At 40.2% G+C, this 62255-nt stretch overlaps 4 gene segments (V, D, J or C); all 4 read right to left on the minus strand.

The window, feature by feature from the left end:
- Positions 1-12275: 12275 nt before the first annotated feature.
- On the minus strand, positions 12276-12933 carry LOC132531754 (T cell receptor alpha variable 18-like). The segment is given in 2 exon segments: positions 12276-12682; positions 12815-12933. Coding segments are annotated over 2 exon segments (453 nt in total).
- A 16993-nt stretch (positions 12934-29926) lies between these two features.
- On the minus strand, positions 29927-30491 carry LOC132528192 (T cell receptor alpha variable 16-like). The segment is given in 2 exon segments: positions 29927-30264; positions 30380-30491. Coding segments are annotated over 2 exon segments (450 nt in total).
- A 5327-nt stretch (positions 30492-35818) lies between these two features.
- Positions 35819-36466, minus strand: LOC132528201 (T cell receptor alpha variable 20-like). The segment is given in 2 exon segments: positions 35819-36201; positions 36369-36466. Coding segments are annotated over 2 exon segments (435 nt in total).
- Positions 36467-51015: 14549 nt separating this feature from the next.
- On the minus strand, positions 51016-55050 carry LOC132528209 (T cell receptor alpha variable 18-like). The segment is given in 3 exon segments: positions 51016-51122; positions 54582-54872; positions 55005-55050. Coding segments are annotated over 3 exon segments (444 nt in total).
- Between the last annotated feature and the right edge of the window lie 7205 nt (positions 55051-62255).

The following is a 62255-nucleotide window of genomic DNA, read 5'->3' on the forward strand; positions in this document are numbered from 1 at the left end:
AATCTCTTCAAATATTTTCTCAGTCCCTTTCTTTTTCTCTTCTTCTTCTGGAATCCCTATAATTTAAATGTTGGTGCATTTAATGTTGTCCCAGAGGTCTCTGAGACTTTCCCAGTTCTTTTCATTCTTTTTTCTTTATTCTGCTCTGCAGTAGTTATTTCCACTATTTTATCTTCCAGGTCACTTATCTGTTCTTCTGCCTCAGTTATTCTGCTACTGATCCCATCTAGAGTATTTTTAATTTCATTTATTGTGTTGTTCATCGTTGTTTGTTTCATCTTTAGTGCTTCTAGGTCCTTGTTAAATGTTTCTTGCATTTTGTCAATCTATTTCCAAGATTTTGGATCATCTTTACTATCATTATTCTGAATTCTTTTTTAGGTAGACTGCCTATTTCCTCTTCATTTGTTAGGTCTGGTGGGTTTTTATCTTGCTCCTTCATCTGCTGTGTGTTTTTCTGTCTTCTCATTTTGCTTATCTTACTGTGTTTGGGGTCTCCTTTTTGCAGGCTGCAGGTTCGTAGTTCCCGTTGTTTTTGGTGTCTGTTCCCAGTGGCTAAGGTTGGTTCAGTGGGTTGTGTAGGCTTCCTGGTGGAGGAGACTAGTGCCTGTGTTCTGGTGGATGAGGCTGGATCTCGTGTTTCTGGTGGGCAGGTCCACGTCTGGTGGTGTGTTTTGGGGTGTCTGTGGACTTATTATGATTTTAGGCAGCCTCTCTGCTAATGGGTGGGATTGTGTTCGTGTCTTGCTAGTTGTTTGGCACAGGATGTCCAGCACTGTAGCTTGCTTGTCGTTGAGTGAAGCTGGGTGCTAGTGTTGAGATGGAGATCTCTGGGAGATTTTCGCCGTTTGATATTATGTGGAGCTGGGAGGTCTCTTGTGGACCAGTGTCCTGAAGTTGGCTCTCCCACCTCAGAGGCACAGCACTGACTCCTAGCTGTAGCACCAAGAGCGTTTCATCCATACGGCTCAGAATAAAACGGAGAAAAAATAGAAAGAAATAATTAGTAGAAGTAGAAAGAAACAAAGAAAGAAAGAAACGAGGGAGGGAGGAAGGAGAGATGGAAGGAAAACAGAAAGAAGGAAGATAAAGTATAATAAAATAAAATAAGATAAAATATAATAAAGTTATTAAAATTAAAATAATTATTAAGAGAAAAAAAAAGAAAGAAAAAACGGACGGATAGAACCCTAGGGCAAATGGTGGAAGCAAAGCTATACAGACAAAAATCTCACACAGAAGCATACACACTCTCAAAAAGAGGAAAAGGGGAAAAAATCATAAATCTTGCTCTGAAAGTCCACCTCCTCAATTTTGGATGATTCGTTGTCTATTCATGTACTCCAAGGATGCAGGGTATGTCAAGTTGATTGTGGAGCTTTAATCCGCTGCTTCTGAGGCTTCTGGGAGAGATTTCCCTTTCTCTTCTCTGTTCTCACAGCTCCCAGGGGCTCAGCTTTGGATTTGGCCCTGCCTCTGCGTGTAGGTCGCCGGAGGGCAGCTGTTCTTCGCTCAGACAGGACGGGGTTAAAGGAGCCGCCGATTCGGGGGCTCCGGCTCACTCAGGCGGGGCGGAGGGAGGGGCACGGAGTGCGGGGCGAGCGTGCGGCGGCAGAGGCCGGCGTGACGTTGCACGAGCCTGAGGCGCGCCTTGCGTTCTTCCAGTAGAGTTGTCCCTGGATCCCGGGACCCTGGCAAAGGCGGGCTGCACAGGCTCCCCGGAAGTGGGGTGTGGAGAGTGACCTGTGCTCGCACACAGGCTTCTCGGTGGCGGCAGCAGCCGCCTTAGCATCTCCTGCCCGTCTCTGGGGTCCGTGGTTTTAGCCGCGGCTAGCGCCCGTCTCTGGAGCTCCTTTAAGCAGCGCTCTTAATCCCCTCTCCTCGCGCACCAGGAAACAAAGAGGGAAGAAAATATCTCTTGCCTCTTCAGCAGGTCCAGACATTTCCCCGGACTCCCTCCCGGCTAGCCGTGGCGCACTAACCCCCTGCAGGCTGTGTTCTCGCCACCAACCCCAGTCCTCTCCCGGCGCTCCGACCGAAGCCCGAGCCTCAGCTCCCAGCCCCGCCTGCCCCGGAGGGTGAGCAGACAAGCCTTTCGGCCAGGTGAGTGCCGGTCGGCCCTGACTCTCTGTGCGGGAATCTCTCCGCTTTGCCCTCGGCTCCCCTGTTGCTGTGCTCTCCTCTGTGGCTCCGAAGCTTTCCCCCTCCGCCACCCGCAGTCTCCGCCCGCGAAGGGACTTCCCAGTGTGTGGAAACGTTTCCTCCTTCACTGCTTCCTCCCACTGGTGCAGGTCCCGTCCCTATCCTTTTGTCTCTGTTTATTCTTTTTTCTTTTGCCCTACCCATGTATGTGGGGGGTTTCTTGCCTTTTGGGAGGTCTGAGGTCTTCTGCCAGCGTTCAGTAGGTGTTCTGTAGGAGTTGTTCCCCGTGTAGATGTATTTCTGGTGTATCTGTGGGGAGGAAGGTGATCTCGCGTTTTACTCGTCCGCCATCTTCCCGGAAGCCCCACTCCACTGGGTTTTGTCATTGAACATGTGTTGATGTTGCAGAGTTGACCACCATTTATATAAGGTCTCCTCAGACTTGTCCGAAGAGCACACTCTACCCCCATTAGCTACAACCCAGAAAAAGAACATCAACGCTCAGACGCACTGCTTTGATGTCACTTCATCCCTCACCCACTCAGGGACTAGAAAAGAATAAGCTGCACAGAATTATTGCACTAACAGTGTAGGTAAGGGGTTTGTTGTTCTTTGACGTTTTCTTTGAAAATCTGATAATTTCTCAGTGATCTAAAAGTCATTAATCTAACTTGTATCCATTTTCTCATCCTTTGATTTGATTTATTCTAGTCACACTTAGCAAACTGTGACTCTTACAAATCATATTTAAAAGGCTGTGTTTCTCTGTTTCTGAATGTGTGTCTCAGAAAGAACGTGAAAAAGATAACTGCAGGATTAATGCTGGAGCTCTTTGTAGGATAGACTCTAAACGAACCCAGAAGCTGAATGTGTGATGTGTAATGAAACCAAGGAGATGATTTACAGTTGTGATTTTTATGAAATTTGTTTGTAATTTTAAAAAACATTTTTAATTTGAAATAATTATAGATTCATGGAATTTTCCAAAAATGTACAGGGAGGCTCTGTGTACTCTTCACCCTATGTCCTCCAGGGGTCTCTAAACCAGGAAATTAACATTAGTAAAACACACAGGGCTTATTAGATTTCCACAGTTTACATGCAGCCATTTGTGTGTGTGTGTAGTTCTAGGCAATTTTACACATGTACAGATTCATGCATTCATGTATATCACATGTATAGCTTCGCTGCCACAATCAACGTGCACAGCTGTTTCATAACCACAAGGTTCCTCATGCCACCCCTTTGTAGCCACACCCACCCCTTCCCTAGTCCTTAACCCCTGACAATCACTAACCTGTTCTTCATCCCTACTTTTTTGTTATTTTAATAATGTTATATAAATGGAATTATATAGAAGTAAGCATTGAGATGTTTTTCACTCAGAATGAGTAGTAAAAACATGAGATTTGTCCAGGTAATAGTGTGTAACCAACCTGTTTCTTTTTATTTCTGAGTAGTATTCCATGGTAGGGATGTGCCACAGTTTGTTTAACCAGTCACCTACTAAGGGACATCAGGTTTCCATATTTTGGCTGCTATGAATAAAGCTGTTATGAATATTCAGGTATAGATTTTTATGTAAATGAAATCTTCTATTTATCTAGGATAAGTATCCAAGTCTGCATTGCATGTTTAGTTTTATAAGAAATTGCCAGGCCATTTTCCAGAGTGCCTGTATCATTCTATATTCCCATCAGCAGTTTATGAGTGATCCAGTTTTCCCCACATGTTTGCCAGAATTAGGTGTTGTCACTATTTTTTATTTTAGCCCCACTGATAGTTGTATAGTGATATTTCATTGTGGTTTTAATTTGCGTTTCTCTGATGGCTAATGATGTTGAACATCTTTTCATGTGCTGATTTGCAATCTGTATATCCTCTTTGGTGAAATATCAATCTGAGTCTTTCACCCATTTTTCTAATTGGTTGTTCATTTTCTATACCATTTAGCTTTTAGAGTTCTTTATATATTCTAGATACAAGTACTATGTCAGATACATGGTTTGTAAATATTTACCCCCAGTCTGTAGCTTATCCTTTCATATTCTTAACAGGGTCTTTTGTAGAGGAAAAGTTTTTAAATTTGATTCACTTAGGGGTGTGTGTGTGTGTGTGTGTGTGTGTGTGTGTGTGTGTATGTCTGTATCATGCTTTTGGTGTCAAATCTAAGATTTACTTAGCTCCAGTCCTGAAGATTTTCTCTTATTTTTTTTCAAGTTTCATAGTTTATATTTTACATTTAAGTCTATGATCATTTTGAGTTGATTTTTATAATGTATATTTTTAAGAAGATCTTTTTTAGAAAAGAGGAATCTGTCATCATCTTTGTCTTAAGCTTTACCTATTTGCTGTTATCAAGTAACTAGTTCAAAGCAACATAACCAAAATGTAGCTTGAGCACTTCTCATAGAAGACTGAAAAAAACTTTTATGCTTTGAGCCTGTGAGCTTCCCTTTTTATGCTTACTGTGATTTCTCTAAATTAAAAGTAAAGTTAAAACTATAGTACAAACCCAAACCCTTCTCAACATATCAGCCTCTGAAATCATCTATCACGTATTACAGGGCAATGTTTTCTAGTATAGATTTGGAAAATGGTTACATCTATCTTATGATCAAGAATAACTGTAGTCTTTCCTAAAATTCACATTCTTTTAAACTTTAAAATTCTCCGAGAAAAAAATGCCTATTAATATTTAAGTCATCAAAGTGAACTAAAGTGAGAGTCTTTTCCTTGCTCTAACTTCTTTCCTATAATGGAACATGTGTTTCTTGAAAAAGAGAATACTCTCTACAAATTGTCACAAGAAAGAGAATTCCCTCTTTCTCTTATTACTTTTTGCTAAAATTACATGCTTCCATCTACCTTTTTGCACAGTCACCATTCCAAGGTCAAATAGCTCATTTCCCCAAGGATGTAGTGACTCTTCTTTCTGCTGTGCCAGAGGCAGAGTCCTGATTTTTGCTCTCGTAGGAGAACTTTTAAAATACCAATATTACAATCGAGGATAATACTTCCTAAAAGTTTTCTTAAGGGTTGAGAATCCAGGAACTGAAAAGGATTCTTGATTGAAATAATTCAGCCCTTGGAACCAGAATCAGGAAATTAGAAAAACAGACAAGACATTTTTCTTGTCTCAGGCTAGGACTCCCAATGGTAGGAATATCTACCCCCAAACTAGGTCACTAGACTGGAAATTAAAAATATACAAAGAAGCAGAACAAGTGATGGCAATGGTAAAGATAAATAGAAACAGATAGTTCGACACCATCCAATTGTACTCATGGGCAACATCTAGTGTATGGAGAACACCTATTATAAAAATGTCATTTCCTTAGAGCCCTAGGAGTTAGGATGGAAAGGAAAAGTACTGAGACTCAAAGAGAACTAATTTAACTGTGATTTTCTTTCGGCCTGGACCACTCCCCCACTCTCTGCCCACTACCACCCTTAGCTCTATAGGACTCATATCTCTAGCCACAGGAAATAAATATTTGAGGCTGAAATTCTAAGATAAAAGCTCTAGAGAAGAAAGCAGAAAAGAGATAATACAGGAATACGTCATCACCAGGTGAAACCGGAAGACTCACCGATAAGAGGGACTTCCAAGTCCACAAGAAAATGAATTTGATATACATCTTCCTACAGCCTCACTCAGGTGATGAAGATGGCTCTGTCTACGCCAACAAGAGGGAGACCATCTAATTGCAAACCTGAAAATAGTACCATATGATGAAAATCTGTACAAACAGAAAGGGGATTTATGGTACATGGAAATAGAAGTATCCTTATGGTGATGAGAATTGGACGAATACAAGAACTAATTGATACACAGTTATCTAACAGCATCCAAAAGGTAGAAGCTCTGTATCTGTTGATATTATCAATTAATTCATTCTTCAGTTAGCCAATATTTAATGTGCAACCACTATGTGCCATGTACTGTGTAATGTACAATACATACATGTTTCCTGACTGTATGGAACTCACAGTTATAGGCATAACAGGAATTTTAGAAGTCTATACATAAGTATAGATATAGATGTAGATTATAAAAACATATTAATTGCAACACTTCCTTTTGTCTTGTACTTGGAAGAGAGCCTTCAGTACATGAGAACCGATGGAGAGAGTCCACAATACATGCTTGGGTACACTTCCAAAACATATATGAAGTGCATTTGTTCAACTTTCCTTAGCCTATCATGCAGAGTAATGATATATGAGAAAACTGATAATTCACTGAAGACTTAGAGCAAACAGAAGTGAAGCTGTGATGGTGTGTCTTCCTCAGTCTTCCTCAAGCCAAGTTAGAGGAGATTCAGAAGATTGGCTCTGAGAGTTTGAAATGAATCCCCTGGAGTTTGGAGGATTCAGAGGGTCACACTAGGCGGCAATGACAATTTCTCTCACTTTACTGTACTTATGGCCAGAATGCTGATTACTCTGTTATTTTTATCTCTGTGTATATGTGACAGAAAGGTGGCTCATACTTGTTAAATTGAGTGAGAAGCTAGAGAAAGATGATGAGGTATGACACGGAGTCATGTAGACATGAGTAAAATGTCAGAGAGAGAGAGAATAACACAAAGAGAGGACACAGTGTAGAGCTAAACCTTGCAGACACACAATAGTTAATGACTGGAAGGGAGCTGAAGGTGTGTGCGGGAGTGAGAGAGGAAACAGCCCAAGAAGTAGGTACAAACCTCAGAGAGTGTTTTGTCAGAGAAGAAGCTGTTTCTCTAAGAAAGAGAGAAACTTTCTCTAAGGAAGAGAGGATATGAAGCAAGAGTAAATGGTCACAACTCATGTGTCTAAAGTTTCTGAGAGGTCAGCAATGATGAGGTTTGGAAATTGCGGTTGATTTACAACACCGAGGTTATTAGCACTCTTTGAGGGCTTAGCTAGTGGAGGAATTAAAGCCAGATATATGTATACCCTTTAATCCAGAAATTCGAATATATATGCCCAATAGCAGTGTGTAAATATGTTCACCAAAGAACGTGTATAAGAATATTCATGGGCTCCCCTGGTGGCGCAGTGGTTGAGAGTCCCCCTGCCGATGCAGGGGACATGGGTTCTGCCCTGGTCTGGGAAGATCCCACATGCCGCAGAGCGGCTGGGCCCGTGAGCCATGGCCGCTGAGCCTGCGCGTCCGGAGCCTGTGCTCAGCAAGGGGAGAGGCCACAACAGTGAGAGGCCCGCATACCGCCAAAAAAAAAAAAAAAAAAAAGAATATTCATAATAACACAATTGATAACAGCCAAAGGCAGGAAAAATCCAAAGAACCATTTAAGCAGGTAGCTAAATAAATTCTGCTATGTTCATACAGCAATAAGAATAAACAAACTATACTGTATACAACATGGATGACTTTCAGAAATCTGATATTAAGAAAAGAATCCAGATAGAAAAAAATCGAAACTATATTATTTTAGTTGTATAATGTTCAAAAATGGGCAAAACCAATCTATCTGTGGGACTGTGGTTTCCTTGGAAGGATGGTAGTGACTAGAAGGGGATAAAACAGGACTTCTGAAGAGCAAAACTACAAGCAAGAAAGAGCAGTAAACCCAGCTTCAGTCTCTGGGAGCTCATGAATTGTTCAAATGAAGCTTCACAAATTCCCTTTTTTAACACCAGGACAGATTTGGGGTTCAGTATGACAAGCATCAACTATAGCAACACAGGTTGCAACAGGGAAGTCATTGAGGTTTGGGGTCTTTCAGGATTTTCTAATCACGCACCAGAGATCCAACATTAGTTGACTGCCATTTTCCAATCAGATATATCCCATGTCCATAAATTCTAGTTTATTTGCAATGAATAATCTAGAAATAGCCTGGATGTCCTGCTAAGGTCATTCTGGATAAGAACTTAGTATGGAACAACTCGTAAAAACTCCTCTTTACTTTTCGAGTATACATGAGAATACTGTGTGCACAAAGAGGTCACCTCAGGAAACCCCAAAGGCCTCAGGTGACCTCAGAGGAGGCAGAAAGCAAGTTACAGGCACACTGTTAATGCATTCCTTCCCAGATGGCATTTACTTATTTATTGGCAAAATAATCTGATGGAGATATTAGAAAAATTAGAGTTATGTGACAATCAAGAAAATTTTAAAAGGCAATTATGATTAGACAGCTCATTGATTAAGGAGACGGGATATGATCTGGGGGATGTTAGGGATCAAGTAGAGACTAGTGACCGTGATTTTACAACGGCTCCAGTTTGAGCTGGTATGCATGTTATCCAAAACATTTTAGAAGATTTCTCAGACTTTCAAAGTACAAATAGATTGAAATAATTGTTAAACAAGATAGGTCATTGATTATTTTCGGTCTGGTGTTTTTAAAAATTTTTGCTAACTTTTGGGAATCCTCCTTTGAGTACCTCTCACCAATACCGCTTCCTGCACCACATTCTAAGATACATTTTTCCTGCTTCAAATCTTTGATTTATTCCCTTGTAAACTACTTACATCTATTTTCTTCATTAAAAGTTGTCTCTGAAAGACTTTGCTTACTTCCAATATGTTTTACGAAATTTAACTGTTTAGTTAATTACTTCATGGCTTGGCTACATACGTCTATCATATTCTCTCTCACTCTCTCACTCTCTCTCTCTCTCTCTCTCCTTTTCCCCGACACACACACACACACACACACACACACACACTTATGCTTTCTTTTCTGGAAAGTTGTTCTGTATTGGGATCATTGTTTTTTGTATAGTAGGGATAGAAAATCCTTACACAAGGAAGAATATCTTTCTTTTTGGAATTCCATATGAAAACATATCCACCAGGTTAATTGCCACCTAATATCACCACACAATAGCACAGAGACATTACTCTTTCAGATGTTATATTACAGCTACTTTGAACATATGTGGTACAGAATTGCCTGAAATTGAGGCCATCTGGAGTCATTAGGAGCTAAACTGTAAAGCAAAGCCTTGATGTAAGAGAATTTTCTGTAACAGGTAAAATATGAGTGTTTAGTAGTTGTAGAGTGAAAATGTGCTATACTCCAGGGTCACACAAATGATCAGGGAGCCCATACCAGAAAGACTAAAGGTAAATTCCTATTCACCTCCTGGGAATTGTCAAGGAAATCATCAAATACCTGTGTGTTCATTCCAGCATTACTTGTTACTGTGAGTAAAACAATCTAAAAAGCTAGTAAGACGGAATTTGCCAAAAAAGTATTATAAAATCATACATTGGGGGCTTCCCCGGTGGCGCAGTGGTTGAGAATCTGCCTGCTAATGCAGGGGACACGGGTTCGAGCCCTGGTCTGGGAGGATCCCACATGCCGCGGAGCAACTAGGCCCGTGAGCCACAACTACTGAGCCTGCGCGTCTGTAGCCTGTGCTCCGCTACAGGAGAGGCCGTGATAGTGAGAGGCCCGCGCACCGTGATGAAGAGTGGCCCCCGCTTGCCACAACTGGAGAAAGCCCTCGCACAGAAACGAAGACCGAACACAGCAAAAATAAATACATTAATTAATAAACACCTACCCCCAACATCTTCTTAAAAAAAAATCATACATTGGAATATCGCCATTAGAATGTGTGATTTTGATGTGTAAGTAATACTGGGCAAATAATAATTTCACAATATACTGTTGGGTAAAAACGCAGAATGGAAAACATCCTATAAGATGTGATTCTGTAGCACAGTTTTTCCTGACTAGTAGAATTTTTGAGTTGTTCTGTTTTGTTTTTAGTATTACTTCTTTGGATATTCTAATTTATCTGCATTAAACTTGCATATAGAGAATGTGATCAGGTATGGGGCTGGTCCTCAGCAAACTGAAGAGCTTCATTCCTCCTTGGTGTCAAGACTTGTGGTGACATTTATTCTGTGTCCATCATTCCAAGTCAGTCATGGCACAGCATGAGACAATGGGACAGGGAGAGTCCAAGAAGTGCCATTTAACAGATACTTCAGATCTAACATAATGACAAGACTTAGTCAGCATGCATGAATATTTGTGCAGTGAACCTAAAAGTCTAACAATTCAGGTGCAGATTTGGCCAAATATTACTGAATTTTTTTAAACCAAATCACTTGCTTTAATATAATCACCATAAAAAAGTTTTAAATATTTTTTTGGCAAATGATCTACTTCAAGATGAAGAATTGAAGATAAAGATGCTTTTGATGAATGACACTTTTAGATATGTTCTCTGAACCAGAGAGATAGCATTTTCCTTAGAGTGAGGTTTCCACTTCTAACTCCCCTGCCTCGCTGACACGGCCCCTGCCTTCTCCTGTCCTTACCGAGAATCTCACTAAGGTTTTCATAGCTGGGGGACACCTCACGTTGAGATCTGAGGTTTCTGTGGGGTTCCCACAGGGACCTGCATCACTGTGGTCTCTCAGAGCACAGAAATACACCGCTGAGTCCCCAAGCTGCAAGGCTGTGATGGTAAGGCTGATGGAACTGGCCGTTTTCTGGAAGTTCAAAAACTACCGACCCTCTGTTGTATTCACTCATTGTAAGACTCCTGATGAATAAGGAAAATCATTTCCCCACTTGGTGTTTGTTTGTACCAGAATAAATAATAACTGTAACTACTAGCTTCATACACACAATCCAAGGTTACATCTTCCTTCTCCATCATAGAAACTTCTGGCTTGTCTTGAGTTACTTTCTGGGCTGTGATGGATCCTGGGGAGAAGAAAAAATTTTGTATATATAATATATATGGAGAGAGACAGACAGAGAGACAGAAAGAATTAGCCCCGAGGGCTGCAAGGGACAAACATAGGACTAAGACTTCTAATTCCTCTACCCATTACTCAACTCTCCTACACACCACCAGACAATAATAACCTGCCCTACCCCCAAACATGGGAGCTGAGTGGAGCTGAGTCTGTTTATGGCCATCCTTACCAGCCTTACCAAGGCGGACAGAGGCTATGACAACTCTCACCAGGCCAGGGAACTCCATATTGGAAGCTCTTCCTCTGAGTGAAATGTGCTGTGTTCTGTCTCAAATTCAGGTCTAAATGCCTGCCCTGTGCCTGAGAGGGCACGTGCACAAGTACTGAAGTGTGAGATGCTTCTGCACCAGAACAGGAAATGTAACTTGCTGCTATCAGTTTGCCTGTGGCATGTCATGGCTTGTTGACCTGGTTGGTGAATCTAACCTGCCTATTTAGACTTTATTGTAATTAAGTTGACAACAATTATATCAGTGCTGCAGCCATTTGCCATATGCAGCCAATGCATCTAGGATAGACATAAGTTTTATGAGCAATACAATTTGTTATGATTATGGTGACTTCTGAGAACAAATAGTCATCCATGTTTTTGTATGGCTTTTTTTTTTTTTTTGGCCTGCAGCCAAACTCTACAGTGAAATAAGCTCACAGATTCTTCTTCCGGACAGGAAGGTCAAACTATTTACCCTCAGTCATCATAACTTTTCTTCCTTCACTCCAAGGCATTGGTTCCTGGGGAAATTTACATTGGATAAAGTTCCTTGTCTGCTTAATGCTATCACACAGCAAGTTTCCTGGTGGACAAAATTTGTCCAGCTGTACGTGTCTAATGCCAATCAATAGTCAGTCTGTGCTAGAAACACCTTGCTTTCAAGTATCCCATCCTATAGTCAAAATGAAGGCAAAATCACCAGACCATGCATTCCTAGTTCCTTATATCAAAAATGTAGCCATTCAAAAATCACAAATGCCTTGTCATCCCACTGCTGCAGCAGCTCTGGCTCATTTCACTGAGAGCAGCGCCTCAACAGCGTTACGTCTCAGCCGCGTGAAAATTTGTGTATGATTTGCTTGGCATCCCTGTGCTGATTTATGATTGTGATTCAGCTGATGCAGCTTTTAGTCATCTATTCCTTTTCTCTTCCCTAAATGAATATATTAATATCGTGACATCTAAAATCCATCTTACATTAAGAGAAAATAGATGTTTTTGAAAGTCAGTCTAGAGAAGGGAGGAGTCTTTCTGGCTGAACAGGGACGCTTCTGGGGATCAGAGCTTGGGTCTTCTTTAAGACTGACATCCACCCTATTCTCCCTGAAGAACAAGTCCCAACCTCCTGGGTTTCTAGGAATTAGATCTGAGCTTGATTCATTTTCCTGAAAAGCTCTAAATAAACTAAATATTGCCCAAGGAGAGAATATACCTCTTCCTCCCAAGGCTGCTCACTTCAGCCCTCCTGCTCCCCTTGGGTTTGTGTTCAGCTCCCCCTGCAGCCCCTCTCACCGTGTCACTCAGAACACAGTAGTACACAGCCGAGTCTGATGCTTGCATTGAGGTTTTCTGCAGGTGGAAGGAGCTGTCACTTGTAACAAGAGTGGCCTGAAAACCTTGATGCTCTGCCCTCCGGTTTGCCTTCGAGCCCTTCAGGAGGAGTTGAAGAGCTTTGTTGAGATACTGGACGTACCAGAAAAGATAGGGATCTGAATCAGAGGTCTGGTAAGTGCAGTGCAGGGTCCTAGGTGCCCCCTCTGAGACAGTCACTGGGCCTTCTGTCTGGTTCACTGAGTCTCCATTGGTCCCTCCTAGAAGAGAATCACTTTTTTATGTTATAAATGGACAGAAGGAGAGTTTTCAGCCAGAGAAGAAAACTAAAAGTTACCTATAATTATAGGAAAATGAAAAATCATGAACATTTAAGATAAAATGTTACTTACTGAATATTAAGAAGATCACAAGAACAGAGTTAGTGGCAGAAAACATGTTGGCAACGGTCCTAGCTCCCTAGGATACACCAAATCTAATGGGGCTAGTTTGCAGCTGAATATTATAGAAACTCCTCACTTAGAAACTGAGAGCCCCTTTCTGCACAGCAACAGTAATCTGTCTTGTGGCTACAAAGTAAACAAGTCAAACCAGCACCTGAATAAAAAGAGGAACCACATTTGTAGGAAACCCCGCCCTCTGGTGTTCATCCTGAAAATTGCACCACAGCTATATCTGATCTCTTTCTCCTGATAAAATATTAATAGCTTGAGGCATAGGTAAAGGAGAATGGGACAGGACTCAGAAGAGAGCTCTAAACACGAGCATGCTTAGGGAAATATTCAATTGTTGCTTCCATCATTTTCTGCATGATACAAGTATCTCTAGCTACCCAAATAATCCCAGGCAGAATTTTTAACTGTAATAGTCAGAGGTCTCTTTCCTACATATGTCTCCATGACTCCCATGGGTAAGAGAGGGATTCATCTGCCTAGGAAGTGCTCCCTAATCTCCCCAAATCCTTTGCCTGAATTACTATTCATCCCCAAGACTCATTCAGCATGCCACAGAGGAAACATTACCTAAGGCAGGTCTCAAATAATGTGTGGTTGGTTGAAAACGATTTTATCCTTATCCATCATGAAATGACATATTTGTAAAATACAATAAAAACAAATTACTGTTAACTTCTTCACTGATAAAGGTAGAGTTGACCTTCCTTCCAACTGGACAACTGGACAAACTATATGAAACAACTTTTGGACATTGGACTACAGGTAGCACAGAGATAAGGAAAACAGATGAGGTGAGCCCGACCATTGCCCAGCTTACTTCATGGAGGCAGCTTCTCGGCACCAGTGCGGGAGGGATTTACCAAAAATAGCCCAGCTGTCTCACTGTGAGATTGAGACGGAATAGGAGATTGGGGATCTTGAAGCACCTAGAATTTGTGGACCAGTGTACCAGAGAGGAGGGACGTGTACAAAAAGAGAGAGACAGAGAGAGAGATAATGACAGAGGGGGTCACTGTGAATCCTGTGCGGAGTACTAATCTGCAACAAAAGAGAGAAAACTCATCGAGTTTGGTAAACCACCCTGAAAGGGCCTTCTTTGGGCCCATGAACCGTACTTAGATAACAGCAGCCTTACACCTTTAGCCTTATGAGGGATAGGTGACCTTACTTAGGTGTCTTGGTTCTTGAAACACCTTCTTTTATTTTATTTTTTTATACAGCAGGTTCTTATTAGGTATCTATTTTATACATATTAGTATATATATGTCAGTCCCAATCTCCCAATTCATCCCACCACCATCCCCTCCCACCCCGCTTTCCCTGGTTGGTGTCCATATATTTGTTCTCTACATCGTGTCTCTATTCCTGCCTTGGAAACCGGTTCATCTGTACCGTTTTTCTAGATCCCACATATATGCGTTAATATATGATATTTGTTTTTCTCTTTCTGACTTACTTCACTCTGTGTGACAGTCTCTAGGTCCATACACGTCTCTACAAATAACCCAATTTCGTTCCTCTTTATGGCTGAGTAATATTCCATTGTATATATGTGCCACATCTTCTTTATCCATTCGTCTGTCAATGGGCATTTAGGTTCCTTTCATGACCTGGCTTTTGTAAACAGTGCTGCAATGAACATTGGGGTGCATGTGTATTTTTGAATTATGGGTTTCTTTGCGTATATGCCCAGTAGTGGGATTGCTGGGTCGTATGATAGTTCTACTTTTAGTTTTTAAGGAAACTCCATACTGTTCTCCATGGTGGCTGTATCAATTTACATTCCCACCAACAGTGTAAGAGGGTTCTCTTTTCTCCACACCCTGTCCAGAATTTGTTGTTGTAGATTTTCTGATAATGCCCATTCTAACCAGTGTGAGGTGATACCTCATTGTAGTTTTGATTTGCATTTCTCTAATAATTAGTGATGTTGAGCAGCTTTTCATGTGCTTCTTGGCCATCAGCGTGTCTTCTTTTTAGAAATGACTATTTAGGTCTTTTGCCCATTTTTGGATTGGGTTGCTTGTTTTTTTAATATTGAGCTACATGAGCTGTTTATATAGTTTTTAGATTAATCCTTTGTTGATTCATTTGCAAATATTTTCTCCCATTCTGAGGGTTGTGTTTTCATCTTGTTTATAGTTTCCTTTGCTGTGTAAAAGCTTTTAAGTTTCATTAGGTCCCATTTGTTTATTTTTGTTTTTATTTCCATTACTCTAGGAGGTGAGTCAAAAAAGATCTTGCTGTTGTTTATGTCAAAGAGTGTTCTTCCTATGTTTTCCTCTAAGAGTTTTATATTGTCTGGTCTTACATTTAGGTCTTTAATCCATTTTGAGTTCATTTTTGTGTATGGTGTTAGGGAATGTTCTAATTTCATTCTTTTACATGTAGCTGTCCAGTTTTCCCAGCACCACTTATTAAAGAGACTGTCTTTTCTCCAATGTATATCCTTGCCTCCTTTGTCATAGATTAGTTGACCATAGATGCATGGGTTTATCTCTGGGCTTTCTATCCTGTTCCATTGATCTATATTTCTGTTTTTGTGCCAGTACCATACTGTCTTGATTACTGTAGCTTCGTAGTATAGTCTGAAGTAAGGGAGCCTGAATCCTCCAGCACCATTTTTCTTTCTCAAGATTGCTTTGGCTATTCAGGGTTTTCTGTGTTTCTATACAAATTGTGAAATTTTTTGTTCTACCTCTGTGAAAAATGCCATTGGTAGTTTGATAGGGATTGCACCGAATCTGTAGATTCGGTGCAATCCCTATCAAGCTTTGGGTAGTATAGTCATTTTCACAATATTGATTTTTCCAATCCAAGAACATGGTATATATCTCCATCTGTTTGTGTCATCATTGATTTTTTCATCAGTATCTTATAGTTTTCTGAGTACAGGTCTTTTGTCTCCTTAGGTAGGTTTGTTCCTAAGTGTTTTATTCTTTTTGATGTGATGTTAAATGGGATTGTTTCCTTAATATCTCTTTCTGATCTTTTGCTGTTAATGTGTAGGAATGCAAGACATATCTATGCATTCATTTTGTATCCTGCAACTAAACCAAATTCACTGATTAGCTCCAGTAGTTTTCTGGTGACATCTTTAAGATTATCTATGTATAGTAGCATGTCATCTGCAAACAGTGACAGATTTACTTCTTCTTTTCCAATTTGGATTCCTTTTATTTCTTTTTCTTCTCTGATCTCAGTGGCTGGGTCTTCCAAAACTATGTTGAATAAAAGTGGCAAGACTGGACATCCTTGTTTTGTTCCTGATCTTAGAGGAAATGCTTTCAGTTTTTCACCATTGAGAGTGATGTTTGCTGTGGGTTTGTCGTATATGGCCTTTATGATGTTGAGGTATGTTCCCTCTGTACCCACTTTCTGGAGAGTTTTTATCATAAATTAGTGTTGAATTTTGTCAAAAGCATTTTCTGCCTCTATTGAGAGGATCATATGGTTTTTATTCTTCAATTTATTAATATGGTGTATCACACTGATTGATTTGTGTATATTGAAGAATACTTGCATCCCTGGGATAAATCCCACTTGATCACGGTGTATGATCTTTTTAATGTATTGTTGGATTCTGTTTGCTGGTATTTTGTTGAGGATTTTTGCATCTATATTCATCAGTGATGTTGGTCTGTAATTTTCATTTTTGTAGTATCTCTGTCTGGTTTTGGTATGAGCGTGATGGTGGCCTTGTAGAAGGAGTTTTGGAGTGTTCCTTCCTCTGCAATTTTTTGGAAGAGTTTGAGAAGGATGGGTGTTAGCTCCTCTCTAAATGTTTGATAGAATTCACCTGTGAAGCCATCTGGTCCTGGACTTTTGTTTCTTGGAAGATTTTTAATCACAGTTTCAATTTCATTATTTGTGATTGGTCTATTTATATTTTCTGTTTCTTCCTGGCTGACTCTTATGATGCCTTGTATTTCTGTCTCTTATGATGCCTTGTATTTCTGGGGTGTCCATTGTAACTTCTCCTTTTTCATTTCTAATTTTATTGATTTGAGTCCTCTCCCTCTTTTTCTTGATGAGTCTGGCTAAATGTTTATCTATTTTGTTTATCTTCTCAAAGATCCAGCTTTTAGTTTTATTGATCTTTGCTACTTTTTTCTTTGTTTCTATTTCATTTATTTCCTCTCTGATCTTTATGATTTCCTTCCTTCTACCAACGTTGGGTTTTGTTTGTTCTTTCTCTAGTTCCTTTAGGTGTAAGGTTAAACTGTTTATTTGAGATGTTTCTTGTTTCTTGAGGTAGGATTGTATTGCTATAAACTTCCCTCTTAGAACTGCGTTTGCTTCATCCCATAGGTTTTGGATCAATTGTGTTTTCATTGTCACTTGTTTCTTGGTATTTTTTCATTTCTTCTTTGATTTCTGCAGTGATCTCTTGGTTAATTAGTCACTTATTGTTTAACCTCCATCTGTTTGTGTTTTTTTACGTTTTATTCCCTGTAATTTGTTTCTAATCTCATAGCTTGTGGTCGGAAAAGATGCTTGATATAATTTTAATTTTCTTAAATTTACTGAGGCTTAATTTGTGACCCAAGATGTGGTCTGTCCTGGAGAGTGTTCCGTGTGCACTTGAGAAGAAAGTGTAATCTGCTGTTTTAGATGAAACGTCCTGTAAATATCAATTAAATCTACCTGGTCTATTGTGTCATTTAAAGCTTGTGTTTCCTTATTAATTTTCTTTCTGGATGATCTGTCTATTGGTGTAAGTGAGGTGTTAAAGTCCCCCACTATTATTGTGTTACTGTCGATTTCCTCTTTTATTGCTGTTAGCATTTGCCTTATGTATTGAGGTTCTCCTATCTTGGGTGCATATATATTTATAATTGTTATATCTTCTTCTTGGATTGATCCCTTGATCACTATGTAGTGTCTTTTCTTGTCTCTTGTAACATTCTTTATTCTGAGATCTATTTATCTGATATGAGTATTGCTACTCAACTTTCTTTTGATTTCCATTTGCATGAAATATCTTTTTCCATCCCCTCACTTTCAGTCTGTATGTATCTCTAGGTCTGAAGTGGGTCTCTTGTAGACAGCATATATATGGGTCTTGTTTTTGTATCCATTCAGCGAGCTTGTGTCTTTTGGTTGGGGCATTTAATCCATTCACATTTAAGGTAATTATGGATATGTATGTCCCTATTACCATATTCTTAATTGTTGTGGGTTTGTTTTTGTAGGTCCTTTTCTTCTCTTGTGTTTCCCACTTAGAGAAGTTCCTTTAGCATTTGTTTTAGAGCTGGATTGGTGGTGCTGAGTTCTCTTAGCTTTTGCTTGTCTGTAAAACTTTTGATTTCTCCATCAAATCGGAATGAGATCTTTGCTGGATAGAGTAATCTTGGTTGTAGGTTATTCCCTTTCATCACTCTAAATATATTGGGCCACTCCCTTCTGGCTTATAGAGTTTCTGCTGAGAAGTCAGCTGTTAACCTTACAGGAGTTCTCTTGTATGATATTTGTTGTTTTTTCCTTGTGTGCTTTTCATAATTTTCCTTTGTCTTTAATTTTTGTCTCTTTGATTACTATGTGTCTCAGTGTGTTTCTCCTTGGGTTTATCGTGCCTGGGACTCTCTGTGCTTCCTGGACTTGGATGGCTAGTTCCTTTCCCATGTTAGGGAAGTTTTCGACTATATTCTCTTCAAATATTTTCTTGGCTCCTTTCTCTCTCTCTTCTCCTTCTGGGACCACTATAATGCGAATGTTGGTGAGTTTAATGTTGTCCCAGAGGTCTCTTAGGCTGTCTTTATTTCTTTTCATTCTTCCTTTGTTATTCTGTTCCATGGCAGTGAATTCCACCATTCTGTCTTCCAGGTCACTTATCCATTCTTCTGCCTCAGTTATTCTGCTATTGATTGCTTCTAGTGTATTTTTCATTTCAGTTACTGTATTTTTCAACTCTGTTTGCTTGTTCTTGAATTCTTCTCGGTGTTTATTCTTTAATTCTTCTAGGTCTTTGTTAAACATTGCTTGCATCTGCTCAGTCTTTGCCTCCATTCTTTATCTAAGGTCCTGGATCACTATCATTATTCTGAATTCTTTTTCTTGAAGGTTGCCTTCTCCACTTCATTTAGTTGTTTTGAAACACCTTCTTTTCACTTCTTGTCACATTCTTGTTTTAATTCAAGTAAATAACTTTTTAAGGAAGTAGAGTTTCGATACTTAATAGTATTAGCCAGACTCTTCATTCCAGAGGCACGTGTGTGGTATTTATCTGTCTCCTATTTATTTGTATTTTTAGGGATTCAGGAATCTCAATGTAAAGAACTGGTTGCTCAGTGTCGGCCAGCTTGTTTGTCTAGTTTCTTGTGCAATTATTTGTGCTAGTGAAGTGAACACAGCAGAAGATTTGACAGGGTCATTTCATAGCTTATTCTTTCCCTAGGATTGGGTTTACTTTATGCAAAGTATGACTGTATTTATAGCAAGAAGTCAAAACATTGTTACTTGCTCACATCAACTATTTTAAGGCATGGGGACTTTGTTTCTGCAGACAGCTGTGATGTTGCCTTACACAGGCTCTCAGGGCAGTGCTGTCAATCTAGTAACAATGACTATGACTAAGTCAGTTGAACATAAGAATCGTCTTCAAATGATACATATTCACCTATAGATTTTCTCACCAGTTAAAATGATCTATTTTTTTAGCTCTTACTAAAATTAGGGTCTTGAGTAGAGTTATCCTGCTGGCAAGACTCTCTGGCTCAGCGGACCACCTAGGTACTCTTATATTATTGTGCGTGTTCAGGAATCCCTAGGCTCAAGCATTCATTCTGGAAATTTACAGAGTTGTCTACAATGTGTAAACCAAAACCAGACACGATTCCTATGTCAAATTGCTTTCAGTTGAGTGAGGAGCAGGTACGTAAAACAAATCTTATGCCCTGCCTGTACTCCCACTAGCCTGGACCCAGCCATGTGGAATGAGGGCTCAGACTGGAAGTAGAGAGCTGATGCAGTTATCACCAGGGAAATAAAACCTGCTTGAATACTTTATTTCCTCTATTTAGATTTATTTTTGTTCTTTTATCTCCCTCTCCATTGCTTTGGCCTGTTTATCCTGATGTTTAACTCCCAATGCTCAGGTGTCCAACACCCAGTGTGCAGGACTCCAGAATGTTAGGGAAGAAGGCAGTGTTTACCTTCAGGTGGGTGTCCAGACATCCACCCTGTTAGGTGAGGACAGTGACTACATCCTCCAGTACCATTAAAACTATGATAACTGTTAAATTCTCCATTATGCAGTATGCAGAAAGCAAACAGCATGGCTGGCTGAGAAGCAGCAGGAGGTTTTGTTTGGAGTTACATAAAAGTTGACAGAACTATTCCTCTAGTTTCTTGATCCTTTGGTGGAATCGTCAAGAAAATCTTGGCTCAGGTGTTATGCAAGACAAACTGCCCTGCAAGATCCCTGTATAGCACAGGGAACTATACTCAATATCTTGAAATAACCTATAATGGAAAAGAATCTGAATAAGAATAGATACATATGTATAACTGAATCACCTTGCTGTACACCTGAAACTAACACAACACTGTAAATCAACTATACTTCAGTAAAAATTTTTTAAATATTTAAAAAATATTCTTAACACTTATCGATTTAAAGAACGGAGATGCTTTTATTTGTAAAGTGCCGTTATTCCATTTGTCTTTCATTTGATAAAATAACATAAAGAACACAAAGGCCTCAAAACTAAGGGGAGTATTCTAAGTTGGCCATACAGATGATTAGAAATATGCTTTTGTTATTTAATTTGTTGCTATCAAACAGAAAACTGCAAATCTAAAAATTCCCATGTAATTCCTACACCCCAGAGGTTGGCAAACAGTTTTTCTGTAAAGGGTCAAATAGTAAATAGTTTAGGTTTTGAAGTCATATAATCTCTATCGTGACTACTCAACTGTGCTCTTATAACACAAAGTATCCATGATCAATGCATAAATAAATGGACATGGCTGTTTTCCAATAAAACTTTATTTCCAAACACAGGTGGCAGGCTGCTCTGCCCTGTGGGCTGTGCTTTGCCAATCCCTGCTATGCCAAAAGAATGTATCCATAAAGTTCCAAAGATTTCTTTTTTTTAATAAATATTATCATATCCTTTTGAGGAGACTTAAAATAAAGAATACATTAATGGATAGAAAAGAAAAAGAAGGAAATTAGATGATCCTAATGCCTAAGATACATTGATGCTGAGTTTTCAAGGGTGAGACACACAGATATGGACGCTACCATTAAGGAACTCACAGAAGTAGTAGTGAAAACAGGTCTTAATCAAATAATCAAAGAAATAAGGGAAAACTGCAAATATGAAAATTCAGAGGTCTATAATTCTAAAAATGCCCCCTGAGCTTCCTTTAGCTACAGACTCTTGGACAGATGTATAAGAATGAATAGGCATTTACTATTTTTTTTACTCTGTTGAAGGGAGGAAAAAAATTTAGGAAAAGGAAAATAAATAAGAAATCACCTACAGTTGCTATGAAGGGGTCATATAGTAGGAAAAAGGTACTTTTAAGAAACTTAAGGACTTCCCTGGTGGTGCGGTGGTTAAGAATCCTCCTGCCAATGAATGGGGACATGGGTTCAAGCCCTGGTCCAGGAAGATCCCACATGCCATGGAGCAACTAAGCCTGTGCACCACAAATACTGAGCCTGCACTCTAGAGCCCATGAGCCACAACTACTGAGCCCACGTGCCACAACTACTGAGCCTGCGTGCCACAGCTACTGAAGCCCGTGCGCCTAGAGCACGTGCTCTGCCACAATAGAAACCACCGCAATGAGAAGCCCGCGAACTGCAACAACGAGTAGCCCCCACTCACCACAACTAGAGAAAACCCGCACGCAGGAACAAAGACCCAACGCAGCCCAAAATTAATTAATTAATTTTTAAAAAAGAAACTTAAATAATACCAGTATTGAAGAGAGAGAGAGACAGAGAGGGAGAGAGATTAGGAGTACATTGTGAAATGAGGTTGGAGAGGTAACAAGATCCTAAGTTATGCAAGGTTTTGTAGGTCATATTAAGAAGTTTTGGGACTTCCCTGGTGGCACGGTGGTTAAGAATCCTCCTGCCAATGCAGGGGACACGGGTTTGAGCCCTGGTCCAGGAAGATCCCACATGCCGTGGAGCAGCTAAGCCTGTGCACCACAACTAGTGAGGCTGCGCTCTAGAGCCTATGAGCCACAACTACTGAGCCCACACACCGTGACTGCTGAAGCCCGTGCACTCTAGGGCCTGTGTACCGCAACTACTGAGCCTGGCATGCGTGCTGCAACTGCTGAAGCCTGTGCACCTAGAGTCCGTGCTCCACAGCAAAAGAAGCCACCACAATGAGAAGCCTGTGCACTGCAACGAAGAGTAGCCCTGGCTTACCACAACTAGAGAAAGCCCGCACGCAGCAACGAAGACACAATGCAGCCAAAAAGAAAATAAATAAAAATTTTAAAAGAAGTTTCTCTTTATTCTAAGAGCAAATGGGAATCCAGGTGATTGACATGCTCAAATCTGCACTCTGACAAGATCATTCTCACTGTGGTACAGAGGACTACATTGAAGAATGATGGGGTGTGTCACATGCTGGGGAGCAAGGGACTAAAATGGATTTTTAATTAGGATGGTGGAGGTGAATTAGTGTGTGGGGTTTGTGACATCTTCTGGAGACCTTTAGGAAGCAAAGTCAACAGAACTGGGAGATAGACTGGATATAGTATTTCAAAAATGAATAACTATGAAACAAAACCCCCATGAGTCTTAATATACCCTAAGCTGAGGATAGCAGAAATTGCTATTTGCCTAAAGAATGTCCATTCTCTCCTATTTCTTACTAATAGAACCACAGTTTTGATGTGAGTGACAACATGCTGAGACTGAAAAAATACTGACATCCCAGACTCCTTTCAGACGGGAGAAAGGTGGGGACATGGAATAACACTCTGGTTAGTGAAATGTAAGTAGCAGCTATTGGGTGGATTTTCTGGAAATGATTGACATGGCCAGCATGTACTCATTTGCCCCTTGACCTTCTCTTTCTTTCTGCCTGGAATGTGTATAAAGTGGATGGATCTCTAGCAGTTTCTGCCAAGTATATAAACACAAGTGACACTTTAAGAACAAGAGACAGAGAGCTAGAAGGAAGCCCCTTGATTTTTTATAACATGATGACGGTAGTATACCAGCCCTGGACTGCATATGATACATATGACAGAGCTTCTTTACGTGACAGGAAGGTAAACTTCACCTTGTTAAAAACATTATTATTTGAAGTTTTTGTAACTTGAAGCTGACCCAGTTTCTAACTGATATAGAAGATGTTCATTAAAAATACAATGTATCGGGCTTCCCTGGAGGCAGACTGGTTGAGAGTCCGCCTGCCGATGCAGGAGACACAGGTTTGTGCCCCGGTCTGGGAAGATCCCACATGACGCGGAGCGGCTGGGCCCGTGAGCCATGGCCGCTGAGCCTGTGCGTCCGGAGCCTGTGCTCCGCAACGGGAGAGGCTACTACAGTGAGAGGCCCGGGTACCGCAAAAAAAAAAAAAAAAAAAAAATGCAATGCATCAGTGCATCAGAGTCTGATTGAGTAAGTGCCTAATAACCCAGATCTTCAAGGTGCTGTAGGTGATTCTGATATAGGTGATGTTGGTGGTTGAAGCTCTGGAATGTGGGAACCGCAGTCCTACCAACCTTTCGCCTGCCCTCCCCCACCTTTTCCACCAAGCATCACATAAGTACAAATGCACTTTCTCCACAAACACATTTTCAGTAGCATCAAAAATGTATCAAGAAAACTATTCTTACCAGAAGCAAGAATAAAATGGATGGAAAACTGTTATATATGTGATAATAGAAGTATCCATTTTCAAAACACAACATTTTAGGACCTGGTAGCTGAGAACATCTCTCACTTGTATGAGGAAAGCTTATGACTCCCTGATAAATTCCCATCTCTTTAATGGAGAAATTGAAGCTTGGAAATCACACAACTAACAAATGGGAGAATCAGATTCAGATCTTTGTCTCTACTACTCCAAAGATTCAGATCTTTGTATCTATTATTATACAACATTTTCACTTCTCAGCTTTAAAATGAAAAGTTTGGTTGAAAGAGTCCTAAGATCCTTTTTAACTCTAATGTCTGATGAATCTGTTAGAATTAGAGAAATGCAAAAATCCTCTCATGCATCTCAAAGCCACCTAAGTCCTGAGGGGGCTGTACATATAACAGATGAGACCTTCTAATACTGACAAGTCCTTCCTCATCCTCCACAAGTGACCTGGTAAAATTAGAGCTTGAAGGGTCTTTAGGCTCATGAGTCCAAATCCTTTGTTTAAAGTGAGGAAACTGAAGGCTGCTACACCGATAGTGTGCTTAAGGACACAGAGCCAGGATGGGCAGAGCTGAAGCTGGTATTTCAGTTTCCCGTTCTAAATCTCATGCCCTTTACCCTAGTCTAACATGCTGCCCAAAACATCAGGAATTTGACAGGCCTCCCTTTCCTGTTGCCAGCTGTTTGTAGACTCTCCTTTGTGGGAAGACATAACCACCAAGTCTACACACTGTTGCGGCTTCTAAGAGGCAGCTCTGGCAGGGTTTGCGTTGGGGCTGCAGTTGCCTGGTGAGCACTGTGTATCCGTAGCACAGAGGTAAGTAGCAGTGTCTGCAGCCTGGGAAGCCGTGATGGACAGGGAACTGCCTTTGATGGAGTTGTCAAGCGTGACTCGCAGTCTTCCACTAAGCTTCTATCTCTCATTTGAACGTATTAAAATCAGGTGGGCAAAGCCTCTCCTTGAATCCTGTCTGTACCAATGTAAGGTTTCTATAGCAGTTTTATAACTGCAGTTTATGGTGGCATTTTCACCCTCCTGAATGCTCAGGGCCTGAAGATTCTCATCTCCTTGCTGGCTATTCACCCCTAGGCAGAAACACAAGGCCAGAGGCCAGGAGTCAGTCACTGCATTTTCACTCTCTAGTGTTTGCATTTCCTTCCATAATTTGGGGGTACATTTCCCAATTAACCAGAAGATTTTGCCCCTCTGTCTTGTGGGCTCGGAACTTTGGTCACCCTCTTCCCATCGCCAAGAGCCTCAACTCACTGGCCAGTTGAAGCCACAGAATCACCAAAGACATGATCAGGAGTTTCTCCATTCTTCTTCCTTATTGGGATCACAGGAGACTCAGCTCCGGAGCCTGAAATGAAGCCAGGTTCCTCAGTCTAGTTCTTTTTTCTGGGTATATTTATCTAGTCCCTCTGGATCCCAGAGAGAGACTCAGGCTTCTTACCCAGCCAATCAGAGGGAGCTCAATCCTGCGCTTTCAATACAGACATGTTGATTTCAAACCAAGCAAGTCTGAGGAGAGAGGGTACTGCCATCTTGTGGTGGCAACATCATCCGGCTAATAGAGTCGGCTGTGGAAGGTGAAGCGTTAGAGCTGATACAGAAGAAATTACAAAGCTAGTCTATTCTTTGCCTTTATTACACTCCAGTTCTAGCCTAGAGTAAGAACAGATACAGCTTAATTCATGTAAAAACTCAATTAAGAAAGAATATTGATGCCTGGTATTTACAGAATACCTCTGAGGAGCACTGTTAGGTTTCTTACAATCACTTCTGGTATTTTATATATGAGCTTTCTTTTCTTTTTTCTAATTTGCCTAATGCTGGAATGAGATTGTATATAAGTCAGGGTTCTTATTGGTGAGTAACAGAAACTGACTCTGGCTGAATTAAGTAAAAAAGGAATAAGTTAATTAATATTGGGTTTGCCTCAGCATCTCCAATAGGGTCAAATAACTGGAGTCAAGAGCTATTGAGGGCTTCCCTGGTGGCGCAGTGGTTGAGAGTCCACCTGCCGATGTAGGGGACACGGGTTTGTGCCCCGGTCCGGGAGGATCCCACATGCTGCGGAGCGGCTGGGCCCACGAGCCATGGCCACTGAGCCTGTGCATCCGGAGCCTGTGCTCCGCTGCGGGAGAGGCCACAATAGTGAGAGGCCCGCGTACCGCAAAAAAAAAAAAAAAAAGCTATTGAGTCAGTCTACCAAACATTTAAGGAAGAGTTAACACTGATCCTTCTTAAACTGTTCCAAAAAATTGCAGAGGAAGGAACATCTCAGTGCTATGTGCTTCTTCACGTTGGTCTTATAATCCAGCAGATCCAAAAATGATGCTTGGCGTTTCCATGGCAAATAGGATGGAGACATGGGAAACACCAACAGGAAAATTGCAGCATAGTCCACTAGTATTGGGGGCTGGGGGGAATATATGCCCTTTTCTTTAAATATTGATTCTCCTTTTAAGAAACAGCTTCTGACTTGCTAATTGACCATGGCAAAGTTTGAATATCTAACTTAGGAAAAAACTAACTTAGTGACCATGCAGCCTGAACTTCTATCATGAACCAAGTGTTGTCCAACTACATACCTGCACTGTTGATCATGCCCAGCAGCAATCTATCATCAAGTGGAAATGATATATAAGAGACTGGACTCAGGCATCCCCAGAAGATCCAGGTAAGCTGAATGGGTAAGCACCTCAGATTCCTTTGACACAAACTCTCCTTCTTTTGTATACTCTCCCTTAACCATGTCTATAACCTTCTGGGGAGTTCCTTATAATCAGTTAACTAAGGAACAAGAAAATCAAGCCTATTTTTCATATGGATTTGCACATTATTTTGGTACCACACAAAACTAGCACTATAGCCCACTGAAGGATGAAGATGAAGGACAATCCCTCCACATCATCAGGTGATACCTTTTGGTTATTCATGTTCTCTACAGTGAGAGATGGCCAGAGGTACTGATCTACAGTGATTCTCGGGCAGTTGCTAATGATTTTTCTGGTAAGAGAGTTGGATGGAACAAGATCGGAAGATTAGTTCCAAGGAAATCTAGGAAAGAGGTATCTGGATGGACCTCTCAGAATGGGCACAGACTGTCAAGATAATTATGCACTATGTGGATACTGGCCAAGGGAAATGGAAGCTCTTAATAATGGACAAAACAATGCACTCTATGGATGTGTCAACGTCTTTCCCCAGCCACCTCGATGCTTGGTCAGTGATCCCATGAGCAAAGTGGCCTTGCTAGCAGGAATGGAACATATGCATGAAGTCAAAAACATTGATTTCCCCTTACCAAGCTTGACCTAGCTAATGCTGTTGCTCAGTGACTAATCTGCCAAACTCAGAGACTAATGCTGAGCCCCTGATATGGTGTCATTCCCCAGAGAGACTGCCCAGACACCTGATGACGAGTGGATTGCATTAGACATCTTCCATGATGGAGATGACTGAGATGTGTTCACGCAGGAGTAGACACAGATACTTGCACATGGATTTGTCTTCCTTGCTCATTGTACTCTGCCAGCATCATCCTTATAAACTCACAGAATGCCTAATTTCATCAAGGGATTGCCCACAGTATTTCTTCTGAGGAAGAAGCTATTCTCACTGCACAAGATTACAGCAGTGGGCACATGTCCATGGGATTATTTATCTTACCTCATACCCCATCACCCAGAAGTGGCTGGCCTGTTGAAATGTGGAATGGCTTATTGATTCCATTATAGCACCAGTTGGAAAACAACTCTGTAAAAAGATGGGATTCTGTCTTATATGGTGCAATGTATGCTTTATAGCAGAGACTATTATATGATGTTTTCTCCCGCATACCCAGAATGCATGAGTCCAGGAATCAAGGAAGTGGCTCTGGGAGTGGACGCTCTCACGATTATTACCAGTAACCTACTAGCAGTATTTTTGCTCCCAATGTTTGTAACTTTGAGCTGTATTGGTTTGGAGGTCTTACTCTCTGAAAGGAGGAAGGCTTTCACCAGGGGACACAGCAATAATTTCACTGAATTGGAAGATAAGACAGCCATGTGGCCAGTTGGGCTACATATGTCTCACAGCAATGAATAGAAAATGAGGTTACTCTACTGACTGGAGTGATTGATACCAATTACCAAGGAGGAATTAGGTAGCTGCTACACAACAGATATAAAGAGGACTATGTCTGGAACCCAGGAGATTTCCTAGGGGAGCCTCTGGGAACTTCCAAGCCTGATACTAAACGTTAACGTTAAATTACAGCAAGCAATAAAAAGACAAGATTTTTGAGTACTCAGACCCTTTGAGAATGAAGATTTGGATCACACCACTAGGGAAGTAACCTAATCCACTGAGGTTATGGCTGAGGGCAGGGAAAATATAAACTGTGTAATAAAAGAAAGAAGCCATCCATGTCAACTGCAGTATCGTGACCAAATTGGGAATCTAAGAATGTAGTACTTTTCTGTATTTTCTTTTTGCTCTTTATATGTGTGTTCCTTTGTATACATTGCCATTTTCTTCTTTCTCCTCACCATAATTATTTTATATGCAGATTGTCAGAGATTAACTTTACAATTTAGTCTGTGTATAACAGCATTTTCAGTGAAATTTCCTCTGAATTTTAGAAGTAATTAATACAACCAGTGATCCGTAGTGACTGCTGGGATTATGGGTCTCCTCATTTGGGGGAAATGATGAGAACATCTTCACTTGTTCAAAGGACAGCTTTAGCTTGTTAGAGAGAAACAGAGTCATTTCACCGTGTTTGGAAGTTCAAATGTGTATGGAGAGGTGTGTAGGAAAGATCAGAAAGATAAGGCATGCCACTTATCAATTTATTGCCTTTCAATTATAAATCCACCCTTCATGGATTCAGAGGGTGACTCTGGACGTGGACCTTGTAAACATTTCTCCTTCGCCAGCTGGCATTATGTTAAGCTTTGTCAGTAGAGGGAACGGGAAGGACACTGCAGGAAGAAGCAGCATCTCTTCCAGGTCCTGCCATATTTTCCACACTTCTTTTTTGTTTTTGTTTTTGTTTTGCGTTGCGCCGGCCACTTGCTGCTATGGCCCCTCCTGCTGCGGAGCACAGGCTCTGGACGCACAGGCCCAGCGGCCATGGCTCACAGGCCCAGCCGCTCCGCGGCATGTGGGATCTTCCCGGACCGGGGTACGAACCCGTGTCCCCTGCATCGGCAGGCGTACTGTCAACCACTGCGCCACCAGGGAAGCCCTTCCACACTTCTTGTTCCTGCAGTGCTTGGCCATCCTGTGGGACACCAGTGATGCTCACCTCCAGCAACGTTTACTGACAGCCCCCCAGGTGGTTTCTTGGCAGGTTTCACAATCACCCAAGCAAATTCAGCAGCACACCCTTGCCAGCTTCCTATAAATTGTGTTGGAACCCTGGGAGGTGTTCTTCTGCCTGTCAACCTTGTTCTCTGGCAACTCAGCAAACTTCCGCATCCAGCAGGCTGCAGCCACACACTCCCCAGTGAAGCCTGAGTCATTGGCTTGGTAGGAGAAGGGGGTACAAATTACAACGTGTTAGTTTCCTCGGAACTCTGGCTTAGTCCTAGAGATAACAGCGTCTCCCTACCTATGCTATTCTTATGTTCTTTAGAGTTCTTTTTACTCACTAGTAAATAACTCCCTGTTATTAGTTAATAATTCTTTATATTAAACTTTCCTTGTTCAAATTGCTGTGATGTTTCTCCTGATTGCACTTGATTTGGGTAGTATGGGTCCATGAAGTGCATGAGAGGAAAGGCATTAGCTGTAGAAAGATCAGCGACCACATGTCGGGAAACAGTATCCTCCTTTTCAGGAACTGTGCTTCAGTACGTGGTGATGAGCACACGTGGGGGTGGATGCTACGGCAGAGGAGATAGAGAGGAGGGACTGCACCACTTAAGCCTGGGGAGACCCTCTGGGCCAAGAAAAGGATTTTTATGCCATTTCATAGTTTTATTTCAAAAGTATTTTGCCAGGTACTAATCTATAGAATAAATGCACTTACTATTTTAAAAATTAATTTAGGCATTGTAGGTAATGAGAATTTCCTTGAACAAATTTTTGAGATTAATCTATAGCTAACTGACAACTGATGGCAACTGTATCTGAGAGAGAAACTCAGTGTCAGTCTCTAGAGAGAGAATGCCCCACTGTGGCCAAATAGGGAACTTAGAAATATTTTCAGTAACTCTTAAGGGGTTTGTGCTCTGCTTCCTTTGTAAAACCAGTTACTGTGTCCCTCAGAGCACAGTAATACACCGCTGAGTCTTCCTCTTGAGCTGATAGTTTTTTCAGATGGAAGGATGCCTCACCCTTGTTGAGGTCAGCCGTGAAACCTCTGATACTCTCTCTTGAGCTGTGTCTCAGGAGTAACTGGAGGTGTTGTTTGGGGTAGCGTACATACCAGAAGAGCTCAGGACTCCCAGGATATGAGTAATTGCACTTCACCTGCACTGGGGACCCTTCAAAGTTGGAGATGTGGTCCTCAGGCTGAGTCACTGTCTGGGCTCTTGTTCCTCCTGTAACACCAATTCTGGATCAGGGAATGTCTTGCAGACAGAGGAGAATAGTTCGTTAAACTGATTCTAAATTAGAAGACGAGAGAAAGATAGAATAAAAAGAGACTTTACTCACTGAGTGTGAATATCATCACAAGCACTGAGATGAGGGTGGGCTTCATGTCTGAGCTGTGAGGAAACAGGAAGCTCCTTTCTGCAGGTTTTTCCTGGAAACAGTTCAGCCACATGGACACCCTGACAGAGCAGTGAGTGAGTTTACACTGGCATGTAATGTAAAATCTCTTCCTCAAAGGGCTGGCTGCTTTCTGGCTTTCTGTCGAGTTCAAGTTGTGTAGCATCTTCCTCTAGAGGCCCTATCTGATACTGCAGATAATCTCGGGCTTCAGGAGGCCTTCAGTTCTGAAACAGAATGGTGAGGGATTTCCTCCACAGTTAGTAAGACAAAGTGTAATGCTGTACTAAGTGAAGAAGCATGTTACCAGAAAGGTCCAGATAGAGATATCGACGGAACATAATAGAAAGTCCAAACATACAAATTATTTATGGAAATTTAGTTATCAAAAAATAGGGAAAAGATGGTATATTCAGTAAAATATGTCTTCATGAATGGAGAGTCATCTAGAGATCAGCAATTAAATTTGGATGCACACCTTAACATCAGCTATGAAATACATTCCAAAGAGAGATAATTAATATTTTAAATAAAATAAAAGCATATTTCTATAAATTTAGGATGGTCATGAATTTTCTAAACATGAGAGTCAGAAAGAATAAGGGAAAATATTGATAGATCAGCCTTCACAGAAATTTAAGCTTCTGTACAAGTATGTTAATGAAATGTGTAAACATTACCATATCAAGGTATTTTCCATTCATCATCATTGATTCTGACCTTCCTCACACCAGGAATGGCGCTTTAGAATTTTAGTTCTACAGGTTTTTTTGACGTAAGAATAAGGCAGTTCTACAACCTAAGTGTCCATCATCGGATGAATGGATAAAGAAGATGTGGCACATATAATACAATTTAATATTACTCAGCCATAAAAAGAAAGGAAATTGAGCTATTTGTAATGAGGTGGATAGACCTAGAGTCTGTCATACAGAGTGAAGTAAGTCAGAAAGAGAGAGACAAATACCATATGCTAACACATATATATGGAATTTAAGAAAAAAAAATGTCATGAAGGACCTAGGGGTAAGACAGGAATAAAGACACAGACCTACTAGAGAATGGACTTGAGGATATGTGGAGGGGGAAGGGTAAGCTGTGACAAAGCGAGAGAGTGGCATGGACATATATACACTACCAAACGTAAGGTAGATATCTAGTGGGAAGCAGCCGCATAGCACAGGGAGATAAGCTCAGTCCTTTGTGACGGCCTGGAGCAGTGGGATAGGGAGGGTGGGAGGGAGGCAGACGAAAGAGGGAAGAGATATGGGAACATATGTATATATGTATAACTGATTCATTTTGTTGTAAAGCAGAAACTAACACACCATTGTAAAGCAATTATACTCCAATAAAGATGTTAAAAAAAAAAAAAGAATAAGGTAGATTTAAAATGTCCCTGATCCCCTGTGCTTAGCCAAGGAACTTCTGTGGAAGCCAGCCCTGCTGTGCCAACAGAGCTTAAGTGAGGTGTCCCATTGAGGCTCATATAGAAATCTGGGGTCAGTAGCAGGGAACTCCAGGATGAAGAGCAGAAAACAATAGGTTGTAGAGAAAGCTTGGCATGTACAGATCAATGGACATCTAAGAAGGAAACTAGTTGTTTGGGGAAAGCCTTTCCTCTAGCCCCCAAATAGCTGAGAAGAAAGTAACAGGTAGGCTGAGTCCCAGCTGTCCTTAACGAAGAGGAGTACAAGGAGATAGGAGAGCAAAGAGATTTCCTTCTAGTTTTTCAGCAAAGTACTGGCATTGTTGCTTAGACCAGTGCCCTACTGTCTGCTACATTGCTGATCACAGGTATAGAAATACCTAGGCTTTCCACCCTCACAACATTGCCTCCACTGAAAGTGCCCCAGTAATCAGACATGTCAGGAAGGAGTAAAGAAAGGGAAATGATACCTCAGAGAAAAATAAGGGCTTCATCTGGGGAAAATATAGTCTGAAAAAATTATCAGAGTCAGTGACACAATTTCCCTAGCCAAAAATCAGGACACATAGTTTGACAGTGATCAAGAATTCATTTACAAGGAAGCTCTCACAAAGAAAGAATATCTCACTCAATGCATTGTTTATTTATTGAATCTCTTAGAAGAAAACATAGGAAAAATACTCTTTGACATAAATCACAGCAAGATCTTTAATGACCCACCTCCTAGAGTAAGGAAAATAAAAACAAAAATAAACAAATTGGACCTAATTAAACTTAAAAGCTTTTGCACAAAGTCTACAGATTGTTGTAAAGAATCCAGAAATAGTAAAAAGATTAATTAAAATTATGAGGTATAATATATTTAAACTTTAGAACAGAGGAGGAAATATTAAGAAATAACTGACTCATGGCCTTTAACATATAGAGAGGTTTTGTTTTTTAATTAAAAATAAAGAATGAAAACAAATAAACAACGAACACTTACAAAAATCTTTGATCCAATAGCATCCATCATCATAACAGTAGCCCTTGTCATACAATTAAAACTTTCTCCATTTCACGTTTGAGTACCTGCAGTTACAAAAGACATTCCACTAACAGCTGGCCTAGCTCATTAACGTGACAAAAACTTGCACTTACATCAGTTTTATACCAAATCTCACCATTCATTAAACCATGGATAAATTTCTTTTTGCTGTTGTTGAAAACAAGTCATTACCTTGTTTATCATTAAAAAAGAGATTTTTTTTTTACTAATCAAAATAGGATATGGTTTAATCAGAATAAGGTGTTATGTGCATTAGGTGTCCCCAGGTGGGTTCTGAGGTTCTCTAACCACCTAACATCTAAGTGAATACACAACACATACATTTTCATATCATCCATCCTCCTGAAATTCAGCAGTCTTCCATTTATAGTGTTTTTCAGAGTAAAATCTCCCAGTCACTTGAACCAAACTCATCAAGTAACTCACTAAAAAAGTAAACCCCCAACCTCATGCCAGACCTATTGAATCAGAATCTGTTGATCAGAATAAGACATATTTTTTCTAAATGTGATTCTTAAATGTACAGTAAAATTTGAGAAATACTGTCCAATTGGTTAACTCTGGAGTTTTTATTTTTTAATCTCATCTTATATTGCCTGCAGCATTTACTTTATCTCAGAAATCCCTTCATCTTTAAACATTCTTAAGCCTTAGTTTTCCTCAAATGAGGATGGGTTAATATTACTTTGCGGTTTTTAGATTATAAAATGAGTTGTAAAGTGCTTAGCAATGGACTTGGCATATGGTAAGTGTTCCATAAATGATAATAAAGATGATTGTGGTAATGATGCGAATGACAAAATAAGGGCAGGTGGAAACAAGGATCCCATGATAATTCTCTGATCTCTTTCCCTGAACACATTGGGCAGACTTTAAAGCTGTAAACCCAAAAGATTAAAATTAAACAAACCCAGATGGTGTGGATAAAAGAATACCTCTCTTTCCCTAAATCAGGAAATTTCCACTTCTGCTTTCCTTCTTTGTAGACCTTGCCTCTTCCCCTCCCCACACGGGAGGGGTGAGGAGGGCTGACTCTGTTGTTCGCAGTCCATTTATGAGTAGGAAATTAGTCCTTAGTCTAACTTAAAGTGTAGGACTGAAGACTCCACTCACTCTGCTTATATTGCTTGCATTTTAAGTCTTTCCCTGCCTGTGATAATAAGCAAATCTAAGGAGAGCTAATTTAGTACGCTGTGATTGGCTACCTCTTTCTCTTTCTCTTTCAGCTCAGATACTTGAAAATCAAGTCAACCCTTGGCTAGTTTGAGGCGTGGCCTATCTCTCCTACTCATCCTTATAGGAATTCTGAGCTTGCTTTTCTGGATTCAGAAGGAAGTAGGAAACTCCACTTAGGCCTGAACCTCAACCCACCTTTCCTGCTTTAGAAGTAATCAGGTCCTGGTTCGGCTGAAAGTCCTTCTTCACTTTCCATTTGTATTAAGCTAATACATATAAGCATCCTCAGGAATCTTCCCAGTGGTGAGCAGGGCAGGATTTGGCCATTCTTACGTCCCTGGAATTATCATCATGGGACATAAAATCCCCACTTCAAATGGAAATTACCAAACATTTTAGTTGAATAATAATGAATATATGACATATTGAAACATGTGGGATACAGCAAAAGCAGTACAGAAGGTCCCTGACTTAACGGATTTCTGACTTTATGATGGTATAAAAGTGATATGCATTAAGTAGAAACCACACTTCAAATTTTGAATTTTGATCTTTTCCTGGGCTAGTATGATGCTCTATTTTGATGCTGGACAGCTCCCAGCCAGTCACTGGATCACAAGGGTAAACGACCACTAGTAGTGGTAAATGACCACACTAGTACCAAACGTAAAATAGATAGCTAGTGGGAAGCTGCTGCATAGCACAGGGAGATCAGCTCGGTGCTTTGTGACCACCTAGAGGTGTGGGATAGGGAGGGTGGGAGGGAGACACAAGAGGTAGGAGATATGGGGATATATGTATATGTATAGCTGATTCACTTCGTTATAAAGCAGAACCTAACACGCCATTGTAAAGCAATTATACTCCAATAAAGATGTTAAAAAAAACAAAGCAAAACCAGTCTGAACCCAGACAACCACTCTGCTTTTTGTTTTCAGTACAGTATTCAATAAATTACATGAGACAGTCAGCACCATATGATAAAATAGGCTTTGTTTTAGATAATCTTGCCCAACTGTAGGCTAATATAAGTGTTCTGAGCACGTTCAAGGTAAGCTAGGCTAAGCTATGATGTCCGGAGTTTAGGTGTATTAAATGCACTTTTGACTTAAGATATTTTCAACTTATGATGGGTTTATTGGGACGTAACCCCACTGAAAGTCAAGGAATATTTGTAATTAGAGGCAAATTTATGGATTTAAATTATATTTGTTAGGAAAGAAGAAATGTTGAGAATTAATAGTCAAACTTGCAACTCAAAGAACTAGAAAAAGTAGCAAGATAAATAAAGTAAAGGTAGCAAATAATAAACTATGTGCGGAAATTACTAAATTCACCAACTTTCACAAGAAAAAAAAACATATAAAGAACCCCTTACCCGTTAAAGTAACTGAATCCATAATTGAAGGATTATTAAGTTTCTCCCATAAGTGAAACTATGCTTAGATGGCTCACTAGTGAACTTTCTGAAAATTAAAAAAAAATTATTAAAAACCCTGCACAAATTCTTCTATAGATAGAAAAGGAGCCATAAATTGCAACTTATCTAATGAACTATTATCATCTTGATACCAAAATCTGACCTAAACATATTAATGAAAGAAAAAGTTGAATACCAGTATCACTCAGGATCCTGGACAGAATGAACTGTAACCTCTGCTGTCTGGCTGTGTCACAAGATTTCATTCTCCATAGGACTACTTGGAAAGAGGTTCTGGGTGCTAAGTAACTACTTCTTCGAGGAGGGGAAACACCAAAGATGCCCTGATTCCAGAGCCCCAGCTGCAGGGTTTGTGTACAGGCTGCAGGTGCCTGGGGAGCACTGTGTCTCCGCAGCACAGAGGTAAGTGGCTGAGTCTTCAGGTTTAGGGGCTGCGATGTGCAGAGAGCTTCCCTTCTTTAACAAGGTGGCTTTTAGTCTTTCGTTCTGCTTTTCGTCCCCAACTGAGTAAAGAAGGAAGAGGAGTTCGGGTCCCTTCCCAGGATCCTGTCTATACCACAGTAGCCCGTTAAAACTACTGACCGTGTAGCTGCAGTTGAGGATGAGACTGTCTCCCTCCTGGATTTTCAGGGTCTGAGGACTCTGCTCCACCTTGTCTTCTCCCCTCAACCCTGTTCAGGAAAACAAAATCGGAAGTGAAACAAAGCTTTCAGTTCAGCAGTTTTGAAAAATTCCAACAAAAAGCCTGGGATGAGCTGAGACTAAACCCCTCTGTCTCTTCTCTCCAGCTTTGGATAAATGTGCCCTTATGGTTCTCATCTCTTAACCTCCAACTTACAGCCAAGCTGAAGCCACAAGACTATGAATGCACATTCCAGCATGTTCTCCATCCTGATATCACACTCTTGATACAATTTTAATGATTCCAAATCTTCTCCCCTGAGGAGCTGCTCCTGTGTCTTAGTTCTCCTTTTCTAATGCACGAGATAGCCTTTCTGTGGGTGGCTCAGCCAATCAAGAGCAAATCCTCTAGTAGCTGTCATGCTTTTGACCCTTAAGGCACTGGAGGAATGAGAGGAATGGAACCACTGCCACCTGGTGGTCACAAACACAAACATCTCACAGGACCCACTCCATGCCCCCTACAAAGACAAAAATTGATGGGAGGACATTTTTTATATTGGTGGGCATAGTGCGTATGAGGTTTAAAGTAGTAATCAGAAAAGCCTTCTCTGCCTGCAATTTGAATCGTTTCATTTTTCCTTGTTTGGCCTTTAAAGCTAAACTGCTACCAGAGGTTATAAAAGTTGAACCCAAGCATAGGTGTAATGGATTGTGTTTCTCTTTATAGTACACAAGAATCTCAGCAGGTGAGACCTTAAAAGGACTAGAGTGCTGAAAAAAGCGGGGGGATAAAAGAGCTGTGGATATGTCTGGAGACCTCTTTGACAGAGAATTGGGAACATAAGTTAAGAAACCATTGCTTCAAATAATTTTATGCCTGGCTACAGGGACCAAGTGTTACTACAGCTGAGGGTCACGAACTTGATAGATCTTAGGAGAAGAGGAGGGAAGAGCATGGCAGAGGGAAAGCAGAGCTCTCCATTCTAGACCCTGGAGAGATCAGAACATCACAGGGCAGAGTGGGGAACAGGAAGATACATATAGCAAAACTCGTATTGTTTAATTTGTTTGGTTCTATGACACTCCGCTGGGTTTTTTTGTTTTGTTTTGTTTTTGTTTTTACATCTTTATTGGAGTATAATTGCTTTACAATGGTTAGTTTCTGCTTTATAACAAAGTGAATCAGTTATACATATACATATGTTCCCATATCTCTTCCCCCTTGCGTCTCCCTCCCTCCCACCCTCCCTATCCCACCCCTCCAGGCGGTCACAAAGCACCGAGCTGATATCCCTGTGCTATGCCGCTGCTTCCCACTAGCTATCTACCTTATATTTGTTAGTGTATATATGTCCATGCCTCTCTCTCGCTTTGTCACAGCTCACCCTTCCCCCTCCCCATATCCTCAAGTCCATTCTCTAGTAGGTCTGTGTCTTTATTCCTGTCTTACCCCTAGGTTCTTCATGACATTTTTTTCTTAAATTCCATATATATGTGTTAGCATACAGTGCTTGTCTTTCTCTTTCTGACTTATTTCACTCTGTATGACAGACTCTAGGTCTACCACCTCATTACAAACAGCTCAATTTCGTTTCTTTTTATGGCTGAGTAATATAAAATTGTATTATATGTGCCACATCTTCTTTATCCATTCATCCGATGATGGACACTTAGGTTGTTTCCATCTCCGGGCTATTGTAAATAGAACTGCAATGAACATTTTAGTACATGACTCTTTTTGAATTATGGATTTCTCAGGGTACATGCTCAGTATTGGGATTGCTGGCTTATATGACAGTTGTATTTGTAGTTTTTTAAGGAACGTCCATACTGTTCTCCACAGTGCCTGTATCAATTTACATTCCCACCACCAGTGCAAGAGGGTTCCCTTTTCTCAACACCCTCTCCAGCATGTATTGTTTCTAGATTTTTTGATGATGGCCATTCTGACCGGTGTGAGATGATATCTCATTGTAGTTTTGATTTGCATTTCTCTAATGATTAATGATGTTGAGCATTCTTTCATGTGTTTGTTGGCAGTCTGTATATCTTCTTTAGAGAAATGTCTATTTAGGTCTTCTGCCCATTTTTGGATTGGGTTGTTTGTCTTTTTCTTATTGAGCTGCATGAGCTGCTTATAAATTTTGGAGATTCATCCTTTGTCAGTTGCTTCATTTGCAAATATATTGTCCCATTCTGAGGGTTGTCTTTTGGTCTTGTTTATGGTTTCCTTTGCTGTACAAAAGCTTTGAAGTTTTATTAGGTCCCATTTGTTTATTTTTGTTTTTATTTACACTTCTCTAGGAGGTGGGTCAAAAAGGAACTTGCTGTGTTTTATGTCATAGAGTATTCTGCCTATGTTTTCCTCTAAGAGTTTGATAGTTTCTGGCCTTACAGTTAGGTCTTTAATCCATTTTGAGCTTATTTTTGTGTATGGTGTTAGGGAGTGATCTAATCTCAAACTTTTACATGTAGCTGTCCAGTTTTCCCAGCACCACTTAGTGTAGAGGCTGTCCTTTCTCCACTGTACATTCCTGCCTCCTTTATCAAAGATAAGGTGACCATATGTGTGTGGGTTTGTCTCTGGGCTTTCTATCCTGTTCCATTGATCTATCTTTCTGTTTTTGTGGCAGTACCCTACTTTCTTGATTACTATAGCTTTGTAGTATAGTCTGAAGTCAGGGAGCCTGATTCCTCCAGCTCCGTTTTTCGTTCTCAAAATTGCTTTGGCTATTCGGGGTCTTTTGTGTTTCCATACAAATTGTGAAATATTTTGTTCTAGTTCTGTGAAAAATCCCAGTGGTAGTTTGATAGGGATTGCATTGAATCTGTAGATTGCTTTGGGTAGTAGAGTCATTTTCATGATGTTGATTCTTCCAATCCAAGAACATGGTATAGCTCTCCATCTATTTGTATCATCTTTAATATCTTCCATCAGTGTCTTATAATTTTCTGCATATAGGTCTTTTGTCTCTTTAGGTAGGTTTATTCCTAGATATTTTATTCTTTTTGTTGCAATGGTAAATGGGAGTGTTTTCTTGATTTCACTTTCAGATTTTTCATCATTAGTGTATAGGAATACCAGAGATTTCTGTGCATTAATTTTGTTTCCTGTAACTTTACCAAATTCATTGATTAGCTCTAGTAGTTTTCTGGTAGCATCTTTAGGATTCTCTATGTATAGTATCATGTCATCTGCAAACAGTGACAGCTTTACTTCTTCTTTTCCGACTTGGATTCCTTTTATTTCCTTTTCTTTTCTGATTGCTGTGGCTAAAACTTCCAAAACTATGTTGAATAAGAGCAGTGAGAGTGGGCAACCTTGTCTTTTTCCTGATTTTAGAGGAAGTGGTTTCAGTTTTTCACCATTGAAGATGATGTTGGCTGTGGGTTTGTCATACATGGCCTTTATTATGTTGAGGAATGTTCCCTCTATGCCTGCTTTCTGCAGGGATTTTATCATAAATGGGTGTTGAATTTTGTTGAAAGCTTTCTCTGCGTCTATTCAGATGATCATATGGTTTTTCTCCTTCAGTTTGTTAATATGGTATATCACATTGATTGATTTGCGTATATTGAAGAATCCTTGCATTCCTGAAATAAACCCCAGTTGATCATGGTGTATGATCCTTTTAATGTGCTGTTGGATTCTGTTTGCTAGTATTTTGTTGAGGATTTTTGCATCTGTATTCATCAGTGATATTGGCCTGTAGTTTTCTTTCTTTGTGACATCCTTGTCTGGTTTTGGTATCAGAGTGATGGTGGCCTCGTAGAATGAGTTTTGGAGTGTTCCTCCCTCTGCTATATTTTGCAAGAGTTTGAGAAGGATAGGTGTTAGCTCTTCTCTAAAAGTTTGGTAGAATTCACCTGTGAAGACACCTGGTCCTGGGCTTTTGTTTGTTGGAAGATTTTTAATCCCAGTTTCAATTTCAGTGCTTGTGATCGGTCTGTTCATATTTTCTATTTCTTCCTGATTCAGTCTTGGCAGGTTGTGCATTTCTAAGATATGTCCGTTTCTTCCAGGTTGTCCATTTTATTGGCATAGAGTTGCTTGTAGTAATCTCTCATGGTCTTTTGTATTTCTGCAGTGTCAGTTGTTACCTCTCCTTTTTCATTTCTAATTCTATTGATTTGAGTCTTCTCCCTTATTTTCTTGATGAGTCTGGCTAATGGTTTATCAATTTTGTGTATCTTCTCAAAAAACCAGCTTTTAGTTTTTTTGATCTTTGCTATCGTTTCCTTCTTTTTTTTTTCATTTATTTCTGATTTGATTTTCATGATTTCTTTCCTTCTGCTAACTTTGGGGGTTGTTTGTTCTTTCTCCAATTGCTTTAGGTCCAAGGTTAGGTTGTTTATTCGAGATGTTTCCTATTTCTTAAGGTAGGATTGTATTGCTATAAACTTCCCTCTTAGTACTGCTTTTGCTGCATCCCATAGATTTTGGGCCATCGTGTCTCCATTGTCATTTGTTTCTAGGTATTTTTTTTATTTCCTCTTTGATTTCTTCAGTGATCACTTCGTTATTAAGTAGTGTATTGTTCATCCTCCATGTGTTTGTATTTTTTACATATCTTTTCCTGTAATTGATATCTAGTCTCATAGCGTTGTGATCGGAAAAGGTACTTGATATAATTTCAATTTTCTTAAATTTACGAAGGCTTGATTTGTGACCCAAGGTATGATCTATCCTGGAGAATGTTCGATGAGAACTTGAGAAAAATGTGTATTCTGTTGTTTTGGGATGGAATGTCCTATAAATATCAATTAAGTCCATCTTGTTTAATGTATCATTTAAAGCTTGTGTTTCATTATTTATTTTCATTTTGGATGATCTGTCCATTGGTGAAAGTGGGGTGTTAAAGCCCCCTATTATGAATGTGTTACTGTCAATTTCCTCTTTTATGGCTGTTACTATTTTCCTGATGTATTGAGGTGCTCCTATGTTGGGTGCATAAATATTTACAATTGTTATATCTTCTTCTTGGATCGATCCCTTGATCATTATGTAGTGTCCTTCTTTGTCTCTTCTAATAGTCTTTATTTTAAAGTCTATTTTGTCTGATATGAGAATTGCTACTCCAGCTTTCTTTTGGTTTCCATTTGCATGAAATATCTTTTTCCATCCCCTTACTTTCAGTCTCTATGTGTCTCTAGGTCTGAAGTGGGTCTATTGTAGACAGAAAATATATGGGTCTTGTTTTTGTATCCATTCAGCCAATCTGTGTCTTTTGGTGGGAGCATTTAGTCCATTTACATTTAAGGTAATTATCGATATGTATGTTCCTATTCCCATTTTCTTAATTGTTTTGGGTTCGTTATTGTAGGTCTTTTCCTTCTCTTGTGTTTCTTGCCTAGAGAAGTTCCTTTAGCAGTTGTTGTAAAGCTGGTTTGGTGGTGCTGAACTCTCTCAGCTTTTCCTTGTCTGTAAAGGTTTTAATTGCTCCATCAAATCTGAATGAGATCCTTGCTGGGTAATCTTGGTTGCAGGTTTTTCTCCTTCATCACTTTAAATATGTCCTGCCAGTCCCTTCTGGCTTGCAGAGTTTCTGCTGAAAGATCAGCTCTTAACCTTATGGGGATTCCCTTGTGTGTTAGTTGTTGTTTTTCCCTTGCTGCTTTTAATATGTTCTCTTTGTATTTAATTTTTGACAGTTTGATTAGTATGTGTCTTGGCGTGTTTCTCCTTGCTTTTACCCTGTATGGGACTCTCTGTGCTGCCTGGACTTGATTAACTATTTCCTTTTCCATATTAGGGAAGTTTTCATCTATAATCTCTTCAAATATTTTCTCAGTCCCTTTTTTTTCTCTTCTTCTTCTGGAATCCCTATAATTTAAATGTTGGTGCATTTAATGTTGTCCCAGAGGTCTCTGAGACTTTCCCAGTTCTTTTCATTCTTTTTTCTTTATTCTGCTCTGCAGTAGTTATTTCCACTTTTATCTTCCAGGTCACTTATCTGTTCTTCTGCCTCAGTTATTCTGCTATTGATCCCATCTAGAGTATTTTTAATTTCATTTATTGTGTTGTTCATTGTTGTTTGTTTCATCTTTAGTTCTTCTAGGTCCTTATTAAATGTTTCTTGCATTTTGTCTATTCTATTTCCAAGATTTTGGATCATCTTTACTATCATTATTCTGAATTATTTTTCAGGTAGACTGCCTATTTCCTCTTCATTTGTTAGGTCTGGTGGGGTTTTATCTTGCTCCTTCATCTGCTGTGTGTTTCGCTGTCTTCTCGTTTTGCTTATCTTACTGTGTTTGGGGTCTCCTTTTTGCAGGCTGCAGGTTCGTAGTTCCCGTTGTTTTTGGTGTCTGTTCCCAGTGGCTAAGGTTGGTTCAGTGGGTTGTGTAGGCTTCCTGGTGGAGGGGACTAGTGCCTGTGTTCTGGTGGATGAGGCTGGATCTTGTCTTTCTGGTGGGCAGGTCCACATCTGGTGGTGTGTTTTGGGGTGTCTGTGGACTTATGATTTTAGGCAGCCTCTCTGCTAATGGGTGGGATTGTGTTCGTGTCTTGCTAGTTGTTTGGCATAGGATGTCCAGCACTGTAGCTTGCTGGGCGTTGAGTGAAGCTGGGTGCTAGTGTTGAGATGGAGATCTCTGGGAGATTTTCACCGTTTGATATTATGTGGAGCTGGGAGGTCTCTTGTGGACCAGTGTCCTGAAGTTGGCTCTCCCACCTCAGAGGCACAGCACTGACTCCTGGCTGTAGCACCAAGAGCCTTTCATCCACACGGCTCAGAATAAGGGAGAAAAAGTAGAAAGAAAGAATTAGTAGAAGTAGAAAGAAAGAAAGAAAGGAGGGAGGGAGGAAGGAGGGAAGGAAGGAAAACAGAAAGAAAGAAGATAAACTAAAATAAAATAAGATAAAATATAATAAAGTTATTAAAATTAAAAAAAAATATTAAGAGAAAAAAAAACGGATGGATAGAACCCTAGGGCAAATGGTGGAAGCAAAGCTATGCAGACAAAATCTCACACAGAAGCAAACACACTCTCAAAAAGAGGAAAAGGGGGACTTCCCTGGCGGTCCAGTGGTTGAGACTCCACGCTTCCAATGCAAGGAGTGCAGGTTCGATCCCTGGTCAGGGGACAAAGATCCCACGTGCCACACAGCACGGCCAATAAATAAATAAACATAAAAAAAAATAAAGAGAAAAGGGGAAAAAATCATAAATCTTCCTCTCAAGGTCTACCTTCTTAATTTGGGATGATTCGTTGTCTATTCATGTATTCCACAGATGCAGGGTATGTCAAGTTGATTGTGGAGCTTTAATCCGCTGCTTCTGAGGCTTCTGGGAGAGATTTCCCTTTCTCTTCTTTGTTCTCACAGCTCTCAGGGGGCTCAGCTTTGGATTTGGCCCCGCCTCTGCGTGTAGGTCGTTGGAGGACGTCTGTTCTTCGCTCAGACAAGACGGGGTTAAAGGAGCCGCTGATTCGAGGGCTCCGGCTCACTCAGGCGGGGCGGAGGGCGGGGCACGGAGGGCGGGGCGAGCGTGCGGCGGCAGAGGCCAGCGTGACGTTGCACCAGCCTGAGGCGCGCAGTGCGTTCTTCCGGGGGAGTTGTCCCTGGATCCCGGGACCCTGGGAAAGGCGGGCTGCACAGGCTACCCTGAAGGGGGTTGTGGAGAGTGACCTGTGCTCGCACACAGGCTTCTCGGTGGCGGCAGCAGCAGCCTTAGCGTCTCCTGCCCGTCTCTGGGGTCCGCGCTTTTAGCCGCGGCTCGCGCCCGTCTCTGGAGCTCCTTTAAGCAGCGCTCTTAATCCCCTCTCCTCGTGCACCAGAAAACAACGAGGGAAGAAAAAGTCTCTTGCCTCTTCAGCAGGTCCAGACTTTTCCCCGGACTCCCTTCCGGCTAGCCGTGGCGCATTAACCCCCTGCAGGCTGTGTTCGCGCCACCAACCCCAGTCCTCTCCCGGCGCTCCGACCGAAGCCCGAGTCTCAGCTCCCAGCCCCGCCTGCCCTGGCGGGTGAGCAGACAAGCCTCTCGGCCAGGTGAGTGCCCGTCGGCCCTGACTCTCTGTGCGGGAATCTCTCCGCTTTTCCCTCCGCACCCCTGTTGCTGTGCTCTCCTTCGTGGCTCCGAAGCTTTCCCCCTCCACCACCCGCAGTCTCCGCCCCCCGCAGTCTCCGCCCGCGAAGGGGCTTCCCAGTGTGTGGAAACGTTTCTTCCTTCACAGCTCCCTCCCACTGGTGCAGGTCCCGTCCCTATCCTTTTGTCTCTGTTTATTCTTTTTTCTTTTTCCCTACCCATGTATGTGGGGGGTTTCTTGCCTTTTGGGAGGTCTGAGGTCTTCTGCCAGCGTTCAGTAGGTGTTCTGTAGGAGTTGTTCCCCGTGTAGATGTATTTCTGGTGTATCTGTGGGGAGGAAGGTGATCTCCGCATCTTACTCTTCCGCCATCTTCCCGGAAGCCGCACTCCATTGGGTTTTGTCATTGAACATGTGTTGATGTTGCAGAGTTGACCACCATTTATATAAGGTCTCCTCAGACTTGTCCGAAGAGCACACTCTACCCCCATTAGCTACAACCCAGAAAAAGAACATCAACTCTCAGACGCACTGCTTTGATGTCACTTCATCCCTCACCCACTCAGGGACTAGAAAAGAATAAGCTGCACAGAATTTATTGCACTAACAGTGTAGGTAAGGGGTTTGTTGTTCTTTGACTTTTTCTTTGAAAATCTGATAATTTCTCAGTGATCTAAAAGTCATTAAACTAACTTGTATCCATTTTCTCATCCTTTGATTTGATTTATTCTAGTCACACTTAGCAAACTCTGACTCTTACAAATCATAATTAAAAGGATGTGTTTCTCTGTTTCTGAATGTGTGTCTCAGAAAGAACGTGAAAAAGATAACTGCAGGATTAATGCAGGAGCTCTTTGTAGGATAGGCTCTAAAAGAACCCAGAAGCTGAATGTGTGATGTGTAATGAAACCAAGGAGATAATTTTTATGAAATTTGTTTCTAATTTAAAAAAGAATTTTTTTAATTTGAAATAATTATAGATTCATAGAAGTTTCCAAAAATGTACAGGGAAGCTCTGTGTACTCTTTACCCTATGTCCTCCAGGGGTCTCTAAACCAGGAAATTAACATTGGTACAACCCACAGGACTTAGATTTCCACAGTTTACATGCAGCCATTTATGTGTGTGTGTAGTTCTATGCAACTTTACACATGTACAGATTCATGCATTCATGTATATCACATGTATACGTTCACTGCCACAATCAAGATGCACAGCTGTTTCATAACCACAAGGCTTCCTCATGCCACCCCTTTGTAGCCACACCCACCCCTTCCCTAGTCCTTAACCCCTGACAATCACTAACCTGTTCTTCATCCCTACGATTTTGTTATTTTAATAATGTTATATAAATGGAATTATATAGAAGTAAGCATTGAGATTTTTTTCACTCAGAATGAGTAGTAAAAACATGAGATTTGTCCAGGTAATAGTGTGTATCCAACCTGTTTGTTTCTTTTTATTTCTGAGTAGTATTCCATGGTAGAGACGTCCCACAGTTTGTTTAACCAGTCACCTACTAAGGGACATCAGGTTTCCATATTTTGGCTGCTATGGATAAAGCTGTTATGAATATTCAGGTACAGAGTTTTATGTAAATAAAGTCTTCTATTTATCTAGGATAAGTATCCAAGTCTGCATTGCATGTTTAGTTTTATAAGAAATTGCCAGGCCATTTTCCAGAGTGCCTGTATCATTCTATATTCCCATCAGCAATTTATGAGTGATCCAGTTTTCCCCACATGTTTGCCAGAATTAGGTGTTGTCACTATTTTTTATTTTAGCCCCACTGATAGTTGTATAGTGATATTTCATTGTGGTTTTAATTTGCGTTTCTCTGATGGCTAATGATGTTGAGCATCTTTTCATGTGCTGATTTGCAATCTGTATATCCTCTTTGGTGAAATATCAATCTGATTCTTTCACCCGTTTTTCTAATTGGTTGTTCATTTTCTATACCATTTAGCTTTTAGAGTTCTTTATATATTCTAGATACAAGTACTATGTCAGATACATGGTTTGTAAATATTTACCCCCAGTCTGTAGCTTATCCTTTCATATTCTTAACAGGGTCTTTTGTAGAGGAAAAGTTTTTAAATTTGATTCAGTTAGGGGTGTGTGTGTGTGTGTATGTTCGTGTGTGTGTGTATCATACTTTTGGTGTCAAATCTAAGATTTACTTAGCTCCAGTCCTGAAGATTTTGTCTTTTTTTTTTCAAGTTTCATAGTTTATATTTTACATTTAAGTCTATGATCCATTTTGAGTTGATTTTTATAATGCATATTTTTAAGAAGATCTTTTTTAGAAAATAGGAATCTGTCATCATCTTTGTCTTAAGCTTTACGTATTTGCTGTTATCAAGTAACTAGTTCAAAGCAACATAACCAAAATGTAGCTTGAGCATTTCTCATACAAGATTGAAAAAAACTTGTATGCTTTGAGCCTGTGAGCTTCCCTTTTTATACTTACTGTGATTTCTCTAAATTAAAAGTAAAGTTAGAACTATAGAACAAACCCAAACCCTTCTCAACATATCAGCCTCTGAAATCATCTATCATGTATTACAGGGCAATGTTTTCTAGTATAGATTTGGAAAATGGTTACATCTATCTTATGATCAAGGATAACTTCTGTCTTTCCTAAAATTCACATTCTTTTAAACTTTAAAATTCTCCGAGAAAAAAATGCCTATTAATATTTAAGTCATCAAAGTGAACTAAAGTGAGAGTCTTTTCCTTGCTCTAACTTCTTTCCTATAATGGAACATGTGTTTCTTGAAAAAGAGAATATTCTCTACAAATAGTCACAAGAAAGAGAATTGCCTCTTTCTCTTATTACTTTTTGCTAAAATTACATGCTTCCATCTACCTTTTTGCACAGTCACCATTCCAAGGTCAAATAGCTCATTTCCCCAAGGATGTAGTGACTCTTCTTTCTGCTGTGCCAGAGGCAGAGTCCTGATTTTTGCTCTCGTAGGAGAACTTTTAAAATACCAATATTACAATCGAGGATAATACTTCCTAAAAGTTTTCTTAAGGGTTGAGAATCCAGGAACTGAAAAGGATTCTTGATTGAAATAATTCAGCCCTTGGAACCAGAATCAGGAAATTAGAAAAACAGACAAGATATTTTTCTTGTCTCAAGCTAGGACTCCCAATGGTAGGAATATCTACCCCCAAACTAGGTCACTAGACTGGAAATTAAAAATATACAAAGAAGCAGAACAAGTGATGGCAATGGTAAAGATAAATAGAAACAGATAGTTCGACACCATCCAATTGTACTCATGGGCAACATCTAGTGTATGGAGAACACCTATTATAAAAACGTCATTTCCTTTGAGCCCTAGGAATTAGGATGGAAAGGAAAAGTATTGAGACTCAAAGAGAACTAAGTTAACTGTGATTTTCTTTCGGCCTGGACCACTCCCCCACTCTCTGCCCACTGCCACCCTTAGCTTTATAGGACTCATATCTCTAGCCACAGGAAATAAATATTTGAGGCTGAAATTCTAAGATAAAAGCTCTAGAGAAGAAAGCAGAAAAGAGATAATACAGGAATACGTCTTCACCAGGTGAAACCGGAATACTCACCGATAAGAGGGACTTCCAAGTCCACAAGAAAATGAATTAGATATACAAATTCCTATAGACTCACTCAGATGATGAAGATGGCTCTGTCTATGCCAACAAGAGGGAGACCATCTAATTGCAAACCGAAAATAGTACCATGTGACGAAAATCTGTACAAACAGAAAGGGGATTTATGGTACATGGAAATAGAAGTATACTTATGGTGATGAGAATTGGACGAATACAAGAACTAATTGATACACAATTATCTAACAGCATCCAAAGGGTAGAAGCTCTGTGTCTGTTGATATTATCAATTAATTCATTCTTCAGTTAGCCAATATGTAATGTGCAGCCACTATGTGCCATGTACTGTGTAATGTACAATACATACATGTTTCCTGACTGTATGGAACTCACAGTTACGGGCATAGCAGGAATTTTAGAAGTCTATACATAAGTATAGATATAGATGTAGATTATAAAAACATATTAATTGCAACATTTCCTTTTGTCTTGGACTTGGAAGAGAGCCTTCAGTACATGAGAACCGATGGAGAGAGTCCACAATACATGCTTGGGTACACTTCCAAAACATATATGAAGTGCATTTGTTCAACTTTCCTTAGCCTATCATGCAGAGTAATGATATATGAGAAAACTGATAATTCACTGAAGAGTTAGAGCAAACAGAAGTGAAGCTGTGATGGTGTGTCTTCCTCAATCTTCCTCAAGCCAAGTTAGAGGAGATTCAGAAGATTGGCTCAGAGAGTTTGAAATGAATCCCCTGGAGTTTGGAGGATTCAGAGGGTCACACTAGGCGGCAATGACAATTTCTCTCACTTTACTGTACTTATGGCCAGAATGCTGATTACTCTGTTATTTTTATCTCTGTGTATATGTGACAGAAAGGTGGCTCATACTTGTTAAATTGAGTGAGAAGCTAGAGAAAGATGATGATGAGGTATGACACAGAGTCAGGTAGACATGAGTAAAATGTCAGAGAGAGAGAGAATAACACAAAGAGAGGACACAGTCTAGAGCTAAACCTTGCAGACGCACAATAGTTAATGACTGGAAGGGAGATGAAGGTGTGTGCGGGAGTGAGAGAGGGAACAGCCCAAGAAGTAGGTACAAACCTCAGAGAGTGTTTTGTCAGAGAAGAAGCTGTTTCTCTAAGAAAGAGAGAAACTTTCTCTAAGGAAGAGAGAATTTGAAGCAAGAGTAAATGGTCACAACTCATGTGTCTAAAGTTTCTGAGAGGTCAGCAATGATGAGGTTTGGAAATTGCGGTTGATTTACAACACCGAGGTTATTAGCACTCTTTGAGGGCTTAGCTAGTGGAGGAATTAAAGCCAGATATATGTATACCCTTTAATCCAGAAATTCTAATAATATGCCCAATAGCAGTGTGTAAATATGTTCACCAAAGAACGTGTATAAGAATATTCATAATACCACTATTGATAACAGCCAAAGGCAGGAAAAATCCAAAGAACCAGTTAAGCAGGTAGCTAAATAAATTCTGGTATGTTCATACAGCAATGAGAACAAACAAACTAAACTGTATACAACATGGATGACTGTTAGAAATCTGATATTAAGAAAAGAATCCAGATAGAAAAAATCCAAGCTATACTATTTTAGTTGTATAATGTTCAGAAATGGGCAAAACCAATCTATCTATGGGACTGTGGTTTCCTTGGAAGGATGGTAGTGACTAGAAGGGGAAAAAACAGGGTTTCTGAAGAGCAAAACCAAGCAAGAAAGAGCAGCAGACCCAGCTTCAGTCTCTGGGAGCTCATGAATTGTTCAAATGAAGCTTCACAAAGTCCCTTTTTTAACACAAGGACAGACTTGGGGTTCAGTATGACAAGCATCAACTATAGCAACACAGGTTGCAACAGGGAAGTCATTGAGGTTTGGGGTCTTTCAGGTTTTTCTAATCACGTACAAGAGATCCAACATTAGTTGACTGCCATTTTCCAATCAGATATATCCGATGTCCATAAATTCTAGTTTATTTGCAATGAATAATCTAGAAATACCCTGGGTGTCCTGCTAAGGTCATTCTGGATAAGAACTTAGTACGGAACAACTCCTAAAAACTCCTCTTTACTTTTCAAGTATAAATGAGATTACTGTGTCCACAAAGGGGTCAGCTCAGGAAACCCCAAAGGCCTCAGGTGACCTCAGAGGAAGCAGAAAACAAGTTACAGGCACACTGTTAATGCATTCCTTCCCAGATGGCATTTACTTATTTATTGGCAAAATAATCTGATGGAGATATTAGAAATATTAGAGTTATGTGACAATCAAGAAAATTTAAAAAGGCGATTATGATTAGACAGCTCATTGATTAAGGAGACGGGATATGATTTGGGGGATGTTAGGGATCAAGTAGAGACTAGTGACCGTGATTTTACAACGGCTGCAGTTTGAGCTGGTATGCATGTTATCCAAAACATTCTAGAAGATTTCTCAGACTTTCAAAGTACAAATAGATTGAAATAATTGTTAAAAAAGATAGGTCATTGATTATTTTCGGTCTGGTGTTTTTAAAAATTTTTGCTAACTTTTGGGAATCCTCCTTTGAGTACCTCTCGCCAATACCGCTTCCTGCACCAGATTCTAAGATACATTTTTCCTGCTTCAAATGTTGGATTTATTCCCTTGTAAACTACTTACATCTATTTTCTTCATTAAAAGTTGTCCCTAAAGACCTTACTTACTTCCAATACATTTTACGAAATTTAAGTGTTTAGTTAATTACTTCATGACTTGGCTACATAAGTCTATCGTGGTCTCTCTCTCTCTCTCTCCTTCTCCCTGACACACACACACACACACGCACGCACGAACGCACGCACGCGCGCGCACACACGCACACACTTATGCTTTCTGATCTGGAAAGTTGTTCTGTATTAGGATCATTGTTTTTTGTATAGTAGGGATAGAAAATCCTTACACAAGGAAGAATATCTTTCTTTTTGGAATTCCAGATGAAAACATATCCACCAGGTTAATTGCCACCTAATATCACCACACAATAGCACAGAGACATTACTCTTTCAGATGTTATATTACAGCTACTTTGAACATATGTGGTACAGAATTGTCTGAAATTGAGGCCATCTGGAGTCATTAGGAGCTAAACTGTAAAGCAAAGCCTTGATGTAAAAGAATATTGTGTTACAGGAAAAATATGAGTGTTTAGTAGTTGTAGAGTGAAAATGTGCTATACTCCAGGGTCACACAAATGATCAGGGAGCCCATACCAGAAAGACTAAAGGTAAATTCCTATTCACCTCCTGGGAATTATCAAGGAAATCATCAAATACCCGTGTGTTCATTCCAGCATTATTTGTTACTGTGAGTAAAACAATCTAAACAGCTAGTAAGACAGAATTTGCCAAAAAAGTATTATAAAAATCTGGCGCAGTGGTTGAGAATCTGCCTGCTAATGCAGGGGACACGGGTTCGAGCCCTGGTCTGGGAGGATCCCACGTGCCGCGGAGCAACTAGGCCCGTGAGCCACAACTACTGAGCCTGCGCGTCTGGAGCCTGTGCTCCGCAACAGGAGAGGCCGTGATAGTGAAGAGGCCCGCGCACCGCGATGAAGAGTGGCCCCTGCTTGCCACAACTAGAGAAAACCCTCGCACAGAAACGAAGACCCAACACAGCAAAAATAAATTAATTAATAAACTCCTACCCCCAACTTCTTCTTAAAGAAAAAAATCATACATTGGAATATCATCATTAGAATGTGTGATTTTTGATCTGTAAATAATGCTGGGCAAATAATAATTTCACAATATACTGTTGGGTAAAAACGCAGAATGGAAAACATCCTATAAGATGTGATTCTGTAGCACAGTTTTTCCTGACTAGTAGAGTTTTAGAGTTGTTCTGTTTTGTTTTTAGTATTACTTCTTTGGATATTCTATTTTATCTGCATTAAACATGCATATAGAGAATGTGATCAGGTAATGGGGCTGGTTCTGAGCAAACTGAAGAGCTTCATTCCTCCTTGGTGTCAAGACTTGTGGTGACATTTATTCTGTGTCCATCATTCCAAGTCAGTCATGGCACAGCATGAGACAATGGGACAGGGAGAGTCCAAGAAGTGCCATTTAACAGATACTTCAGATCTAACATAATGACAAGACTTAGTCAGCAATGCATGAATATTTGTGCAGTGAACCTAAAAGTCTAACAATTCAGGTGCAGATTTGGACAAATATTACTGAATTTTTTTAAACCAAATCACTTGCTCTAATATAATCACCATAAAAAAATTTTAAATATTTTTTGGCAAATGATCTACTTCAAGATGAAGAATTGAAGATAAAGATGCTTTTGATGAATGGCACTTTTAGATATGTTCTCTGAGCCAGAGAGAGAGCATTTTCCTTAGAGTGAGGTTTCCACTTCTAACTCCCCTGCCCCGCTGACACGGCCCCACCTTCTCCTGTCCTTACCGAGAATCTCACTAAGGTTTTCATAGCTGGGGGACACCTCACGTTGAGATCTGAGGTTTCTGTGGGGTTCCTACAGGGACCTGGATCACTGTGGTCTCTCAGAGCACAGAAATACACTGCTGAGTCCCCAGGCTGCAAGGCTGTGATGGTGAGGCTGATGGAACTGGCCGTTTTCTGGAAGTTCAAAAACTACCGACCCTCTGTTGTATTCACTCATTGTAAGACTCCTGATGAATAAGGAAAATCATTTCCCTACTTGGTGTTTGTTTGTACCAGAATAAATAATAACTATAACTACTAGATTCATAGACACAATCCAAGGTTACATCTTCTTTCTCCAGCATAGAGATTTCTGGCTGGTCTTTTGTTTTTCAATTTGTTTTTTTTTAAGAAGATGTTGGGGGTAGGAGTTTAGTAATTAATTTATTTATTTTTGCTGTGTTGGGTCTTCGTTTCTGTGCGAGGGCTTTCTCTAGTTGTGGCAAGCGGGGGCCACTCTTCATCGCGGTGCACGGGCATCTCACTATCGCTGCCTCTCTTGTTACGGAGCACAGGCTCCAGACGCGCAGGCTCAGTAGTTGTGGCTCACGGGCCTAGTTGCTCCGCGGTATGTGGGATCCTCACAGACTGGGGCTCGAACCCCTGTCCCCTGTATTAGCAGGCAGATTCTCAACCACTGCACCACCAGGCAAGACCCTGGCTGTTCTTGAGTGACATTCTGGGCTGTGATGGATCCTGGGGAGAAGAAAAAATTTTATATATATAATATATATGGAGAGAGACAGGCAGAGACACAGAGAGAAAGAATTAGGCTGATTCTCCTGGTGGAACCCCGAGGGCTGCAAGGGACAAACAGGACTAAGACTTCTAATTCCTCTACCCATTACTCAACTCTCCTACACACCACCAGACAATAATAACCTGCCCTACCCCCAAACATGGGAGCTGAGTGGAGCTGAGTCTGTTTATGGCCATCCTTACCAGCCTTACCAAGGCGGACAGAGGCTATGACAACTCTCACCAGGCCAGGGAACCCCATATTGGAAGCTCTTCCTCTGAGTGAAATGTGCTGTGTTCTGTCTCAGATTCAGGTCTAAATGCCTGAACAGGGCACGTGCACAAGTACTGAAGTGCCCTGTGCCTGACAGGGCACATGCACAAGTACTGAAGTGTGAGATGCTTCTGTACCAGAACAGGAAATGTAACTTGCTGCTATCAGTTTGCCTGTGGCACATCATGGCTTGTTGACCTGGTTGGTGAAGCTAACCTGCCTATTTAGACTTTATTGTAATTAAGTTGACAACAATTATATCAGTGCTGCAGCCATTTGCCGTATTCAGCCAATGCATCTAGGATAGACATAAGTTTTATGAGCAATACAATTTGTTATGATTATGGTGACTTCTGAGAACAAATAGTCATCCATGTTTTTGCATGGCTTTTTTTTTTGGCCTGCAGCCAAAATCTACAGTGAAATAAGCTCACAGATTCTTCTTCCGGACAGGAAGGTCAAACTATTTACCCTCAGTCATCATAACTTTTCTTCCTTCACTCCAAGGCATTGGTTCCTGGGGAAATTTACATTGGATAAAGTTCCTTGTCTGCTTAATGCTATCACACAGCAAGTTTCCTGGTGGACAAAATTTGTCCAGCTGTACGTGTCTAATGCCAATCAATAGTCAGTCTGTGCTAGAAACACCTTGCTTTCAAGTATCCCATCCTATAGTCAAAATGAAGGCAAAATCACCAGACCATGCATTCCTAGTTCCTTATATCAAAAATGTAGCCATTCAAAAATCACAAATGCCTTTTCATCCCACTGCTGCAGCAGCTCTGGCTCATTTCACTGAGAGCAGCGCCTCAACAGCGTTACGTCTCAGCCGTGTGAAAATTTGTGTATGATTTGCTTGGCATCCCTGTGCTGATTTATGATTGTGATTCAGCTGATGCAGCTTTTAGTCATCTATTCCTTTTCTCTTCCCTAAATGAATATATTAATATCGTGACATCTAACATCCATCTTACATTAAGAGAAAATAGATGTTTTTGAAAGTCAGTCTAGAGAAGGGAGGAGTCTTTCTGGCTGAACAGGGACACTTCTGGGGATCATAGCTTCGGTTTTCTTTAAGACTGACATCCACCCTATTCTCCCTGAAGGACAAGTCCCAACCTCCTGGGTTTCTAGGAATTAGATCTGAGCTTGATTTATTTTCCTGAAAAGCTCTAAATAAACTAAACACTGCCCAAGGAGAGAATATACCTCTTCCTCCCAAGGCTGCTCACTTCAGCCCTCCTGCTCCCCTTGGGTTTGTGTTCAGCTCCCCCTGCAGCTCCTCTCACCGTGTCACTCAGAGCACAGTAGTACACAGCCGAGTCTGATGCTTGCATTGAGGGTTTCTTCAGGTGGAAGGAGCTGTCACTCGTAACAAGAGTGGCCTGAAAACCTTGATGCTCTGCCCTCTGGTTTGCCTTCGAGCCCTTCAGGAGGAGTTGAAGAGCTTTGTTGAGATACTGGACGTACCAGAAAAGATAGATATTTGAACCAGAGGTCTGGTAAGTGCAGTGCAGGGTCCTAGGCGCCCCCTCTGAGACAGTCACTGGGCCTTCTGTCTGGTTCACTGAGTCTCCATTGGTCCCTCCTAGAAGAGAATCACTTTTTTATGTTATAAATGGACAGAAGGAGAGTTTTCAGCCAGAGAAGAAAACTAAAAGTTACCTATAATTATAGGAAAATGAAAAATCATGAACATTTAAGATAAAATGTTACTTACTGAATATTAAGAAGATCACAAGAACAGAGTTAGTGGCAGAAAACATGTTGGCAACGGTCCTAGCTCCCTAGGATACACCAAATCTAATGGGGCTAGTTTGCAGCTGAATATTATAGAAACTCCTCACTTAGAAACTGAGAGCCCCTTTCTGCACAGCAACAGTAATCTGTCTTGTGGCTACAAAGTAAACAAGTCAAACCAGCACCTGAATAAAAAGAGGAACCACATTTGTAGGAAACCCCGCCCTCTGGTGTTCATCCTGAAAATTGCACCACAGCTATATCTGCTTGAGGCATAGACAAAGGAGGATGGGACAGGACTCAGAAGAGAGCTCTAAACACGAGCATGCTTAGGGAAATATTCAGTTGTTGCTTCCATCATTTTCTGCATGGTACAAGTATCTCTAGCTACCCAAATAATCCCAGGCAGAATTTTTAACTGGAATAGTCAGAGGTCTCTTCCTTGCATATGTCTCCATGACTCCCATGGGTAAGACAGGGATTCATCTGCCTAGAAAGTGCACCCTAATCTCCCCAAATCCTTTGCCTGAATTACTACTCATCCCCAAGACTCATTCAGCATGCCACAGAGGAAACATTACCTAAGGCAGGTCTCAAGTAATGTGTGGTTGGTTGAAGAGGTTTTTATCCCTATCCATCATGAAATGACATATTTGTAAAATACAATAAAAACAAATTACTGTAACTTCTTCATTGATAAAGGTAGAGTTGACCTTCCTTCCAACTGGACAACTGGACAAACTGTATGAAACAACTTTTGGACATTGGACTACAGGTAGCACAGAGATAAGGAAAACAGATGAGGTGAGCCCGACCATTGCCCAGCTTACTTGATGGAGGCAGCTTCTCGGCACCAGTGCAGGAGGGATTTACCAAAAATAGCCCAGCTGTCTCACTGTAAGATTCAGACGGAATAGGAGATTGGGGATCTTGAAGCACCTAGAATTTGTGGACCAGTGTACCAGAGAGGAGGGACGTGTACAAAAAGAGAGAGAGAGAGAGAGATAATGACAGGGGGGTCACTGTGAATCCTGTGTGGAGTACTAATCTGCAACAAAAGAGAGAAAACTCATCGGGTTTGGTAAACCACCCTGAAAAGGCCTCCTTTGGGCCCATGAACCGTACTTAGATAACAGCAGCCTTACACCTTTAGCCTTATGAGGGATAGGTGACCTTACTTAGGTGTCTTGGTTCTTGAAACACCTTCTTTTATTTTATTTTTTATACAGCAGGTTCTTATTAGGTATCTATTTTATACATATTAGGATATATATGTCAGTCCCAATCTCCCAATTCATCCCACCACCACCCTCTCCCACCCCGCTTTCCCCCCTTGGTGTCCATATATTTGCTGTCTACATCATGTCTCTATTCCTGCCTTGGAAGCTGGTTCATCTGTACCATTTTTCTAGATCCCACATACATGCGTTAATATATGATATTTGTTTTTCTCTTTCTGACTTACTTCACTCTGTATGACAGTCTCTAGGTCCATACACGTCTCTACAAATGACCCAATTTCGTTCCTCTTTATGGCTGAGTAATATTCCATTGTATATATGTGCCACATCTTCTTTATCCATTCGTCTGTCAATGGGCATTTAGGTTGCTTCCATGACCTGGCTTTTGTAAACAGTGCTGCAATGAACATTGGGGTGCATGTGTCTTTTTGAATTATGGGTTTCTTTGGGTATATGCCCAGTAGTGGGATTGCTGGGTCGTATGGTAGTTCTACTTTTAGATTTTAAGGAACCTCCATACTGTTCTCCATGGTGGCTGTATCAATTTACGTTCCCACCAGCAGTACAAGAGGGTTCCCTTTTCTCCACACCCTGTCCAGAATTTGCTGTTATAGGTTTTCTGATAATGCCCATTCCAACCAATGTGAGGTGATACCTCATTGTAGTTTTGATTTGCATTTGTCTAATAATTAGTGATGTTGAGCAGCTTTTCATGTGCTTCTTGGCCATCAGCATGTCTTCTTTTTAGAAATGACTATTTAGGTCTTCCGCCCAGTTGTGGATTGGGTTGCTTGTTTTTTTAATATTGAGCTACATGAGCTGTTTATATATTTTTTAGATTAATCCTTTGTCCATTGATTCGTTTGCAAATATATTCTCCCATTCTGAGGGTTGTCTTTTCATCTTGTTTATAGTTTCCTTTGCTGTGTAAAAGCTTTTAAGTTTCATTAGGTCCCATTTGTTTATTTTTGTTTTTATTTCCATTACTCTAGGAGGTGAGTCAAAAAAGATCTTGCTGTTGTTTATGTCAAAGAGTGTTCTTCCTATGTTTTCCTCTAAGAGTTTTATATTGTCTGGTCTTACATTTAGGTCTTTAATCCATTTTGAGTTCATTTTTGTGTATGGTGTTAGGGAATGTTCTAATTTCATTCTTTTACATGTAGCTGTCCAGTTTTCCCAGCACCATTTATTTAAGAGACTGTCTGTTCTCCAATATATATCCTTGCCTCCTTTGTCCTAGATTAGTTGACCATAGATGCATGGGTTTATCTCTGGGCTTTCTATCCTGTTCCATTAATGTATATTTCTGTTTTTGTGCCAGTACCATACTGTCTTGATTACTGTAGCTTTGTAATATAGTCTGAAGTAAGGGAGCCTGATTCCTCCAGCACCATTTTTCTTTCTCAAGATTGCTTTGGCTATTCAGGGTCTTCTGTGTTTCTATACAAATTGTGAAAGTTTTTGTTCTAGTTCTGTGAAAAATGCCATTGGTAGTTTGATAGGGATTGCACCGAATATGTAGATTCAGTGCAATCCCTATCAAGCTTTGGGTAGTATAGTCATTTTCACGATATTGATTTTTCCAATCCAAGAACATGGTATATATCTCCATCTGTTTGTGTCATCATTGATTTTTTCATCAGTATCTTATAGTTTTCTGAGTACAGGTCTTTTGTCTCCTTAGGTAGGTTTGTTCCTAAGTGTTTTATTCTTTTTGATGTGATGTTAAATGGGATTGTTTCCTTAATATCTCTTTCTGACCTTTTGCTGTTAATGTGTAGGAATGCAAGACATTTCTATGCATTCATTTTGTATCCTGCAACTAAACCGAATTCACTGATTAGCTCCAGTAGTTTTTCTGGTGACATCTTTAAGATTATCTATGTATAGTAGCATGTCATCTACAAACAGTGACAGATTTACTTCCTATTTTCCAATTTGGATTCCTTTTATTTCTTTCTCTTCTCTGATCTCAGTGGCTAGGACTTCCGAAACTATGTTGAATAAAAGTGGAGAGAGTGGACATCCTTGTTTTGTTCCTGATCTTAGAGGAAATGCTTTCAGTTTTTCACCATTGAGAGTGATGTTTGCTGTGGGTTTGTCGTATATGGCCTTTATGATGTTGAGGTATGTTCCCTCTGTACCCACTTTCTGGAGAGTTTTTATCATAAATCAGTGTTGAATTTTGTCAAAACCTTTTTCTGCATCTATTGAGATGATCATATGGTTTTTCTCCTTCGATTTGTTAATATGGTGTATCACACTGATTGATTTGTGTATATTGAAGAATACTTGCATCCCTGGGATAAATACCACTTGATCACGGTGTATGATCCTTTTAATGTATTGTTGGATTCTGTTTGCTAGTATTTTGTTGCTAGTATTTTGCATCTATATTCATCAGTGATATTGGTCTGTAATTTTCATTTTTGTAGTATCTCTGTCTGGTTTTGGTATCAGCGTGATGGTGGCCTCGTAGAATGAGTTTTGGAGTGTTCCTTCCTCTGCAATTTTTTGGAAGAGTTTGAGAAGGATGGGTGTTAGCTCTTCTCTAAATGTTTGATAGAATTCACCTGTGAAGCCATCTGGTCCTGGACTTTTGTTTCTTGGAAGATTTTTAATCACAGTTTCAATTTCATTATTTGTGATTGGTCTGTTTATATTTTCTGTTTCTTCCTGGTTGAGTCTTATGATGCCTTGTATTTCTTATGATGCCTTGTATTTCTGTCTCTTATGATGCCTTGTATTTCTGGGGTGTCCATTGTAACTTCTCCTTTTTCATTTCTAATTTTATTGATTTGAGTCCTCTCCCTCTTTTTCTTGATGAGTCTGGCTAAATGTTTATCAATTTTGTTTATCTTCTCAAAGATCCAGCTTTTAGTTTCATTGATTTTTGCTACTTTTTTCTTTGTTTCTATTTCATTTATTTCCTTTCTGATCTTTATGATTTCTTTCCTTCTACCAACGTTGGGTTTTGTTTGTTCTTTCTCTAGTTCCTTTAGGTGTAAGGTTAAACTGTTTATTTGAGATGTTTCTTGTTTCTTGAGGTAGGATTGTATTGCTATAAACTTCCCTCTTAGAAGTGCGTTTGCTTCATCTCGTAGGTTTTGGATCATTGTGTTTTCATTGTCACTTTTTTCTAGGTATTTTTTCATTTCTTCTTTGACTTCTGCAGTATTCTCTTGGTTAATTAGTCACTTATTGTTTAACCTCCATGTGTTTGTGTTTTTTTTATGTTTTATTCCCTCTAATTTATTTCTAATCTCATAGCGCTGTGGTTGGAAAAGAAGCTTGATATAATTTTAATTTTCTTAAATTCACTGAGGCTTGATTTGTAACCCAAGATGTGGTCAGTCCTGGAGAATGTTCCATGGGCACTTGAGAAGAAAGTGTAATCTGCTATTTTTGGATGGAACGTCCTGTAAATATCAATTAAATCTACCTGGTCTATTGTGTCATTTAAAGCTTGTGTTTCCTTATTAATTTTCTGTCTGGATGATCTGTCTATTGGTGTAAGTGAGGTGTTAAAGTCCACCACTATTATTGTGTTACTGTCGATTTCCTCTAGCTGTTAGCATTTGCCTTATGTATTGAGGTGCTCCTATGTTGGGTGCATATATATTTATAATTGTTATATCTTCTTCTTGGATTGATCCCTTGATCATTATGTAGTGTCTTTTCTTGTCTCTTGTAACATTCTTTATTCTGAGGTCTATTTATGTGATATGAGTATTGCTACTCAACTTTCTTTTGATTTCCATTTGCATGGAATATCTTTTTCCATCCCCCACTTTCAGTCTGTATGTGTCCTTAGGTCTGAAGTGGGCCTCTTGTAGACAGCATATATATGGGTCTTGTTTTTGTATCCATTCAGTGAGCCTGTGTCTTTTGGTTGGGGCATTTAATCCATTCACATTTAAGGTAATTATGGATATATATGTTCCTATTCCCATTTTCTTAATTGTTGTGGGTTTTGTTTTTGTAGGTCCTTTTCTTCTCTTGTGTTTCCCACTTAGAGAAATTCCTTTAGCATTTGTTTTAGAGCTGGATTGGTGGTGCTGAGTTCTCTTAGCTTTTGCTTGTCTGTAAAACTTTTGATTTCTCCATCAAATCTGAATGAGATCTTTGCTGGATAGAGTAATCTTGGTTGTAGGTTCTTCCCTTTCATCACTCTAAATATATTGGGCCACTCCCTTCTGGCTTATAGAGTTTCTGCTGAGAAGTCAGCTGTTAACCTTACAGGAGTTCTCTTATACGATATTTGTTGTTTTTTCCTTGTGTGCTTTTCATAATTTTCCTCTGTCTTTAATTTTTGTCTCTTTGATTACTATGTGTCTCAGTGTGTTTCTCCTTGGGTTTATCGTGCCTGGGACTCTCTGTGCTTCCTGGACTTGGGTGGCTATTTCCTTTCCCATGTTAGGGAAGTTTTCGACTATATTCTCTTCAAATATTTTCTTGGCTCCTTTCTCTCTCTCTTCTCCTTCTGGGACCACTATAATGCAAATGTTGGTCAGTTTAATGTTGTCCCAGAGGTCTCTTAGGCTGTCTTTATTTCTTTTCATTCTTCTTTTGTTATTCTGTTCCATAGCAGTGAATTCCACCATTCTGTCTTCCAGACCACTTATCCATTCTTCTGCCTCGGTTATACTGCTATCGATTCCTTCTAGTGTATTTTTCATTTCAGTTACTGTATTTTTCAACTCTGTTTGCTTGTTCTTGAATTCTTCTCGGTGTTTGTTCTTGAATTCTTCTAGGTCTTTGTTAAACATTGCTTGCATCTCCTCAATCTTCGCCTCCATTCTTTATCTGAGGTCCTGGATCACTATCATTATTCTGAATTCTTTTTCTGGAAGGTTGCCTTCTCCACTTCATTTAGTTGTTTTGAAACACCTTCTTTTCACTTCTTGTCACATTCTTGTTTTAATTCAAGTAAGTAATTTATTAAGAAAGTAGAGTTTCGATACTTAATAGTATTAGCCAGACTCTCTTCATTCCAGAGGCACGTGTGTGGTATTTATCTGTCTCCTGTTTATTTGTATTATTAGAGATTCAGGAATCTCAATGCAAAGAACTGTTTGGTCAGTGTCGGTCAGCTTGTTTGTCTAGTTTCTTGTGCAATTATTTGTGCTAGTGAAGTGAACACAGCAGAAGATTTGACAGGGTCATTTCATAGCTTATTCTTTCCCTAGTATTGGGTTTACTTTATGCACAGTATGACTGTATTTATAGCAAGAAGTCAAAACATTGTTACTTGCTCACATCAACTCTTTTAAGGCATGGGGACTTTGTTTCTGCAGACAGCTGTGATGTTGCCTTACACAGGCTCTCAGGGCAGTGCCGTCAATCTAGTAGCAATGACTATGACTAAGTCAGTTGAACACAAGAATCGTCTTCAAATGATACATGTTCACCTACATAGATTTTCTCACCAGTTAAAATGATCTATTTTTTTAGCTCTTACTAAAATTAGGGTCTTGAGTAGAGTTATCCTGCTGGCAAGACTCTCTGGCTCAGCGGACCACCTAGGTACTCTTATATTATTGTGCGTGTTCAGGAATCCCTAGGCTCAAGCATTCATTCTGGAAATTTACAGAGTTGTCTACAATGTGTAAACCAAAACCAGACACGATTCCTATGTCAAATTGCTTTCAGTTGAGTGAGGAGCAGGTAAGTAAAACAAATCGTATGCCCTGCCTGTACTCCCACTAGCCTGGACCCAGCCATGTGGAATGAGGGCTCAGACTGGAAGTAGAGAGCTGATGCAGTTATCACCAGGGAAATAAAACCTGCTTGAATACTTTATTTCCTCTATTTAGATTTATTTGTGTTCTTTTATCTCCCTCTCCATTTCTTTGGCCTGTTTATCCTGATGTTTAACTCCCAGTGCTCAGGTGTCCAACACCCAGTGTGCAGGACTCCAGAATGTTAGGGAAGAAGGCAGTGTTTACCTTCAGGTGGGTGTCCAGACATCCACCCTGTTAGGTGAGGAC

The sequence above is a fragment of the Lagenorhynchus albirostris genome, chromosome 1, assembly GCF_949774975.1.
Source record: "Lagenorhynchus albirostris chromosome 1, mLagAlb1.1, whole genome shotgun sequence".
NCBI classification, from domain to species: domain Eukaryota; kingdom Metazoa; phylum Chordata; class Mammalia; order Artiodactyla; family Delphinidae; genus Lagenorhynchus; species Lagenorhynchus albirostris.